Here is a 72,089-nt window from a genome sequence, read left to right as displayed (position 1 = left end):
CTGCCGAGTTATCTCTCCGGGAAACCCCCCCCCCCCATGCATACTGTTCTAGCCCTCAAGGGGTTCCGAACTCTATCTCCCTCATACATACTCAATCCCGACCTGATTCTAGGCCCTCCACAATCAAATACTCTTGGTCTGCATCCCGCCCCACATGCCTGCCACTTACTCATACCAGCCTACGCTCTCGACTGACAGAAACACTGCTGAATCCCAAGCAGCTAAACACCCTCACATGCTCATCGATCTTCCGGAGAATTTTCCTATTCTCCCCACTTATAGCACTGACTATCAACCACCGGTCGCCATCACCGACCTCCCTCAAGAACCCTAGACAACACAATCACTTGCACGCGAACTGATTCCCACTAGCATTAGCAACCTTCACAAAATCACATATCAACACTGATCATCCCGAGCTCGAAAGAAACTCAATTCTCAGCTAACCACTCCTCAGACTGCAGATGTTACCCGGCATTCAGACCAAATGCCAGATTTCCACTACTAACCCTCCAAGAACAACGAATACAATACCGAGAACCACACAACGAGACTAGCAGATAAATAATACTCCACAATAATCACAGGATAACAAGACATCAAGAAAGAAACATACCCGCAGCTGCATTCGACACTGCTCTGACCTCCCCTGCTGTAAGTTGAAAAGCACGACCCTGAGCCCTTGGGGGCTCTACTCCACCCTGACCTCCACCCGTGATCCTCAAAGTGGCCGGTGCTGGAGCTTGCACCGATCCTGCAGCAAGCTGTGGATAGTTGACCCTCAAATGCCCAACCTGATGACAATGATAACAAATCCTCAAATCCCGAACCGGGGCTGACTGCCAACAATCCCTCGCATAATGCCCCTCCTTTCCGCACTTGTGGCATGCACCACCGGACCTACAAACTCCGGTGTGACCCTTCCCACACTTCCCACAAGCGTGGCTGCTCTGATCTCCCGCCTTAGAATCAACGGTCTTGGACCGTTTCGGTGCCGGTTGCGACTGAACCGGAGCCTGCCTCAGCTGACGCAACTGCAACTCAATCTCCAACTCACGCCACCTGGCGGCCTCCTGCAATTGCAACAAAGTCTCGCACCTCTGCGTAGATACAAACTGTCTGATATCTCTCTTGAGCATACATAGATATCGTGACATCTGAGCCTGCTCCGAAGCAAACTCAGGGCAAAACATCGCCCTCTCAGTGAACATCCTGGTGATCTCCGTCACCGACTCCGAATCCTGCTTCAGCTCAAGGAACTCTTGAGCCAATCTCTCCCTCTCAACCCGCAGAACATAACAAGTGCTGAACATCTCTCTGAACTGATCCCATGTAACCGCAACCCTCTGCGCATCCGAATATGACCCCGTGGTCAATCTCCACCAATCCTTTGCCCCGAGTCTCAACAGGTTCAGAGCACACCTCACCCTCTGATTAGCAGTGCATGACACGTGAAGAAGCACCCCTCCACGTCCGACAACCATCTCATAGCAACAATTGGGTCCTGAACTCCATCAAAGGTAGGAGGCTTCGTATTATCGAAGTCCCGATACTGAAAACCTTGACCGGCTCCTCCCCATGCCGCTGCTACAGCCATTGTAGCCGCCGCGGCAGCCGTCTCAGTGAGAGCCGCATAGCGCTCATCAAAATACTCAACCATGACGGTCTTGATCGACCCAAACAGTTCCGGCAGCTCGGCCCGGAACAACGCAACAACCTCATCATGCAGGATCTCACGAATACGAGCATCCAACTCGCCTGTGCTCATCTAACCAATAACCTCGGGCGATACTGACCCACCCTGACCGCCCTCTTCGGCTCCAGATCCTGACCCAGATCCACTCCCAGCATGCCTCGGAACCTCCATATTGAAAAACACCACAAGATCTCAGATACTTCCCACAAACCCAGGAACCAACTCTCAGCCCAACCCTAGAGGTCATGGTTTCCCTGATACGCGTATGGGTCCTGTGCTTTCAGTAGTACGGGCCCATACTACCTTCCACACCTACCCATATTTGTATGAAGTACTACCACAACACCCTAGTGAAAAACATATATAACAAGCACCCAACCCTCACTCCCAGAGGAACACCAGAAATCTCCCACATAGGACCCTAGGCTAGCAGGCATCATAAATCAGGCAACACTATCATGAAACCCTGAAGATCTTTAGCCTAATACTAGCATGCTGTTCTATCAAAAATCAAAAACAAATATCATGTATGGTATTTTGGGGTTACTTACTGGCTCCGGCTGATCGTACCTTCGCGTCCTCATTTTACTCATTTTGAAAACCATTTTAAATTCTCTTTTAAAAAACTCTCCCTGATTTGAGACTGGATTCACACGAATGTTCCTCCAATTCACTCAAACCAAGTCTTTGATACCAACTTGTAACGACCATAATAATTCAACCAATTTTAACTTTTCAAAAACAACCCATTTTCTTAATGTTATTACAAAAAGGTTTTCAATACAATTATTATCAGAGTCTTCCCAGAATCACATCATAAAACATAATCATGAGGAGCGGTACGAACACCCCTTTGCCTTGCCACAGTCTCCTGAAGAACCTGAAAAACATTAAACCACAACTGTAAGCCCGAAAGCTTAGTGAGATACCCCCAAAATACCAACCACATATACCATACACGCATAACATGCCATATCATATCCGATCACAGAACAACCATGCACTTCGGGTCTACTGTGTGACTGGTCCGCCACTCCGGCCAACAGTCCACCTGGTCCACCCTTCGAGTCTAACCATATACATCGAGTCTGCAGTGTGATTGGTCGACCCGCACCGGGCCTTCAATCCACCTGGTCCACTCTCTGAGTCTACAGTATGACTGGTCTGCCCGTACCGGGCCTTCAGTCGGCCTGGTCCACTCTCCGAGCCTCGGCATATCTGGTCCGCCCTCTTGGGGCCTACAGTCTATCCGGACCGCTAGCTGGGCCTTCGGGACAACCGGTCCGCCCTGGTTATCTTGGCCTACAGCACAAAGCAGGACCCGCCTCAACCCAACCCCAATCCAACAACCATGTGCACATAAACATACAATCATATAACAATTCACAGTCAACAAGTCGATCTAACAGATCACATAACATATCATCATCCTACCCAGGATACCGACCTCACTACTAGAAAAACAGCCTTTTACGACCCTCATTGCGCGTCGTAAAAGGCTCAGACGACGCGCAAATGCGCGTCAAGGAAGGCCCTGTCATAAAGAGAGACGACACGCATTTACGACGCTCATTTACGATGCGCATTTACGACGCGCGTTTACGACACGCAATGTGCATCAAGAAAGGCCCTGTCATTAAGGAAGACGACACGCATTCATGTGTCGTAAGCTTACGACGCGCGTGTTAATGACACGCAATGTGTATCAAGAAAGCCCCCGTCAAGAAAGGCCATGTCATAAATGAAGATGACACACATTTTCGCGTATCGTAATTTTAATTTTTTTTTTTAAAAATATATTTCTTAATTTACTTATTTTCATATTAAATTTGCATTTCATGTCTCATAATGGAAAATAAAATACCATATACAAATAATACAATGCATTGCACAAAAGGTAATGTTATACAAATAATCATTCTAATAGTAGACAAATGTAATACATCAAATGTGAAAAAGATGAAAGTCATCAACTAATAATAGTTGAACTACAAGAACTTGTTGCGCACCTTCACAACATCCGAGCTACTTTGCTTGACATTATGCACATAAACAAGACCTACACATGGCAAATCGGTAACTTAACATGCAATACAATAAAGAAATATGTTTAAAAATTTTCTATTGTTTTGAACACCTACATGACCAGCAAGCTTTTTTATACTCGGTAACTTAACATGCAATACAATAAAAAAAATATGTTTAAAAAATGCGTATAAATGTCAAAAAACAAGATAGGAGCCAATCATTCTATGACACAAGGAAAAATATCCCTAGAGAACTATGAAAAAAATATGAAACAAATGAATGAAAGTGCATTGCTATTTCTTTAATACTTATTGCATAGAGTAAGACATGGCCATCATCCATATTTTTGAAGGACATTGATGTCTCGCTATGTTGCACATACTAAAAATAAAAAAGAACAAAATTGAGTGACATATGGACTTATCTAGCTTGCTGAAATAGACATACAAAAGATTTTGCTGTACTAGCTTGCTGAAATAGACATACAAAAGATATCAGGAAAAGACCAAAATGCCCTTGTGTGAAAGTAGCGGGAAAATAAAATTGGTAATTTTTTAATCAGCTAGCCTAACAAGAATTAAGGCAACTGCTATGCAAGATCTAACACGACAGAGAAGTTACTTACCAGAATTTCATGATATACAAATATACGAAGAGCCTCCCCTGTCACAGCCTTAATCTCAGGCCTGAATTACTTGACTGAATCCAGATAAGAAAGATAAACACGCCGATGGTTTGGTTGCAGACACTCTGCTCCAAATTCTTGAACATACATACCAAAAAGACACACTTCTAGACCTTCAATTTTTTGAAACAACAGAACCACCTAAAACAACAAAGCCTAGTTTAGGGATTCACATACCAAAACCAAAAGATAGTGCCAGCGCATATAACTGGGTAGATTTTTTAGAGTATAATATATTGTATAGGAAGAAATGTAGGGAAAGATGCTATAATAAACAAATCAACGAAAGTAGTACGGTTGAAATACCTTAGACTTATACCCAAAATCCACAGGGTAATTTTCCTCTTGAAAGATCTCAAGAACTTGTTGCTTGACTTCCAACATCTTGTCCACAGAAGAGACCACTCTGACAACAAGTGTTTCTGCTCCAGGAACCAAATAATAAAGAAAATGTAAGATACATACTTTATTGTTCATTCATAATGTATGGAGTTGTCTTTTTTTTGGGGGGGGGGATTATAACATCACCTCATCATAAGTTTTCCCATAGAACCTTGCGCGCTCTAGTCTCTCCTGCTTCAGTTTTCCAAACAACCTGCTCTCTATATGATCACTGAGTATGGTTCGAGGTAAATCTTTTGCTCCAAGTACAACACTCTGTGGTAGAGGCATCCTCTCTCCTCTTTTAACTTCTTCCATATAACAATTTGGACAAGTATAGGCAGGGTTCAAAACTCATCTTTTCAACTGCACATAATTGACACGAGTTCTCACTCATCGAGTGTTCCAGAGCTTGATTCTTTTCTACTTTTTCTTTGCTCTGTATAAAATGAGAGATTAAAAAACAAACACAAAACAAAACACACCTCCATAAAGTAAAATACAGAATCTAACCTGGCCAACCCACTGCCTAAGACGTGTTATATGTTCACGAACCTGCTCTAGTGTACTTTAAACATATAATATTATAATACATGTACTTTAAACATATAATATTATAATACATGTCAAGCTTTATATTCATAATAATTAATTAGTTATAAACATATAATAGATTAAATAAAACACCTGAATATATGTTCTACAGTTTCTTAATTGACTTGAGCAAGTGACTCATATACATGATGCCCACTTGAAATTCCAAGAATACTCTTAATTTCTTCAAACCAATGGGGTTGATAGGCCTCATCCAAACACAATGTTCATTTAGCTTTCTCTAACAATGGTGGTGCCTCCATAAACAAATGCAAAGTACAACGGTTTGTTATGTTAATGTCACATTTTGGAAATAAATCATGTTTAAACTAAAAAATGCTGAATGTTAGGTGGATATACTCACCATATCAAGATCCAAGCATTGCATAAAGACCACCTATATCCTCATCAACAACAATGTTGATGTTGGGATCCACAGACATAATATTACCTCGTTCATAGCAAGCCAATGAGTTCATTCAAGCCAATAGGTTACAAATAAAAAATCATAAGTGCATACGACAAATGTAAAGCATGCAGTTATATATTGTTGTTCTAAAGATGTAAAGTGGAATACTTTCTTTACCTCTCATGAGGAGAAGAGCAGTTGTAATTGCAATTCCAGCAGATAAAGTTGGGTGTTCTCTTATAATTGTAAGTTGATCTGTTAAGACACAAAAGTATGAGAGAAAACTAATCCAAGAAATATCAACTTATCAAGCCTCTACAATAAGGCATCACTGTTGATTTTTTATCATGAAATAAATGTTTGGTAGTTGTAAAAAAGAAAAATTCACCTTTGATCTTACTGAACACCAAATCTTCATAACTCCTATACTGTGCTGTGTATTGAACTACATGATCTTGGAAATGAACATGAAAAGTAAGACTTGCCAGTGTCTTATAAGAAATTGAGGTGCGATGTTAACTGATAATCACACAGAACAAACTAGAAGGGTAATAAAGTTAACAATCAGAGAGAATAAATGAAGGAGAAATAACTAATTTGGCTCCAACTTCTGTTGCATAAAACTTATATTCTTGAGAAGAATTGCCAGTGTCTTACATTAAATTCATATTGTAAGGGGACAATTCTGATAATCTAGTTGAGTATTTAAGTAGTATGCTGAAAAGAGCTTCTAATGTGCACCATCTTCTTAACCTACCCAAAATATAAGCATGTATACACAAACTTGAATCACGCTTGATCATTTATGTATCAATCTGTCTCTTGTTTACATATAACGGAGGTATGTGAATACATTTAGCTAAGTTTCATACTAAAAACAATAGAATCTCAATGACAAGCAATCATCCCATAGATGAAAAAGCCACCTGAAATAGCATGCAAAGAGATACAGATACGCATTAACGCATACGAACAGGTAGACTATATATCAAAATACCAAATTTAAATTATCATACTAGTCCTTAATAAAATCCATCATAGAACGCACGCAGATAAACATTCATCGTATATACGGAAGCCCTAACTATAAGGAAAGCTGCACAAGAAATGAAACGCACCCGAACATGAGACATAAATATTGATAGAGTACCTAAAGAGTTCGAATATGAGTGGACGAATTCTGCTGCAGCGACCGGGCGGAGCGAACGGCGGAATCAACAGATTCCTGAACCGTACGAGGTAGATCCTCGTAAATGTAGGAATGCCATGGCTTTTCTTGCTGTTGATTCTCCGTTGTCTCGTCTCCTGTATTGGATGGTGAATTAGCGGCAACGTCGCCGATCATGTTCTCCTTGCTCCTCCGTTTCTTGATCTCCCAATTTGTTTCAGTTGATTCCTTCTTCCACCTTTTGCCCTTTTCTTCTCAGCCTACCCAATCCCATCTTCTCCCCAAATCACTCGAAACCGTAACCCCTAATTCACTTATTCAACAGTGGGATTAATTTTGTATTTACGGGAAGACAGAGAGGAAGAAGATTAATACGAAAGTAAAATAAGCGCAATGTTGGGCCCCATTTCATCTGTTTGTATTTGTGGTTCACCATCTTCAGATATGAATCTCATTTCATATGTTGTTGTCATAGAAACAAATCATTAAAAACATCAACAAAGATATATGAAATATTAGAAAACCAATCGAATTCTTCTGGAATTAGGGTACTAATATTCTGATCATAGGAAAACAGTTCATCAATTTGACCAAATCAAGGTAGCCTCAATTTCGTGCTTCATATTTCATAAACTATATCAGTAAGAAGAAAGTGATAATATTCAATTAAAAATGAAATAAGAACCAAAAAAAGTTAAAAACAAAGAATGAAAGGGAGACGAAGGAGACAGTCCCAAATCTATTAGGTATAAACAGCTCTTTTTTTGTTGATTGGTTTAATTGAGGCAATCCATCAAACACTTAGTATGCATTTTGAATAAAGAGAAACCATGAGACAGCTATTATCACTTACATACTTCCAACTTACAACCCACTCCATCAAAAACAATCATGTTAGAAATTAAAAGAAATAGATTGTATGGTATGTAATCAGATTTAACAAGACAAATTGATTATATCAAGAACAAAGTCAAACAATCTTGATATGAATAAATGGAATAAATATTACCTAGCATTAATAATCCCAATGTGGTTCATATGTTTGACCATTTTCATAATGAAATATTTGCATAACTTCTCCATTTTCAATAGGTAGAAATGTCCAAGCAGAAATCCTTGATTCAATTCTAGCAACAACTTTATCCTTCAAATCAAAGATCAAACATTACATATATTGTTTAGAATTCTTCATTGATGTTACATATGTTTAGGTTTGATTATGAATAGGATCACAGATGAATCGGTTTACCTGAGCTTTGTTGAGAAACTATCTCCAATTGGGGACCATTGATGCCTGATCCTTGTTTGTCTTGATCCACATTCTCGCTTCCATGCTGTAAATCATCTATCTTCTAGACTATGGTCTCGTCAGATTCATCATTTTCTAGGTAAACGATTCCATCTCCTTCTCCTTGCTTCCCTTTACCAAAATCCTCACTTACTAGCGGTAAATCCTCTGTGACCTTATCTCCACCTGCGTCTGGTTCATCGCCCTAATTTATCGCGTTATTCACATCACCTACTACAGAATTCTCCAAAACGACTTCCACCTTGATCATTGATTCGGAAGAAACAGCAGGAGATGTAGTTGAATCACCATCAATTTTATCAGATTTTTTGCACCTTATAGCCGTCTTCAGAGGACCCATGTCTGATTTGTATATGACCCAACTTCAATGACTTGTTTGACGGGACGAGGGTTAGGGTTCTCGTAGCTATTAAAGGGGATTAAAGTACCGATCGATCAACACACACACACACACACACAGAGAGAGAGAGAGAGAGAGAGAGAGAAAGAGAGAGAGAGAGAGAGAGAGAGAGATAAAAGAGACATGTTTGATTTGGTAACTTTTTTGAAGATGACTATTGTTTAGGGCTATCAGTAGCACCGTCGACTCTGCTACCACACTGTAATAAACAAATCGCCTTTGAAGGCCCTTCATCATCATGCACTGCCCTTACTTCCTCCAGTGACAATTTCGAACTCGACAGGGAGAGGCAATTAGTCGCCAAAGATATTTTTGTTGAAATCGGACCTAGGGCTTGTAAGTACAACAAAAAATCACAAGAAACATTCATCGTCGGCGAGGTGGGTGATTGAAGAGAGATTGTAGATGGAAGAGAAAGTGGAGATGGAAGTGAACGAGAGATGGAGACGGAACCAGACCTAAATTGACATGGCGGGTTTTCAACTTTTCTAATTTTTGGGGAATTCCTTTTCCTGCTACTAAAAATGAAGATGTGCGCGTTTCATTAAAAAAAATATAAAACGACATGATTTCACGACGCCCATTTTGTGATAGGTGCCTTCCGTGTTTTTTTTTTGTAACACTAATTTTAGGGCACGTAAAAATGCGCATCTTAAATCTTTCACATTTTGGGTGATCTAACATTATTTTTAGGGCACCCACTTTTGCTTATCGTAAAACAGCGTGTGTCATGGTTTGCGCGTCATTAAAGGGTATTTTCTCTAATAGTGCCTAACCGGTCACTAGCATAGAATCACCCTACATAACAGGATACCGACCTTAACCAGATCTCTAACGTATACCATCCTAGCTACCAGGATGCAAACATATCAAAGCAATAACATAACAACAAATACCCGGATCTCAATTCGATAAAGGGCCGGCCTTGGTGCCTTAGACCCTGTTGATATAGTGAGGATAACTCACCTCGCAACTGCCGACTGAAAGATAAAACTAGGATGCTCCGACCACTAATACGATCTCCACCACTAGCCAACACCAACAGTGAACTCAAACAAAAGACAACAATTACCAAAATGCCCCTGGAAGTCAATTGGTCAACCCTTGGTCAAAGTCAACCTTCTGACTAACTCTACTCACCTAGTCAACCCGATGACTCGCCGAGTCCTGATGCTCAGAACTTCCCCAATTCACGACTCGACTCGCCGAGTCACCTCGAGACTCGCCGAGTCCCATGACTAAGTCCCCTCGCACTCAACTCACCGAGTCCTCCCTTGACTCACTTATTCATGGCTCAACCAGAAGAAGTTTGGACCTCACGACCAGACTCGCTGAGTCCAAGGCTATCTTCAAACTACTCGCCGATTTGTTCTTCCAACTCGCCGAGTTCCAGTCCATCTTCAAGCAACTCGCCGAGTACACCTTTGTGACTCGCCGAGTGCCTCTAGATCTTAACCCATACAGAAGCCTTCCATGCCATGCAGATGATTCAAAATGTAGATCTACCCTTCTACAACCCATCCATCACGTAAAGTGGAAAACTTTACGTGAATCCAGAGAGATCTAGGCATTTTACACTCTAGGGCTAGGGTTTGGGACAAGATGGCTTCACCAAACGCTCAAGAACAGGGACTTTAATGCACTCTAGACCTTTTCCATTCCAGATCTAAGGTAGCAACCTCAGATCTAACCTTCAAACTCGAAATACCACAAGCTACACTTTCCACACATTCCAAAATGAAGAAACTAGATGAACAACAGCCCAAGAAACGAAGTAATACCTCAAAAGGAAGCCCCAACAGAAGAGAAATCCGAATCTTAGCAAAGCCCCTTGCTCCAAGCCTCCTAACTCTCCAAGATCTCCTCCAAAATCTCTTCTCCAAGGTTCAAATACACTCAAATCCCTCACAATCGCATCTTAGGGTTTTCTGGACTTCAAGAGAGGGTAAGGAGGTTGGGGAGAGGGTATAATGTCTTTTATATAGGGCTCATTCTCCGAAATTAGGGTTTTCTCCACTCAGCGCCTACTCACCGAGTCCAGCCTCCGACTCGCCGAGTCGGCCACTTAACACGCGACTAGAGTCGCGACCCTACTCGCCGAGTTGCCCTTTCATACTTACACTTTGAACCCTGAATTTGCACTCCTGAACTTGGGATGTTACAGATCTGGTCCCCTAATGCTGGAATATCACATAAAGTTGCTATCTTTACGTCCCTGCATGGTGTCAAGAAGCTAAAAACACCAAAACCGAGCTCCAAAAGAGGTCTAGGGCATGGGGAAGGGACAAGACTTGATAAAGCTGACAACTTTCAGTATAATGAGGCCACAAACGTCTAGATATGAAGTCATGACCTCAAAGCATGCTTAAATTCAAGAATTGTTTCAAAACAAGCTACTAAAAGGCCTAAACTCCTCCATGAAGAGATCTACTAAATGCATAGTCAAGGTATAGACTTTATACCTTAATATGGCTGCTTTAATAGAGAAATCCATGGATCCCAAGTTTCTTCCTTCAACCAAGCACCTCCAACTTCAACTCCTTCAAGAAAATACCAAAGAATCACTCTCTTTTCACTCCTACACACTTAAAAAGGCTCAAGCTCATGAATTAGGGTTTTACTGGACTGAGTGGGCGATGAGGGAGGCCATAATGACGCATTAAAGTCCTTAAATAGGGTACAAAACCCTGGAATTAGGGTTTCATTTCAGCCAGCCTACTCGTCGAGTTGAGGCTCCTCAACTCGTCGAGTAGACTTTACAACCTGTGTCCAATTCCTTTCCTACTTGACGAGTTTGCGGCCTCCAACTCGTTGATTTTCTACGCAGAAGTGAATGAATTTTGTTTAATTACATATCAGGAATCGGGCGTTACATTGAGTAAGTTGGATAAGAAAGTATTGCATCAAGAAGTTGGAGAAGGAAAGCAAGCTTGTAGATCTAAGGTTACTTTGTGCTCTAGAAGCTCCAGAAGGTAAAAAGATCCAACCTTTGTGGTTGTATGATGTAGATCTTGCCTTATTAGCTTCATGACACCTTTCTTGTCCCAAAAAGTCTCAATATTGTGCATGTGGTTTTTTGGATGTGATAAGTTGTCCTTTTAGAGCCTAGGAAGGGTCCTAAGTGATAAAAATGATGTCCTAATGGCTAAAAGTGTCGCATACATGTAGTAGAAAGGTCTTAATGGTTTAAGACCATGTATTAAGACTTCCTAGATGTACAAAGTCTTAAATTTTGAGACTTTATGGTTCTAAGACACATTTGGTCGATGGATCTGGAATTTGGACTTAAGTGCTTAAGCCAATAAGCACTTATTAGAGTTTTTGGAAATAGTCGTGTACGTCCTGTGTAAATTCTGTACGCCCATCATACTGAATAAACCACCCCGATGGTGTTCAACGCAAGGCAGAGTACGCCCAACGTACCAGAGGAGTACGCCCCCGCGTACACTCTTTGTTAGGCTTTTAACGATTTGGGCTTCGGGATTGGGCCGCCTTTAGGCCAATCTAACTTGGGCCTTGCTAGACTTTTTTGATTAGGTGTGTTTGGGCCAAATTTTGTAATGGATCATAAAGTGAGACCCAATTAGGGAGTTGGCCCCAATTTGGAAAATTGGGCCAATAATGGGCTTTGTATATGTGGACTTTTGAATCATGGATTCGGTATTGGGCCTTGGCCCAAATTAGAGAAAAGGAAAAAAATGGACTATTATCCTATGTGGGATCCTTGGTTAAGATTGCTATCCCAGTTGTTGACTTAGTATTTGTTATTTTGGATAGTCCGGGATCTTCGGTGAGACAGCGATCGAAGACTTTCAGTCCAGTTCAGCACTACTTGTGAGGTGAGTTGTCCTCACTATACTAACAGGGTCGAAGGCACCAATGTCGTCCCTTCTTTTGGATTGATATCCTGGTTGTTGCATGATGATATTGTTAGTGACCTGTTAGGTCGATATCCTGGTATATAGGATGATGCTATGTTAGTGACCAGTTAGGTCGGTATCCTGGTATATAGGATGATGTCATGATTAGTGATCTGTTAGATCGGTTTGTCTGTTTGTATATGCTAGCATTTGTTATATATGTGTTGATTGTATGATTAGGGGTGGGTTGAGGCGGACCTGCTTTGTGCTGTATGCCAACATACCTAGGGTGGTCCGGAAAGACTGCAGGCCATGGAGGCATATCAGCTAGGCCGAAGGCCCGGAGAAAGGTCCAGACAGGCTGAAGGCCCAGTGAGGTGAACCATACATACTGAAGGTTCTGAGAGTGGGCCAGACAGACTGAAGGCCCAGTGAGGGCGGTCCAGTCATACTATAGACTCTATATGCATGTTGTTTGTTTGTTATTATATGGTTATGATTTGTATGGCGTTGGTATTTTGGGTGAATTCACTAAGCTTCAAGCTTACAATTTTGCATTTTGTTTCAGGTGCTTCAAATGATCGCAGGAAGGCGAAGGCGTGATCGTGCACCTCCTCACATTTTTATGATTTGATTTCTGGGATACTCTGGTATGAAAGTATTTTGAAAACAGTTTGTAATAAATGATGATTTTTGAATGCTTGAAAAAGTTTTAAATTTTTATGAATTTTATGGATGTTACAACATGGTTTTCAGTCTGAGCCTTTCTATCATGATAGTATTCAGGAACGCTTCGTAGGGTAGTGAGGATGTACTGGGTACATGCCAAGGTATCCCAGAAGCATAATCTCGATGTGCAACCTTTGAGACTGTTATTCGATGTGGTTGTTGCGTCGAGCTTCGAAGTCCGTAGATAATTGAAACGTTTTTGGTCCGTGGTTCCCGCGGTTCCGTGTTAGGTGTGTCAAACCCAACAAATAGTAGTGTGACATCCCCATTTTCTCGGTTAGAAAATACCGATTTTGTTTATGCTTTATAAAAATCAGAGTACCTTTTTTTAATAAAAGTGTTGCGGAATTTGTCCCCAGAAAAACATGATAATTACGTTATCAAAGCATTTTCGAAGAAATGTATTTTTTTATTCATTTTAAAACATTGGGATGTCATCGTCAATACATGAACATAAGCAGAAACAGAACTTACATTCATTTACAATAGTGATCTACATCTCTTTTAAATTTCTCAATGTAAAGTAGCTTCGTATCGACACCTGTGATACAAATAAGCTGGAGTGGGTCAGGTTGGGAAACTTGGTGAGTACATAGGGTTTTCAACCCACAATAATATAATTATTATATTTAAACATCAAACAATCAACCCAATTACCCATTCCCATTATCTTCTTAAGGATTTACCCTAAGGATCAGCTATTTCTCATTCATTCATTCCTAAGGATTATCCTAAGGAATATATATGAAGTCCATTATTTTCAATGACAAAGCTGTCAAGCACAGCGGCTAGTTCTATCACTTAGGCGCCGCTACTAGAATTGGGACATTTTCTATGAGGCGTTTCTGCTGGTATTGACCTTTAAACGCTACTGTCATGGTCATAAGGCTCCCTATTAGGCGTAGCTGCCGATACTATCCTTAGAGCGCAGCTGCTAGGACGCTTACCGTAGATCTAAAACATCTACGGGTTGTGGCGCAGCTGCCAGTGCTCATCTATAGGGTACTAGGTCCATTGCTGCCAATGTTTACCTATAGGGCACTAGGTCCATACTACTAATGTTCCTCTATTTCAGATTTTATCCCTCATCATTCAACTACCCATGTTTTACCTAACATATTTTGTAGATATAAAATACTTTATACAGTTTTCATCATTTAAAACATGTATAAAAATCTTTCACCAGCATAGACAACAGGTATTCAGACAATATGCACACATAGCACGTAATTTATATTAAAATACTTCATTTCTATGTGTAAGATGAAAGGGACTATGCACTCACCTGTTTAGGTGGTGACTCGGCACTCGGACAACACTTCGTTACTCTTAAAACAATTTCCTAGACAAAACCTAGTATCAATATCACTAAGGTTTAGTCTGACGTTAACCGCGACTAATTAATAGTGTAGTTGTTATTATTATTATATAAGCGTTAAATAACACTCAATATAACTCATAATAATAGCCCAAATAATTATTTTAAGGACCTAATAACATTACTATATTAAAACATAAGCTATACTAAAGATAGGTTAGGTACAGCTCACTTACAGCGGGTTTCCTTGGAAACCGGGCTCCGCCGAAGCAGAATTTCTGAGCTGAAAGGCTCTTTTCTCGAGGCTTCAGGAGCCTCGGGGCTTCCTTCGGGTGCTAGGGGGTTTACCTAGACTTTAGGGGGGGGGGGGGGGGGCTTTAGAGAGAGAAATAAGGGTTTGAAGGTGTGAGGAAGTGAGGGAACCCGACACCTCTATTTATAGGTGTGCTGACTGATGGACTCGCCGAGTAGGAGGACCTACTCGCCGAGTTGGGGCATGTGGCAGCCTTCTGGTGGTGCCACGTCACCCCCTATCGCGTATTAGCCTTCAAACTTAGAAAAATCATAACTCTCGCATAATAGCTCCGTTTTCGATGTTCTTTTTTCAACGCGTAGGTAAAATCAATATCTACAACTTTCATTTAGACTCCATCGGCTAACTCTCGACCGATCTCAAATTTAACAGTAGGAGGAGTTTAGACTGCTAAATGACCGCGAAGAATTCGTACCTCCTTCATACGGAATCCGTTTTTGTCTATCTTTTTACTGTTGATTTCCTATTAATGAGATCTTAAGCTCTCATTTAGGTCGCGTAAGCCAAAAACCGCTCGAACTAAAATTCGAGTTTCGGGTCGTGTATTGCTAAGCCAAATTTTAGAAAAAATCATAACTTCCGCATACGAAGTCAGATTTGGGCGTTGTTTTTATGGATGTTCTCGGTTTAACGTATACTACAACTTTGGTTTAGATCACTAAGGCTAAAAAGTCCTCCATCTTAAATTCACTATTTACGTCTCCTAGTGCCGTGTCGGTTTTGCTGAAAAACTTCGACGGGCCATAACTTCTTCGTTATAACTCGGATTTCAACGTTCTTTATATGTACGGAACCCTTGAGACATATTCTACAACTTGGTTAAGATTATTTATTATAAATAATCTTTTGTCGAAAAGTCATTTTCAACCCCTATTATCTCTCAATTGACTAGCCCAGATCTACGGACGTTACAAATAGTGGTACAACAGACTCCAAATACACTGTTTTATTGCACTAAAAAGTAGTACAATACAAGCAGGGTCAAACCACATAGACACGGAATAAAAGTCTATACCTCTTTACGCAAGGTGCCTTAATTACAAAAGGGGGGTTTTGTTTGCAAAAGTAAAATAATAAAATAATAGTCTAATTCAAAAATATGCAGAAAATGTAATAAACTAGTAAACAGTTTGATTGAAGGGTTATAGTTCTAGTTCTCAATGTTGTTGTTCAACTTGATTATGACTTGATGTAATTCATTGTTGTTATTCTAAGTTGGTACTAATAGATATTAACACGCTCTAATACCTCTCGCTTTCCAAATTATCTAACCAAAACACGCTCTTTGACTAGACCTAGCTTTACTAATTCAACCTAAACACGCTCTTAAATTGTATTGAAAAATTGCATTAAGTTTTGTACAAGCTTCCAATAATGTTCATTTATTCTCATATGCTCGAACATGTGAAAAAATGTGATGTATGTTTTACAATAAGAAAACTTATTGTTTGTTACGAATTAGTAACTAAATATAACGATTAGGTGCCCTAAAAGTTAATGAACTACAAAAAAAAATTCAATTCATGAAAGTGGCCAATCAAACACAAATCAAATTCAAGGATTCTAATTTAAACAAAAACATAATCACTGGAATATAATCACAAATCAAACATCAAATCATATGCTTCAAGTTAAGCAATTAACATGTTTTGAACAAGAACTAGAAATTAGGGTTTCTTATCCACACATGGCTAAGAGCAAATCAATCAAAAAGAAAGATGGAATTGGAAATGTGTAATGCTTACAAAATGAAATCAAAGGTGATTGCAATGATTTTTCTTCTCAAAATCTCTAAGAAATCTCCCAAAATTTCCCAAGATAGCCCAAAGTTGCTCTAAAAACCGTCTATGTATGATAAGTGGCGACCTCCCTTATTTTATTAACTGCTCACGTGCTTGCCATAAGACCATGCATTTTTAGCATGGCGATGCCTTTTTCCCATGTGTTTTTGGTATGGTCATGTGTCTTGACCATGTGTTTTTAGCATGCCCCATTCTTTTTACAAAAATTCCAATAAGTCTTCAACGTTGGCTCCTTCTTAAGTCTAGCTTCACCACGAGTCATGTTGCTCAAATATAAGACGAGAAAGGAAAAAACAACCTGTGTCGGTGTGGCACGAACCGTGCTTCAAACGTAGTCTTTTGCTATGATGATAATGCAATAATGACTCAGGTTATGTCTTCATGTTTTCTTCCATGGCATGATCGATCCATCTTCTCTTTATGCTCCATACTCCATGTTGAATGCTCCACACTCTATAATGCCTGCAAAATAAATCAAAAATAGTGAAGTGCCAGACATTCTTAATGAAATATGCAATTGCCCAATGAATTAACTAAATGAAAGAATTATGAAGTAGAAACCTATGAAATGACGGAAATAAACATGCAAAATAGGTGCATAAAATGCACTTATCATTCCGTCACATTCGAAAGTTGTCCATAGAAACACTATTGAAGGAAATCTACACGTGCCCCGATGATGGAGATGAGATCCGGAACCAACACTAGGTAGATGATTATATTTCTATGCCCACCGGGGGAACTTTGGGTGACTAGTCAGCAGTGCACAATTCGCGGGTTCCCTGCAAATGTTTTACTGATCGAGCTTTACTCCGCGAGCTTGCCGACGATGCGTGCTGAGTGTCGCGGAGTGGAGCGGTTATGTTGAAAAGACGACACACTCATGTTTGATATTTAGTATGTTTTATTGAAATCGTAGACTAATTAAGATTGTGATCGCTTCGAAGCATTTTGCGGAGTAGTAGCAGTGGTGCACTACTCTTCTCCCCCTTTTTTGGGAAAAAAACAGGGGGTTGAATCGCAACGTAGATTCTGAATACGTATTTTGTCGAGCGGAATTGCAACACTTGTGTGTAAATAACTAATATGATGGAAGCCCAAAAAATTAGCCCATTTTTTGTTGTTAAGCTAACCGATTAAAAATGTGATTTAATGGGAGCCCAAAAAACCGTTGAGCTCAAAAAAGAATTGTCCAGCCGACTTGGAGGAGCCCAACATAAAATATAAGGAGCTCAAAACGAGTTGTTGGATCCCATTTAAAATACTTGGCCCAATTCCTCTCTCTCTCTCTCTCTCTCTCTCTCTCTCAAAAATGTCAAGCAAAATCGGTTTGCAATACGCATTCTGAAGATGTATTTTGTTGAGTGGAGCTTGCAGCACGGCAGCAGGCGATCATAAATGGATGATTTTTTTAAAACGTCAAGTGGATCGGACCGCAATACGTATTCTGAATACGCATTTTGTTGAGCGGGATCGAAACAATGGCACGTTGAGCGTTTGAATTCTTGTCTTGCAAGATTAGCTCACTTATGGATTGGTCCGTAAAAAAACTTAAAAGGGGCCCTAGTTGAGAAATGGCATCCCACTTTTAATAAAGGGAGCCCAAGTTTATTTTATGAGAGGACCAAATATCGATATATGAGGAGTCAAATTTGAAATTGCAATCTATTTGTTTAATAATCAGCCCAAACTATTCTTTTAATGTGTGTGAGGTTGCGAGCCATATTTGAGTATCAGGATGCACAATACACATATGGGGTGGGACTTACACCTTTATCTTTTTGGAATACACTTTTTGGCTACTTCTCATAATCTTGTTTCTAAAGACTGTGCAAAAGAGAACATCAACGACCGGAAGTCCAGCGATACCGCGGCAGTTCCTCGTCAGTGTTTACCTTGTTCGGCATCCGAAGGTGGATCACAGGAGAAGGCAGCAACCGACTATGCTAATGCTCACCACCAACGACACGTTAAGTGAGTCCGACAGACGGGGTCCTGTGATGATATGGCTCTGTTGACGGCGACATATCGAGAAAACGGGGATCGACGACGTTGCTTCGTCACAGCTGTGCCATCTCGAAGAATCTTGAGGGTTGTTGGAGGTCGTTCGGATGTGTTTGATATTGAAGATGTTGTCGACTTCAGTCGATCTGGCGATAGATCAAGATGACAACGAGTTATCGTACTATTTTGTTGTGTCACCGTTTGAAGGTGGGCGGTGCCCATAGGTGTTCAGAGACTGTAAGTTGTCGCTGAGAAATATGTTACAGACGGAGCTGTTGGAGATGCATTGTCGAGGTCCAGCTGTAGTATGGATAAGGTTGTCGGTGAAGAGAATGTTGCCTCCGAAGCCGATTCCTTGGATTTGGAGGCGACCTCCGATGATCTAGGTCGATCGCCGTTGAAGTTGGTCGGACTTGCTGCCGGAGGAAGACAACATTTTTTTTCTAAGGAGGTGTGAAGTGGTTGGGCCTATGTTTGACTTTTGCCAGCTATTGGCTCATCTTTCAATGTGTGTGGGACCTGATTAAAGAGTTGCGATATTTTGTACACTTTACTATACCCTCACTGTTTGTTTTCTCGGCTAAGAAGAGACACAAGTATTTGTGCTCATTTTTCTCTCCTTTTTTTTCTATTATTATTTTTGCTTTTGTCTGCTAATGAGAGGTAAAATTCATGCGTATCTTATACCCCTTTTTGGTGGGTAAATTTTTGAATAGACTCCAAAATATCTGAAGTATTTTGGGTAAAATAGATGAACAGTTTTATGAGGGCTTTTGGGATGTACAAGCATTACAACTGTATGTACAAGCAACTTTTGTAAAGAATGAGGTTGTTCATGGAAAATTACCAACTAAAAGAGATTTTGCTTATGACATGAACTAGCAAAGGTGGAAAAACCCATAAAATTTTCTTTCTTCCTCATTTTCTGAATAAATCATGAAAATGAAATAATAAAAGAGATAAAAAATATTTTCTCCTCAACTTTATGAATAAGTCACCAAAATATGGCAAAAATTGGTCTGAAACACTTTCTTATGCTTGAAAAACGTTTTGATGAGCTAAAATTGGATTCTGTTTGTCATATGAGCTGAAGATTGTGTAAAAATTTATGAAAACTTATGTTCTTCTCAAATTATTGAATAAAACACTAAAATAAGAACAAATAATGGGTAAAAGCTCATAGAAACTTATTTTCTTCCCAACTTGCTTGAACAAACCACCAAAGCATAAACGAAAATAGATCTGAGAAGATCTTTGCGAGCTTGGAAATGCTCAAATGAGCAAGAAATGGAGCAGATCTAGAGATCTTAGGGAAGAAAGGAAGCAAATCTAAAGATCTAAACATTTAGGGAGCAGATATGAACAAATCTTGGTGAGAGCCAAACCGATCTGAACAAATAATGGTTGAAGCGAACATATCTAAGAAAATTTGGGGCGAAGAACAACAGATCTGAACGGATCGGATGCGAAACTGAGGTTGAGACCAAGAGATGACAACTATTCGCTATTGGTCCTACTGATGGCGCCAAATGTTGCGACATATGCTCAGGGTGTCAGGTGTTATGTCTTGGATCCAGATCGAGGATTTGGAAGAGGTGTTGTCAGCGAGTTTTTGACGAGATACCTAAGGTGCAGTCACAACAAAGTCATTAGAGTTGCCCCAGGGACTGTGCCCCGGGGGAAAACTCCGACGATCAAGTTAGATCGGTTGATAGAGATGAGATGGTTCTCTCTAGCTGGAGATGACCATCTTGGTGTGTTGGGTGATAGTTTAGCCATTGAGGCTCTAGGTTAGAGAAGGTGGCTAGAAGCTTATTAGAAGCTCTAGGATTTTAGATCCTTCCTCATGGAAGAGATCCTATGTAATTTATATTGGACACTTAGGCCAAGGGAGAGTTAATTCAGGCCTTAGGTCGACCCAAATCATGCCCAACTAGCAGGGAGTTGGGTAAGAATGCCCGGGTTCCAGGCGAGGGTCAGGCACGAACATCAGACAAGGCTGGCATACGAGCGTCATACAAGGCTGGTAGGAGAGCGTCAGACAAGGCTGGCGCGTCAAGTCTTGACGTAAGGAGCATGCTAATGGACCATACGTTAACATTCACCATCACAAACAACTACCTAATACACACAGTTCATAAAAATACAAAATCATTCGAGCCCATATGAAACATGGGAACTACACTAGTTAATATTATATAGCCTATAAAGTTTTTGAACCCCTTAAAACAATAGGCCCTCGGTGGATCTATTAAATAACTAGAATCGAAGGGTTGTGTGTGGTTATGATCTAACGACTAGGGGTGTCGAACGGGTAAAATTTTCGGGTTTCGGGTAGAACGGATATTTCTTTAAAATAATAATACCTGATACCCGATCTATATTGTAATTCGGGTTTTCGGGTTTTGGGTATTCGGGTTTAAGGCCGGGTCGGGTAATTATCGGGTATACCCGAAAATTTCTTAAGTGTTACTTTTTGATTTCTTTTTAATTAAAGAGTTTCAAGTGTATTTGAAGAACTGTGGTGTATTAATATAGACTACAACAGTTCATCATTTTATAACGAAAACACTTCTTATCGATGTTTGGTTTTATTTTTGTTTACCTTGTATATTAGGGTTCAGGACTTCAACGTCGTATTTCCTTTGCGAGTTTGCGTCGAGCCGTCGTTCATAAGAAGGTAACGAAAGGGTTTTTTTTGAAGCGTACATACGTGACTACATTGTATATTTGGTATTATTTAAAAAACGAATTCGGGTATTCAGGTATAACCGAAAATAAATATTCATATCTTAAACCTGATCTATATTATTATCGGGTTAACCTATTACCTGAATGTTTAAACCCATTACCCGCTCTACCCGACCCATTATACCCGAATTCGAAACGGGTCAGTGGGTAAAACGGGTTTCGGTTTTTTTCGACAGGCCTACTAACGACGTGTAGTATATCATATCATCGTGTATGCATAATAAGTTCTTAGGGCACAAAATGAAATAATATGAGTAAAGGGTGCTTTTTGAAATTTAATATAGCACAAGGATGTAAACTGTAACGGTGTCTTATTCCTAGTCAAAACATTGCCAGATACGAATGAAGTGGAAAGGAGCGATAGGATATCTACAAAAAATAATATTTATTTTATTTTTTATTACATTTATTTATTTTAACTTTTTATTACATTTAAAATATTATATTTAATATATTAAATAAATAATAAGATATGGCACCTTCAAGGCTCCGACCCAAATTCAAATCAAATTTTTTACGTACCATTTTGATGTAAAGTCTACTATTTTTTTTATCGGAATGATAATATAACACACACACACACACACACACACACATATATATATATATATATATATATATATATATATATATATATATATATATATATATATATATATATATATATATATATATATATGGAAAAATAAATATATATTACAACCCCACCTAAACTTAGGAACTAAACCTCATGAAAATACATTGTTTTACTATATAAAAATTACGATTAGAGGATTCATGATTAACACTTGAAGATGTAGTTGCACGATGTCCATAATAGTTTTGATAAGGAAGCAAGAACATTGATTATCTTCTTCCTTCATGATGATGGAAAACAATATTGTTCACTAGGCTGAAGTAATAAACGATAATGAAAGAAAGAAAACAAGGATGGTAAAATGATAATGGAGGAAAAAAATGTTATTAGGAACGATATATTTACCATGTGAAAACCAAATCGAGTATAATTAGTAAGTTAAAATGATATATTTTATAGGTTTAGTACCTAAGCTTATGTGAGGCTGTAATATATATTCCCTATCCTCATATATATATATATATATATATATATATATATATATATATATATATATATATATATATATATATATATATATAGGGATAGGATTAAATGTAAATCACAAGTATTGTATGATTGTATGACAAGATGTGGATCGCTAGATTACAATTATAAATGATTAAGATTCTATGGTATACAATAGTTATAGTGGAATACAATACACATAAACATTTCTTTTATTAACTAGTCTAATTAAAAAAAGGTTAATAAAGGTATGGTGGACAATTTTGATTAATAAGCATTAAATTGGAGAGAATTTAGGAGTTAACAATTATGATTATCCAAATCACAAATCAGTTATAGTAATAAATTAAAATATCAATCAAAAAATAGTAAACCTTTATGTACGAAGAATATTTATTTGAAGATTAAAGAATTTCTTTGAATATAGTAAATTCTTCAAGAATTCATTATGTTTTTAAAGTACATACATTTCTTACGGTTTTTTTTTTTTTTTTTTTGACATGAAAAATAATTGTTTTCAAACATATAGGTAAAACATAGTTTAAAAAGTAGTGAATATATGATATTCTTTAAGAATCTACCTATATTTTTGTTAAAATTTGCAAGATATTCAACTATATGGAAAGCTTTAATTATAATTCTTTCAAAATGTTTGTTAATTTGCAAGATATTCAAATATCTATATTTTCATCATTTTTTAAGAAATTTTCATCATTTTTAAAGAATATACAAAAATTTATAATAAATTACATGCATTCTGTAAGAATAGAAGTTGATATTTTTAAAAATTAACTTTTCATATCGATTTTGTTAGAGATTGTTTTGAAGTACTTCAAAGTCATGGTAAAATTTCTATTTTTATTCTTGAAGAATAATTATATGAATTACAAGTTTTTAATGATATTCTTTAAGAATAAGATTAACATTCTTGAAGAATAAGAAATTAATTACAAGTGTTTTGAAGAAGAATTTAACATACATATACATCCATACAATCAAATTGGTAATTAATACGTAACAAAGCGGTAATTAGTATTCATGTCTGTACATAAAAAATTAGTTTACAACAAATTTGACAATGATTAAGAGAAATCATGAAACTTCCTTAAGGGATGCAACTATCATAAGAACATAGGATTTTGACTATGAACATGATAAACATAACTATCTCTCTAGACATCTCTTTGGGCTTTTTCTCCACGTCTATCTTCTACCAAGCTCCAGATATGTTGGTATGCTTATATAGAATGAATCGGATCAAGGGAGATTTCGTAAACGCAACTACAAACTCATGTTGTCTCTTTTTTTTACCTGTAATTTCTCCTCCCGAAAATTGAGGTTTGTGTTGAACTTCTGCCATCAAAATGATCAAATTTAAATTGTTTTCGCTCTCTTCCAACCTAGACAAATTACAATAAAACAAATTTAACCTCCATGTAAAATTATCACACAAAAATCAACGAAATTCTTGAATGCTCCTCATTTAATAGGTACAACCAGAAGGAAATAACAATCGAAAAAATCAAAATGAAAAAAATAATCAGGGTTTGAAATCGATTTTGAGAAATCAACAAGCAATTGATATGATGGAAAAACCAAGTAGCGAACGATATCGATTTTGTGAAATCAACATACCTAACTAGCCCGGTCGCTCCCATCAGTGTTCCAAATACACTTACCTATCTCGTTGAATAATGATAAACAACCCAATCAGTAGAAAATTGAAGACGTTATCGATTGTGTCTTGGTTCGCGTACCATTGGCATTTAGTACGATCGTGGAAATTTCAACGATCCATATGAAGTGGTGATTTGGGGCTTGATAACGTGAAATTGAGATGATGACCTGAGATCTTAAAAGGGTTTAGAAAAGGATAAATATTTAAAATTGGTAACTAAACCATGATTTAAGAAAAATATAGGTAAATATAGGTTTCGTTTATTGTTTACTAAAATAAATATATCTGAAATTCCAAAATTACCCTTATCTGTTGATTGGTCCACAATTGGTTATACATTCACTCAATAATTAAAGTTTATATATGAACCTAACTCTCTCTCTCTCTCTCTCTCTCTCTATATATATATATATATATATATATATATATATATATATATATATGAGTAAGATCAAATGAGAGCACCTAAAAGGTTGAGAACGCGAAAACAGATCTGAACCATTTAAAAAACTAAATTTAAGGTTATTATCGAATGGACCATTTATGTAAATTCTAAAAATTAAAGGAATTAAATTGTAACTTTGAAATTGTCATAAGGGTACAACAATAATTAAAACTTTAACTAACTCCTAAAATTTCTCAATTCTCGTATATTTCCTTTCATATTCCCGTCTTTTTCTTTCTCCCTTGGATACCTAGGGCTTCATGGTTAGTTCCGCCTCCTCATCGGCTCATCCATACACCACTCGATTCTTTTCACTATCGTATCTTACGTTGCAGCCATCATCACTATCTTCAATCCTCGTTCATTTCTTAGCCCTTCCTCTCATCAACTTCAGTCGACATCCACTTCAATCGACACTTTCAATCGCCGCTACTTGGTCTTCAATCATCATCGCCAATCGTCGCCTCCTGATCTTCTGTCACCACCGCCAATTGCCGCCTTCTGATCTTCAATCGGTACCAGAGCCACCACCAACCTACATGTTTACTAGTTATTTCAATTTTTTGAGCCGCCTTCTGATCTTCAATCGATACCGGAGCCTCCTATTCCACCACCTCTCTCCCTGTTTTCTTCTTCTTTACGCCTCCATCATGGATTGGGTTATAATCTTCAGTGCCTTTTTGATGCTCTTGTTAAATTCTCAATTTGAGTGGTTTGATTAATGCAGAAACAAGTTCCCCTTTTCATCTTATGGTGCTCCCTTATGTCTATGAATATAATTTCCAGACAGCTGACTTGTCGCTTGTCAGGCCCTAGGTAATTTTTTATATTGTACTATCTACAAAAACCTAGTCAGTTTTTTTAACTTAGAACCAGGTTCTGGCCATGCTTTGAAATAATATCAGGTGATATGGAAATGATTGTTGTGCATAGTAAGTGTTTGATGAAATGCCTAACTATGATTTTCTTTTGAATGTGCATGATTTTGAAGTATTCCATTTTATGATTAATCATTTTCTTGTTTTAAGTGCTTATTGTTTTGTTTAACTGTTCGAAGCATTGCTTCTGCAGGTGAGTTAGTTCTTGTTTTCCCTTCACTTCTTCTCAGTTGTTTCTTGATTGATATAAAGATTTAGAGGGATCAAAAAAATTTAGAACCAAAAGTAATTTGTACTATGATATTAATTTATGATTAGAAGTGTATTCATTTTTTTGTTAATGATATATATATATATATATATATATATATATATATATATATATATATATATATATATATATAATTACAAGTATAGGAATTCATATGTATTTTATTTTTTGTTCATGTCTCATATTAATTTATTATTGGAAGTGTATTCATATGTGATATATTCATGTATGAATATAATTACAATTATAGGAATTCATATGTATTTTTTATTTTGTTCATGTCTCTTCATTTATAATTTGACGTCATATGTGTTTTTCTAAATCCTTTTCATCTAATTGATTGTTATTTGTATTTATTTCTTTATTTGACAGTGTGTAGAGGACATCGAGATGCATCTACAAACAAGATGTCTGAGTGCTAATATACAACCAAACAATACAAAGTGGAAAAGATATCGCATTATTCAATTATATAATAATAGTTCATTTATGATTATATAATAATAGTTAATTACATTGTAACTTTTCGTGTTACTATTAATTATGAATAGATGTATAATCTAGATATATATCCAATATGTTTTTTATTTATTTATGATTATAGTTGTATTGTGATTTTTCTCTATAAATTGCATCATATTCGTTTATTATTACAACTTAATTCATCTATTCATTTACGATTACAGCAGATTCATATATGATTACAAATATGTTTTATTTTTGTATGATTATACATATTCGGTTGAAATGATAAATTCATCAATTTTTTTTTGATATACTGGTAAAAAAAATAAAAAAAAACGTTTTTTAATCATGGTAAAAAAGTTTTTTTTTTTAATATTCTATTTGATTAAAAATAGGTTAAATGCATTTATAATATTTAGGTAAATAATCAATTAATTAGACAACATCCCATGAATGTAGGAAATCATTAATTATCAATATTTAATTACATTGTAAAATTCCTTTTACGCCCTTATAGAATGATTGGTCTACAATTGTTCTCGCGTTCTCATTTGATATATCTTTACTATCTTATAAAACAAACCCCACTATTTCTAAAAAAAGATTGAATAAAATAATAATATTTTTTTAAGACGTCCAAATCATTAAGCTAATTGTACAACTAATCACTAATAAAATAATATTAAAATTTAAACAAACTCCTATAAATCTTCTCTTCCAAGGTTTTGACTAGATCTTTTTTCATCCAAATAAATACTCAACACCCTATAATTTGGTCATTTCATGAATTTTCTTTATTTTTAATATCACATGTTTCCTAAAACAAACTAATGATTGAATTGAAAATAATCATTCTCCATCGAAAAAAATTAATTGTCAAAACAAACTATTTGTCGCCCGCCGCTTTGCGCGGGTAAACGGCTAGTGTGTATATATATATATATATATATATATATATATATATATATATATATATATATATATATATATATATATATATATATATTAGTTTATAACCCGTGAGAACCATGGTTACAAATTTAATTAAACTTCTATACTAAAAATTCAAAGTTATTAATCAATTATTTTAAATAAATTATTAATTAAGAGATTTTTTTAGTTATATAAAATTATAATCATTGAGTTAAATAAATATGTAAAATTATATCACTTTATAATTTGTATTAATTTTATTTTAATTTTTATTTTAATGTATTAATTTAATGTAGATAGAGTGGAAATTTAAAATTTAAAATTTAAAATCTCTATACTAATAAAAGAGTAGCTCTTTTGCCATGTGTCATCATATTAGACATTTTAATTAATGTGTTGTCACTTGTCAATCTATTAGTTTTTCATTTTAAATTTATTAGACCTCCTCATTAATGTGATTCTATTTTAAATTTTAAATTTTAAAATTTAAATTATTGTTTTCATTAATTCACAAATAAAAAAATATCTAATATATATTAAAAATTTATTTTATATATTTATTTGAATCAATGATTATAATTTCACATAATTAATAAAAAATATCTCTTAAATTAATAATTTATTTAAAATAACTTATTAATAATTTTCAGTTTTTACTATAAATGTTTAATTAATTTTATAACCGTGGTTTCCACGGGTTATAAATTAGTGAATAATCAATAGGTTGACAAGTGTCAAGTATTAATTATGAGACATAATAGAGTGACAAATGACAAAAGAAGAATAAAATATGCATTAATTAAGAGACCTAATAAAGTGACACATGTCAAAAAGAGAATAAAACTATTCTTTTATTAGAATAGGATATATATATATATATATATATATATATATATATATATATATATATATATATATATATATATATATTGATCACATCTTGAATTTTAAAAGGTATAAGTTACAATTTTTTTTTATACAAATCAATAATACATAAATAAATCATTAGTAGTTGCGAAAAATGTAAAAACGTTAATATAAATATAAATATTTTATTTAAAAGTGATAAATATAAAATTAACTTTTCTTGGTTAAGGCCATGTGATATGTTTCTTTTTTCTAGTGTAAGAATCCTATGTGGATCCTACGTGGAGGAGATATTCAATAGTGAACACAGCCTCCAATGAAAGTAATGATGGTATAAATTGAAGCTAATTACAAGTTCTCACGTCCAATCAAAAATATTTCTTTCTATCTCTTTCTTTTTTCTCTCTATCTCTCACCGTTGTCTCGCTCTTGTTCACCGGTTAACACCACCACAATAGCAAATGGGTGGTGAAAATGTATAATGACAATGTGGAATGACTTTTAGGCTTATTGGTCACAACTATTCTATATATATATATATATATATATATATATATATATATATATATATATATATATATATTAAATCCCGTGGGATGCATGAACAGTAATGTTTTCAACTTCTCATTTTTGACACATGATTTTTAAATTGGTCCTTTGTTTCATTTGTTTTTTAATTTTGCCACATAATTTTAATAATAGATTGTCAAATTTCACAATAACGTTTTCAACTTCTCATTTTTGCCACATGTTTTTTAAATTGGTGCCTTTTTTATTTGTTTTTTAATTTTGCCACATAAATTTAATAATAGATTGTCAAATTTCTTCCATTGACCGAGTCAATATTGTTTCATGTGTGAGGCGGTACATCACCGACTCAAATTCCTATAGAAGCTTTGCATAAAATTCCACCGTCTCTACGTTCCAATCACCCATCTCCACCACCATTTCATTTATGTTCTATCGGTGGTTGGAGAATGTGTTCTCCATCGTCTTCGTTTTTCTCCGCGTCTCCTCCGTTCCGTTCTGCACCATGGAATTTTTTTTGGAGTTGTCTTGCTTTTAAAGTCGACCGCCGTTTTTACAATTTATAGTCCTAATTCCAGTCCCTTGCAGAGGCTGTCCCAGCGAGGTCGAAGCCTCCAACAAAAAGCATTTTCGACCCGTGCGGAGCATGGGTCCTTTTCCTAGTTTGTATTATTGCTAGTTGTAGCCCTCCTCATAAATTAAAAACTTTTGTTCTACTATTTTCAGGGGTTGATCATGTGAAAAACTTTTTCTTAAAAAATAGAAATGACGCCATTACTAACTTACACAAACCAGATTTATATATTTTCTAACCAAATTTTTTACAACACCCTATTTCTACCCACAAACTAAAATTTTATTTATTTACTAATTTCATAATGGAATACGTTCATCTGAAAAACTATTTTCAAATAAATATAAATCACGTCGTTTTGTATAAAAGAAAACTATTACTAATCTAGCTAAATCAGATTTACATCATATAATATATGTAAAATAATATCAACGTATTTTCTCTTGGTCAATTGATTTGTGTTACAATCATAAACAATCATATATGTAAGTGAAATAATCGTAACTTTTGGTGTGTTCGGCAAAAATAACTGGTAGCGGGTAGATTGTAGTTTGTAACGTTTTATTAAACGCTATGTGTAGTGGCGAATCCATGATTCAAACTTACTAGTGTCCCATTAAATGAAGTGACTAAGAGGGTGTTTGGATAGGGAAAAAAATGACAGCTTATTGCTTATTGCTTATTTTCACCACAATAAGCTAATTTAAGTGTTTGGATAGGATGCTTAAAAAATTAGCTTATTGCGGTGGGAATAAGCTAAATAAGCTGATTTTAATAAGCAAGGGGGGTAATGCTTATTGCTTATTGCTTATTGCTTATTAGTCATTTTACTCATATAAGCTGTTTTGTTTGCCAAACACTTCAAATGCTTATTGCTTATTGTTTATTTCCACCGCAATAAACTAATCTAAACACATTTTAAAAAAATGCTTATTCCCACCACAATAAGCAATAAGCAATAAGCTAATAAGCTAAAAACTTATTTATCCAAACACCTTCTAAATAAACGAGTAAAAAATTTTGGTAATCAGATCGGTTTGCTTAGGTGTATTTGTTCGGTTCAGTTTATAGGTTTTCGGTTTAATCGGTTTGGTTTTGTCGGGTTTTTAGCATCTCTAAATCTGCCATAACCAAACCAAATAATATTTGGTTTAATCGATTTCGGTTTATTCGGATCGGTTTATCAATTAAACTAAAGAAAAACAAGACCATTATGTGTAAACATATTAACAAGAACATTAAAAATAAACTAAATCAAATAAATTAATAACCATAAAATCTTTATGTAATAAAGAAAAAACATTAACTATTAAATATATAACAAATATATAACTTAGAAAAATGATGCTCTTATTACTATTAATTACTAAACATATAACAAAGATATGAACTTAGCAAAGTGAGATTCTTAATGCCCATGTATTCTTTTGATTTACGCAACCATACTTATTCAGTTAACCAAACCAAATAAACAGAAAACAGAATAACTCATACCAATTAAACCAAACATCATTCGGTTCGATTCCATTTTTCGGTTTTAGTTTTTTTTTTTAACACCACTAATTTTGTCACATATTAGCCAACTATTTATGATCCTAAATGTAAATTAAACAAAAACTAACATAAACAAAAAAATGAAGTTGTACTTTCGACTAACTTTTTAGACATAGACATCATCAACTATTTAATAGCTTTCTACAACACAAGTTCACAAAACAAAAATTAACCTAAGCCCTAAAAGAGAGAAAGCTTTTTACCCCAAAATAAATCGAGAGTGCAGGAGAAGGAACAAAACAGCTCGCAACTCAGGCTGGTTGTTGTTGTCCGGTAACCAAATGACAGAGATGTATACGATGCGAGCAAAACACATGGTGGGAGTTGGGAGATGGCCAAAACTATGACCCCATGAAGTGTCGAGAACATATTGCAAGCACCGGAGATTAGATACAACCAAAATTGTGATCGTCAGTGACACCAGAGAATCGGCGGCGGCCGATGTGGATTCGAAATTGAGAAGAAGAGGCACTTAGGAAGGAGGCGTCCGATCAAAATCGTAAATTTTATTCTAGATTTTTGTTTTTCCGGTTCATCCATTTTCTCCTTCACAGTTATACAAGTTTGAAAGATTCTTTGTTATTGTATCTATGGAAAATATATTGTTTAATTAACTACCTCCTAAATGTTTGCTCCTGAATTGTTTACAAGTTATAAAGGTCAAATTCGCATCTCATCTTTTATTCTTTACCCACATTCAAAGGGTGTCCGCTTTGTTTTCCAACATGTGTCCCTTAAAATTTATCATATATATTGTAAATAAAATTGTAAATTTAGGGGTGTCCATGGACACCCTTTATATAAGGGTAGGCTCGCCTCTGGTTACGTGAAGTAGTATTAGAATTTAGAGCGTTTTGTTTAACCTAAACTCTATAAGCTTATAGTGTCAAATGAGGCCTTATGTTCCAAACGAAGCGTTATGTCAAAGCCGGAAGCTAGAAGCTCTGAAATGCTCACAAACGTTCCGTACCGAATACACCCTTTATCTCATAAGGAATTTACATATATAACTTTTTTTTAAAAGTAACAACCTTTATTATTTTCAACCACCTAATTTACGTTTAATTATTTAACATTTATCTAAAACAATATAATAACATATGTGCTGAGCTCTCAAGCCGTCTCTCCCACACGAAGTTCCTTTAGGAAACGATTTAATACAACCAAGGACATTGCCAATATCTACTAAAAGGGGAGGCTCATAAGAAATGGTGCTCGACATGGATGGGTACTTGTATGGATGCTTAGCCTCTAAAGCTTTGATGGTGTCACTGTCATGTGAAGCAACACCGATGAGCACAACACTTTCACCGCTGTCGTAAAATACCAATCAACAACCTTACGGAGACATTGTCTAACGTTGGTGTTGTCCTTAGTTCTGCCATCTTGAAAGTGATTAACTCTTTGGCCCGATGAGCCAAGACCTGCATTGTCGAACATATTTTCAACTAATGTGACAATACCGTCCTCTTTCCCCCGCGTAGCTAAAGAATTCAATATGCAATGATTTTGTAACGATTTCCTCTTCTCAGGCCTACGTTCATGCATGTTCTTGTCTGTTTTTATTTATTTTTTGTTTAGCCAAATTTTTTTCCCTAATTGAGAGTTTATTTTTTTTAAAATTTATTTATAAAAAAGACACTCTTAGTTTTTTCAATTAACGAGCTTCAAAAATCAAATGAAATATTAATATTTTCAATTTCCACTTTCAATGGTTTGATCGATTTTTTTTTCAAAGTAGTTAACCTGAGCAAATTATAAATTATACTTGTTTTTCTTAGGGTAAATGGCACAAAAAACACTCTTTTTAAACAGAAATTCGATTTTGACACTGTGTTTTCCAATTTGTTACAATTCTGACCACTTGACCGGTTAACCAGGTTACATGCTGACGTGGCATGATGACGTGTCAATTTTTGATGACGTGGCATGCTAACATGATATGCTGGCGTGCTAAAATTGAATTTTCTTTCTCACAAAAGACACTAAGTTTTCATTTTTTTCGATTTTGACACTAAGTTTAATTTTTTCTTTCAACTTTGAACTATATTTTTTGTTCCAAATCGAACATCATTTTCTCCAATTTTGTTCAATGTTGACAATTTTCTATTTGAAACCGTATAAATATTTTTTTAATACATTTAAACCGTATAAATATGTTTTTTTTTTCATTTAAAAACCATAGTTTGTATAAATATATTTTTTTTACACTCAAACCATATTTTTATGTATAAATATGTATTAGTTATATAAAAATTGTATTTTATATTAAATATGCAACTTTAAAATGTGTTTGAAACCGTATAAATATTTTTTTAATACATTTAAACCGTATAAATATGTTTTTTTTTCATTTAAAAACCATAGTTTTGTATAAATATATTTTTTTACACTCAAACCATATTTTTATGTATAAATATGTATTAGTTATATAAAAATTGTATTTTATATTAAATATGCAACTTTAAAATGTGTTTGGAGGTTTGGAGGCGTGTAGTCGATCAAAATTCGGATATCAAGTTTGCAACTCATCAAATTTTTACATCTTATTAGAAGCTTATGGTTCGTTTGATTCTCATGATATAACTAATGCTTTGGATGTAAGAAAAAAGACACATTGTATTTAAATAAAATGTGGTTTTTAAACGAAAAAAATATGTTTATACGGTTTAAAATGTAATAAAAAAATATATTTATACGGTTTCAAATGGATAATAGACAAAATTGAACAAAATTTGATAAATGATGTTCGATTGAAACAAAAAAAACATAGTGTCAAAATTGAAATAAAAAATTAAACTTAGTGTCAAAATCGAAAAAAGTGAAAACTTAGTGTTTTTTGTGGAAAAAAAATCAATTTTGACACGTCAGCATATCATGTCAGCATGTCACGTCATCAAAACTGACACATCATCATGCCACGTCAGCATGTAACCTGGTTAACCGGTCAAGTGGTCAGAATTGTAACAAATTGGAAAACACAGTGTCAAAATTGACAAAAAAAAAACACGGTGTCAAAATCGATTTTCTGTGTAAAAAAAGTGTTTTTTGTGTCATTTACCTTTTTTCTTATAGACTTTAAAGTTTTATGTAATGATTTTTCTAAAAAGTTAAATAAATTTGCAATGAAAAAAATAGAAAAGAAAAAGAATCTTTTGATAGGTAAACTGAAAAAAAACTCAAAGTATGGAATTTGCTGTTAATATAAAGACACTGAAATGAAAAGTTACATCCAACTAAAATATTAACTTGTTTTCATATATAATCCAAAATAGCTATTCTGAAACATCATTTCTATGACGAAGGACTAATTTTATAACTAGACGTATTAAACGAATGTGATTTTATATAAAGATGAAGGGAGTATTTTGTAAGACTCAGAGAAATTAGAGGGCTAAGAAGATATTTTGAAGAGGGAAAGCAACACATCAGCAAGAATCTTTGTGCCTTCAAAGTTTTTCAAACCCTAAATTATTTATTATTTATAATATATAAATTTGGGGAAAAGGCGAAATATAATGCCATTCACCATCATCTTCACAGCTTATCTGTTAATTGCGTAATTACATCTGTTCTATTTCTATCTCTCTTTCTCTCTCTACCTAGAATTTCATACGCTTTTGTAACCTTTCTTGAACACAGAGCTCAATCACCTGTTGTGCGTTGTAAGTAAAATGCAGGTGAGTTTGAACTTCTTTGTGATTCATATATCCGTCTAAAATCTGATTTCCTAGAAGTAATATGTCGAGATTTTAAGAAATATATGTTTTTTCGTATGAATATCTTTCAGACAAGAACAGTACAAGTTGGGCATCTTTCAGATCTAGCTACCGAGAGAGAAATTCACGAGTTTTTCTCCTTTTCTGGCGACATAGAGCACGTTGAGATCTGCCGGTTCGTTACTGCCATATCAAGATTAAAATTGAATTAAAATTTTGTTACTATTATGCATGTTGTCCTGATTTTGATTCTTTTTGAGGTTTGCAGCGATTCAGTACAAAACAAGACTGCATTCGTCACGTTTAAAGATCCAAAGGCTCTTGAAATTGCATTATTGCTATCGGTAATCCTTCAATTTAGTTATTTCCCCTTTTTCTATTGAAGTGGATATTCTGTATGATTGTTTAAGATTTTCATGACCTAAAACTGTTGATACATGATACTTCCTCCTCTGTTAACTGTGACATTTTAACTTTCAATGTCAAACTTAGAATTACTTCAATTTTAGTTAGTATTCATTATTTTAGGGTTTTGACATTGTTTTCTTTTTGTATATATAATATTTATTGGAACTTTTGAAGCCGTTATAGGATTTTTAATAAAAAAAAAATGTAAATACCAATTTCAAAATTGAAAATAGTTTGTTTGATTGCTAAACTATAGCATAACTGATGTAGGATGCCCAGAGCACTCATTCCATCCAAAATCCATTTCTCTGTTTTTCTTAATTGGCCAATAAACAGAATCTGATTTCCGATTTGTACATTCTGAAGTTTATGATATCCTGAAGTAGATCTTCTGGAGATTCATCATCTTAATGTGTATTTAGTCAAGGGTAGCAATTTCCTTCTATATCTGATATCTTTATATTTCAGCTGAGTTATGTATCAAAATTTGCTTATTGGTCTATATGTGTGTGTATGCAATTTTGCTTGCATGTATTAGAAATATACAAAATTCAATTGCGATTTCTTGGAAACTTGAAATTTCCAACAGTGTTTGACAAATTTGCAGCTACTCAAGTCAACAAACTACGACCACAAAATTGTGGCTGCATATTAATTCCACTTTGTCCAGCGGAGACTCTTGGGTCCTACTTTGGAATACATGAGAAAAATTCCACAATTACACTCAAAAGAATTAATTATTATATATTTTATGTTTTATATTAACACACTTTTTTATTAATCAGCCTGCGTTTGTCTTTATCCCTGTGACACCACAAATTATGTTTATTTATTAATATCATTGTTTATCCACATCTTGGGCCCACTTGTACCACTAATTAGTTGGCTCTTGATTTGTTTGACCCCTTTTTGGTTAAGTGTTAGTTATAATTTTATTTATTTATAGATATAAAGCAGATATATAACAACCTAACTTATCAAAATTGAAAGATATCTCTAATTTAAATCTTTACAGGGAGCAACCATAGTGGATCAGATTGTTAGCATCACACCTGTAGAAAATTATGTGCCACAACCCAAGTTCCAGGTAATGGTTATTACTCGGTATATAAATATATTTTCATTTTACAATATTCAATTTTTTTTCATGATGTCACTTCTTGCAGGAAGTTCGTGAAGTAGATAATGCCATGAGTATGTCTCCAGAAAACCTTTCACCAAATGCAGAGGTAAATTTAGAATAATAATCACAACAAAACTGAACATGAAAAAGTTGCAATCAGTCTTTTAAAAATTTGATTTTTTTTTTAATAAATAAAACAGGGGAATGGTAGCTCTCCTAGGAGTGGAAGAGTATACATGAGTAAAGCACAAGATGTTGTAACAAGTGTTCTTGCTAAAGGTTCAGCAATCAGGCAAGATGCTTTAAATAAAGCTAAAGCATTTGATGAAAAACACCAATTAAGAGCCAATGCATCTGCTAGGGTTAATTCACTAGACAAAAGAGTAGGGCTTACAGAGAAATTTAGTGTTGGGGTTTCAGTTGTAAATGAAAAAGTTAAGTCAGTGGATCAAAGGCTGCAAGTATCAGACAAAACAATGGCTGCAATAATGGCAGCTGAAAGGAAACTAAACAACACTGGATCAGCTGTCAAATCAAGCAGGTTTGTAATAAAGCTTCAAATGCTATCTGTCTCCATTTTGTTTCCAAATTTACCCTCTTGATTGTGTTTACTGTTTAGGTATGTGACTGCTGGAACAGCTTGGCTGAATGGGGCTTTTGGTAAAGTGGCAAAGGCTGGGCAAGTTGCAGGAACGAAAACTAGACAAAAATGGAACATAGCAGTCTCAAATTTAACTGCAAAGGTATATATGTATCAATGTGTTTTAATTGCTTCTAGTATATACTATATATATATGTATCTTACTTTGTAGTGTGTTTATTTATGGCTTGCAGGATTCACCAATTGCTGCATGATGAGAGTTTATACTTTATAGACAGCTGCATGCATGCATATTCATATTCTTGTTGATCATACCATATGGGGTTCTTACTTCTTTCTCAATCATCAAAATGATGATTATTGAGGTGTATAATTAGAGATGTTTGAGATTTGCAAGCTTTGTGTGGGATTGGAATTGGATAGTTTAGTAGTACATGTTTCTTCTTCTACTTTGTAGTGTGTTTATGGGCAGTTTTGTCAATTCATTTATATTTGTTAATTGTTGGTATATTCTTATGTAAACTCGAGGGTATTGTGCATTAAGGTCCAGTGATTTTCAAGTGTGTAACATCTAGGACATAAGTCATTAATGATGTGGACTTCATTTAAAACTTCTATTATTGATGCAAGCCTAAATTATTTGTACAAGGTTTCATTAAGACTATTTTTTCTTTTATTTCAGAATTAAGTTTCGAGTATTTTACAAATTTAGTACATGATTGTTCCTTAAAAAACTGAAGAGAAACAAACTATTAAATAACAAACGGATATATAGTTTAATACATATTGCGACTAAAATAACCTCTTTATTAGGTAACAATAAAACATTGGCTTAAAACCCGTTCGTCATAAATTGAATCAACTTTATTCACACGACAAATCCACAAAAATAAGGATCGTTTACAGGATCCCATGTGGATTCAAGACGTATCCGTTAAGTCAATAAAATTGGCTGGAGTGAGTTTATTCTTGTGAAGAAAGGATCAACGGAACGTGTGTATCGAAATGTGAGTTTAACGGCGTTATGGGAAGGAAATCTACGTGTTAAACGGCAACCTGACTAACGTGTCAAATCTGTCGATCGGGTTTACGTGGATGCACATCTCTTCAGACCCACCGCTCATCGTATGTACCAGCGTCCTTTCCTAGATAATCTCATGGTTTTTTTCCGTCAATTCAACGATTTCCTTTACGACAGGTGAAATACCCAAATCACCCTTTCTCCTTCTCCCCCACACTTCTCTCTGCGCATTTCGGCATATTCTTCAAACCGATCCCTTATCTCCCACCTGCCCTAGGAAAATTCCCCCAAAACGGAACGCATTCAAAAGGCCAGAAGTTTGGGAGATAGAGGGAGTGTGTGTGTGTCTTTGGGAGTTGGTTTGGTTTTTGAGATCAAAACTGACTTAATATTTAAGGTAATTATCACATCTTCGCTCCATATCTCTGGTGCGTTTCGATATCTTTTCTTGATTTGGTTCGATCTTCGATAGGGTAACCACCAGTATTTGCCATTTTGGACCATTTTGTTCCGCCTGTTTCAGATTTCGATCTATCGGTATTTTCTTTTACTTCGTATCTCTTGTTTCTAATTTATTTTTTCATGTAGACGTATGTGGGGTTATCTGATCTTTTGAAAAAAGACGCGATCTTTTCATGTTGATGGGATTAGTTTTGACTTTTATTATGATTGATTCTGGGTCCATTTTGTTTAAACGTGTACATCTCTACTCAAAAAATGGACGTACGTACATTGTAATTTAGAGATCATAATGAATCAATTTGTTGTTCTATCGATCTTTTTATGATATATTATGATCTGCAAACCTGCATTTGATCCGAATCTTTGGCCGTTTACTTGGTTGCTTACGGGGTAATTTTAATTGCTGTTTGGGTAATAAATTCACGAGACGATAAGAGTTTTCTGAGCCCTCTGCTAAGGTGCATTTTTGAATAAGTCTAATTTGAGATCGAAATTATGCTCTTTGATGATAAGAAGCCAAAATTTGAGAATTAACTGTTGATGTTTCAATAGTTTACAGTTTCATAACTATTTACATCTACAACTGCTGGCATCGCACTAGTTTGTAATTCATACAATATGTGGCTTTAATAGATTTTGTCTTTGAAAATCAGTCAATAATATGATTTTTGTCTCTGCTTGAACTTTGTCCTCGATTATGTTACATGGCTCAAAGATCCTGGTATTTTTGACACTTTTACTTTCCGATTTTGCCTTCTTATTGACTGAATAAGATCAGATTTTAACGAGGAGTTTGATATCATGTTTTTAAACTGCGGAAATATTTGTGGGCCCAAACTAATCTTTTGATCCATAAAGAGGATTGTGTCAGCAGCATGAGGAAAACAATGTAAAGTACAAAGTACAAACTTGATGCATCATTTTTTCTATTTCATCTTCTTTTTTTATAGTTTCTCAAGTTATTCCCAATTAAAGTCTCTTTGGTGAAAGTTTTGTTTAAAACATTTCCATTATGTTTCATCTTTCCACGAGTTGGTAAGTGCATTTCATTTAGAATAAATCCAGTGTTGCCATGTAAAATTTGATAAATTTCATGACTTGTGATATCTTGGTTTGTATTGCTAGCTGAAAACTTTGTTACTTTTCTACTTGGAAAATAATCCATGATCTTAATTACATATTTAAAATTTTCTTACTTGCAGGTGACTCAGTCTACTAGTTTCATTGTTGCTGTGTTCTTCCAAATATGTGATGGCGCGATTGTGAATGTGATCTTTATCCAGTTTGTTTACAGTAAACATGGCGATGATGGCAGTTGTTTGATGAACCCTTATCTTTAAGACTGTCTTAATCATTATAGTTAACAAGTATTGTAGTAGTGCTGTAAAAAGTGTCTGTAGCTAGTGATGGATCAGATAAATTTACTTCACAGTCAAAGAAAAAACCTCCAAGGTCCAGGTGGCAAGTCCTCAACAAGTGGGTCCTCCAAAGATCTATGGCTGGCAGTGCATGGAGGGTCTGTGGTAGATGTAGATTCAGCCTTGGTCTCACTGAAGAAAAATGGAGGAAACATCAATTCAAGAAACACTTTTGGCCTTACCCCTCTTCATATTGCAACATGGAGAAATCACATTCCAATTATCAGAAGACTACTAGCTGCTGGTGCAGACCCTAATGCCAGGGTACATCTATCTTCTCATCTTTTAGATATCAGATGAAAAGTTTAACAACTTTTTCAATCTTCAGGATGGAGAATCTGGATGGAGTAGCCTTCATCGGGCTTTACATTTTGGTCATTTGGCTGTTGCTAGTATTCTTCTTAAATCAGAAGCCTCTGTTGCAATTGAAGATTCCAAGTCAAGAACACCTGTTGACCTTCTCTCTGGGCCTGTTCTACAGGCTAATGGCAATGGAGATGGTTCAGGTACTCCAACAAAGAACAAACACATCCTTATAATAAATATTACTCCATTGATACAATTTCCTGAAGGAATGTTTGTTGTGCATTTTCAGTGGTGACAGAGCTGTACAGTTGGGGAAGCGGTGTTAATTATCAACTTGGGACTGGAAATGCTCACATACAGAAGCTCCCATGCAAGGTTGACTCACTTCATGGATCCTTCATCAAGTCCATTTCTTCAGCCAAGTTTCATAGTGTTGCTGTGAGTGCTGATGGTGAAGTTTTCACTTGGGGATTTGGTCGCGGTGGTCGCCTTGGCCACCCTGATTTTGACATCCATAGTGGTCAGGCGGCAGTCATAACTCCTAGACAGGTAACATCCGGATTAGGGGCCCGCAGGGTCAAGGCAATTGCAGCTGCTAAACATCATACAGTTGCTGTCACAGAGGGTGGTGAGGTCTTCACCTGGGGTTCCAACCGAGGTAATTACTTACTTATTTACCCTAAAACAATACAGAGTGATTTAGTTATTTTGATGATGTTTCATGGTGATTTTTGCAGAGGGTCAACTTGGTTATACTTCTGTTGATACTCAAGCAACCCCAAGAAGAGTTAGCTCTTTAAAGTCAAAGATAGTTGCTATTGCTGCAGCAAACAAGCACACTGCTGTTGTTTCTGATTCGGGTGAGGTTTTCACTTGGGGTTGCAATAAAGAAGGTCAACTTGGTTATGGAACTTCAAACTCTGGCTCAAATTACACCCCGAGGCTCGTTGAGTATTTGAAAGGAAAAGTTTTCATTCGTGTGTCAGCAGCCAAGTATCACACTGTGGTTTTAGGAGCCGATGGAGAGGTACCTTTTTAGATGATAAAAGCAAGAATGAAAATTGATGCAGTGATTCTAATTTTCTAGGTTTTTTTTTTTCAGGTATTTACTTGGGGTCATCGTCTTGTAACTCCAAGACGAGTTGTTGTTGCAAGGATTTTGAAAAAAGTTGGAAGCACTCCTTTAAAGTTCCACCGGTCAGAACGCCTTCATGTGGTTTCAATTGCTGCAGGGATGATGCATAGCATGGCTCTTACCCATGATGGTGCATTGTTCTATTGGGTGTCTTCTGATCCTGATCTTAAATGTCAACAGGTCCATCATCATCATCATCAATCATCATCATCATCATCATCATCATCATCATCCATCATGCCTCTCTTATTCATTGTTTCTTTGATGTAGTTATACGGGCTTTGTGGGAAAAGTATGGTTAGTGTGTCTGCTGGAAAGTACTGGACAGCTGGAGTTACAGCTTCTGGTGATGTTTACATGTGGGATGCAAAGAAAAGAAAAGACGAAGCTCCGGTCATAACTCGATTACATGGCATCAAAAGGGCTACTTCAGTTTCAGTTGGAGAAACGCATCTGTTGGTGATTAGTTCCCTCTATCATCCTCCATATTCTCTCAAGGCTCCAGATACCCCTCGGTGTTTAAAGAAAAAACTAAGTGATGATTTAAGCGAGCTGGATGAAGATTTTGCTTATAATGATATTGAAATTGATGAAAAGACATCAAGTCTAGAAAAGGGTAACAGTGAAAATGGAAGTAAGCAAATACCAAGTCTGAAAAGTCTTTGTGAGAAAGTGGCAGCCGAGCATTTGGTGGAGCCAAGAAGTGCTTTACAACTTGTTGAAATTGCTGACTCACTAGAGGCACATGATTTAAGGAAGCATTGCGAGGTAGTATCCATTTTGAGCTTTTGTTAATTTAAAGGGTATTTTAGACAATTGAACCCCTGTTGATAACTTTTGCAGGAAATTGTGATACATAATCTTGACTACGTGCTTACAGTCTCCACACACGCAGTTGCTAGTGCTTCACTGGATGTTCTTGTGAATCTTGAAAAAGCTTTGGATTCAAAGTCATCTGAAGCATGGAGTTATCGTAGACTTCCAACCCCAACAGCTACTTTTCCTGCTGTTGTTAACAGTGAAGAGGATGATAGTGACAATGAGTTTCTCAGGACTCGTGATAACAACAATGGTGGAAACATGGGTTCTCACAAGGAAAGAAGCCAAAGATTTGATAGCTTTTTACATCCATATGATGATGCGAATCAAGAAGTTGGCAAGCATGTTCGGGCTTTAAGAAAAAAACTGCAGCAGATTGAGATATTGGAGGAAAAAAGAGCCAAAGGTTATCAACTCGATAGCCAACAGCTTACAAAACTTGAGACACGACCACTGTTGGAGAAGTCACTTATTGAGCTTGGTGTTCCTGTTGAAACGATTCAAGCAAAGTCAACTTCACCGGTTGACCAGGGAACTAAGAAACAGAAGAAAAAGAGCAGAAGAAAGTCAACACAAGGGGAAGAGGCACCTTGTAGCCATGAATCTGATGCTAAATTGAACACAGTGAAAGGTTTCTCACCTTCTGAAGCTTCTCCAGTTGACCACAAGGTAAAATTGGATCTACATTGAACATATGTAGGACACATATATATACATATGCCCTTAACATGGATACTTGTAATTCACAGGAGAAGGAGATAGATGACAAGGGCAAAACAGTAAATCTGGTTATCGAGGTGTCACCGAATAGCAACTCAAAGAAAGATCTTGCAAGCTCAAAAAACCGGAACACATCATCGTCATCATCATCAACATCATCAAAGAAGAAAAACAGGAAAGGCGGGCTTTCAATGTTCTTAAGTGGTGCTCTTGATGACACCCCCAAGATCGTTGCACCTCTTCCACCACCTTCACCAAAAAATGAGGGCCCCGCATGGGGAGGCACAAGTATTTCAAAGGGACCCAGTCCCACTTCTCTTCGTGAGATACAAGATGAGCAGGAAAAAACCATGGGAAGTAAGCCCATGTCCATTGCTAAAAAGAAAGATCAGTTGGAAGTTGTAGATGTGAAAACAAGTGGAAAACTCTCATTGAGTTCGTTTCTGCCATCAAACTCAAACTCGAACCCCATGGGTCCCAATCTGACCCCTCACATGCCAGATGTCGAAAAAAGCACCCCTCCTTGGGTTTCAGTTTCTTCAGGGACCCCACCTCTTGGTATAGGTATTGGTAGTAGGCCATCTCTCAGGGGCATTCAGTTGCAAGAGGTGTGACACCAACATCATTTCTGTTTCTTCAAGTTTCCAAGTTTTGAGCTTTTTTTTTTATTCTTGAAAATAGTTTTTGATTTTGTATGATGTATATTCATTCAGGAGAAAAAGCAACAGACATTATCGCACAGTCCTAAAACAAGAACGACTGGGTTTGCTGTGAGCAGCGGTCAGGGTTCACCATCTGATTCCAGTGGTGGTGGTGGTGGTGTGAACCGGTGGTTCAAGCCGGAGGTTGAAGCACCGTCTTCTATAAGGTCAATTCAGATAGAGGAGAAGGCTATGAAGGATCTTAAACGTTTTTATAGCAGCGTTAAGGTTGTCAAGAATCAGTTTTAGAACAAGGGTGGGTGGCTGGGTTTATTTAAAATAGCAGCTCTGGTCTGGTTTGGTCTTTTTATAAAAAATTAACTCGTGTCATGTTTCTTTCTGTAAATCAACTGTAGATATTTCGTTGTACATTAATTTCAGATTCTCTTCAAGTAGAATCCTTCAAATTGCATTCAGTTTGTTCTAGGGAGAGAGTTAGGTGGATTCTTAGCGTTAACGACAACATCCTTAAACCTGATTTATGAAGCTCTCTTTGAGTGAGTTAAGGCTGTAAATGGCATAAAGCTGTAACATTTACCCTTTTGGGGTGCACATTCATCGTTTTCTTCATATTCTATTATAATTCAAAACATTATTTTTGTTGGAACTTGATATCTGCACAAGAAAAATTGAGACCCTGTCCTACATAGGAGGTACAAAACATTTCAAGGTTTTTCCCACTTTAGTCATCAAATGGATCAAATAAAAGGGCCAAGCTGGACTTGTGGTATTGGGCTAGTAACACTAAAGGGTGTGGTGCTATGAAAATATCATGACAAAGACCCTCCAAAAGTGTTTCATATCGTTCAATGTTTCTATTTGGGTCCAGTTTAGTTTTAAAGATCCACTTAGACCCTACCAGATTAACCTTTTTAGAGACTTCAACAAGTTTCCATGGGTCTAACTTAGTTTTAAAGATCCACTTAGACCCTAGGAATTTAACCCTTTTAGAGACTTCAACGAGTTCTCAAAGGTAATTTTTATTCATGGAATTAAGCTAGTCAATAACTTCATTCCATTGACAGGATTGGTCACTACTAATGGCCTGACTATAAGAGGTTGGATCTTTTCACTTTTCCATATCCAAGCTAGTTTAGTTAAGGTAGGTCATATAATCATCAAAGTTAGCACGTCTTATCGACCTTGATGACATCCTTAATGAAGTTTCGGTTTCTTGAAGTTAAATGATAACTTTAGGGAATTTGTCTGGCAGGTTGGACGTGCCTTAATCTAATGGCATATATGAAGAAATATTATCCGCAAGAGAGGCATGTGTGTGAGAATGTCTACATGAGGTGCAACACGATAAAAAGGAAAATGGGTCATTGGCCCTTCCTTTTGCACATCAATAAGTTGGCGCCAATCATAATATGCATTGCTCCCACTAACATTAGTAGGGATGTTCGTTTGGATGGATCGGTTTAATCCGATCCGATCAAGTGAATCCAAAATAATTTCGGTTTTCAAAACGTAGATCCAAATAGTCCAAACTAAATTCAAATCCGACCCGATCCAACTAAATTATAATTCGGTTGGATTGGTTTTTTACAATTTGGTTTTCAAGAATCAAGACATTTCAACAAATATATAACTTTAGTATTAACTTACTTTATAATATAAACGAAAAAATATTGTTTAATTAGTTATGAATTAAAACTTATAAATAACTATCAAGAAAAATATATTATATATTACTACTTTATAGACAATTTTTTTTATAAGAAGTAGATATTAAAGTATTATAAATGATGGAAATTGTTTATATACTAAAAGAATAATTTAGTAAATTTATAAATTATTAAAGATATATATTAGAAAGAACAAAAATAATAAATTGCAATTCGGTTTTTTTGGACTATTCGGTTTTTATAATGTAAACCAAAACTAATTCGAAATCCAAAATAATAATTCGGTTTTGCTAAAAAACCAATCCAAAAATCCAAATATCCGAACCAAATAGTCCGATCCAAATTGTCCAATTGGACAATTCGGTTTTATCTAAATAGTGAACAGCCCTAAACATTAGCGTTTTCTAGGAATTCGACAAGACGAGTTTCAATTATGTGAGTGGAATGTGAAGGTCAACATAATCTAAATCTCTTTGATCACTCGAGAAACCCTATAAAGAAACAACTAACAGGTTCATGCCAAGTTTTCTTTATTGAGGGTTGTAGAACTTAGCATCGACAGGGAAACCATCCTCTTTTATATATCTCAAGTCGGTTTCCTTCTCGTCTAGATTTCTTAGGTGTCTTGCGAATGAATTTAGATGGGACCTTATTAAGTATATAGAATGCCGTCTTTAGTGCCTCATTTCATAAACATTAAGGTATGCTTGTGTTTGTTAACATACTTCTTACCATATGCATAAGGGTTCAATTTCTTCTCTCATTATGCTGAGGAGTTTCTGACATGGTAAATTACTAAATTGGTTCTCTCAACAACACTGTTATATATATATATATATATATATATATATATATATATATATATATATATATATAACATGAAGGATCATCTATAAAAGTGATAAACAACTTATGTCCATATTTTCTTATGGGAAAAAGTCTACAAATGTCAGTATATATGAGTTTTATAAATACTTGATCTTTTTGCCATAATTCAATATGCAGTCTTGTCCAAGGAATTAGAAATTGTTTTTCACGTCCAGAAACCCTTTTGGTTCGATTTCAAGGTTGGAGAATCACTTTGTAGCGGAGATTTGAAGAATCAGAAGCTAGGAGCATTAGGACTTCACTTCGGTTGCTTCATGATCGTGTTTAGCAATTAGTTTTTGATGTTTTTATGTTTTTATCAGTTGGTTGGTTATATGGTAAAACCTTTTTGCTTTCACGAGAGTAGATGTAACCCTAAAAGTTTTGGTGTGATTTCTTTTAATCGAGTTATTAGTTTTATTTAATTTATCATGATTTTTTGATTCCTTTAATCGAATTATTAGTTAGGTTCAAATGTTTTCACTATCTATTGTGTGCATGTATGATTGATTCTGGACCAATCATTTTAGTTATTTTAAGAAAGTAATTAATGCATATTAAATGATGAAGATGTAATTAAAATTCATTATATTTTCAACATTTAATCTGCATTAATTACTTTCTTAAAATAATTAAAATGATTGGTCCAGAATCAATCATACATGCACACAATAGATAGTGAAAACAAAATAACATAACCCTATATATATATATATATATATATATATATATATATATATATATATATATATATATTTGTTGATTTCTTTATTGTCTATAGTTAAGTTAATAGAATTTAGAGGACAAATCTGACTTTGTTGTCTTGAATCATAGTTGTTAATAACCAATAACAATTATGACCAAAGATAGACCAAATCATAAGGCTAGGTTAATAAAGTTGTTAACTTTAATGTGTATGCATGTATTAAACAACCAAATCTATGCACCAAACTGATTACCATGACTTTTGGGATCATGTGACACAATCAAATCTATCATGATATGAACTTAATAATAGTTGTTTAGATAGTTAATTACATGACCATTTTGTTAATGGTCTTAACAATCATAGTGTTAGTTAATTAGAACAAGATAACTGACTATAGGAACCCGTGGACATTACTAACAACTAAGTCCACGGTGGCGCCACTACATCTTAATCCATAGCAATACTACTACGAAAACTATGAAATTCCCTACTATGCATATGAGATTTGAGATTTTATCAACAAAAAAACCGAGAAAAAGAAATCAAGTGGTAAAGCAACAAAGCTTTCATGATTCCATGTGTTTAAGTCTTCTTTTAATGACTTCCCAAGTTTCTCCTTGTGTTTCGCCCATATTTGGACTAAGAAGTGAGGGGTATGAATGTCAATGCATAATATTTTCAGTTGATGAATAGAAAGTTACCCATGGAAGAATAGGCTCCCCTTTTTTATATCACAATGTGTATGTTATTACAATAAGTTAACAATAAGAACCATTTCAAAGTTTATAAATCAAATTAAATCAAATTACTTTATTAAAAAGAAGAAGAGAGATAAAAAAAAGATTTTGGTCCAATCCAGTCCAAATAAGGCTTAGTGTTTGAAGGTCTTAACTAAAATCAATTGGACCAGTGTAAATGGAGGACATTAGAGAGCCCAGTCCAAAATAAACCCAATATGACAAATGGAGTGTCAAATGTGCATTGTGCAAGTGCAAGTGCCACTGTGCAATGAAAGTTGAAGTGATTCATATGCTAACCATTGAGATTTAAAGATAAAGCCACCCGTTTCTTCTGCATCACGTTCCATTTTGTTGCAAGAATATGGTAAAAGAAATACATTAAGGCACGTAAATGAAAAGGCATAAGAAGCAAGAAAGCAAAAAAAAAAAAAAAGGTAAAAAGAAAGAAACATACAATTTATCGATTTCCTAGATATTTAAAAGATACGTGTTTTATTAAGTTGGATGAAGAAGAGTAGGGAACTTAACCAAAATATATTACTTAAACAAATAATAAATGACATCAAACCTGAAAATCCACACATTCTAAAACAGGTTTAGAGCTAAAGGAAAAGCTTACTTCAAACATGAAAATTGGAAAGTAAATGAGAGGGGAGAATAAAGGTACACAAAGTAGATGAGACATGAGATGAGTATTTTTTAATTAGAAAAATTATTTCTAAAAATGAACACAACATTTGGACGTATTTTGGATTTTGAGGACAACACCATGAGATTTAGAAACTCAAAATTCCTTTTGCCAATTAGGTCCACCCATGTTTGACTTTTGTGAGATGATTATGTCTTGTGAAGTAGTAGTAATTTGTAATGGATATGGATTAACGAAAGAACATCGATTCCAAATGAGTGAATATATCTTTTAAATACATGAAAGACTATGGACTGCATGTGTAAGATGATCATATGTTAAATGTAATGGGAAAAAATGTCTTAGATGCCGATTGGTGAATTTTAATGGTTTTCATCGTTAATATTCATTCTCATGTATTTTGATAATAACATTTATATTTTATAGGGATTATAAAGACATCTAACCTATCTATCCTAAATAAAAAGGAAGCAATATTTAGATTTAAAGTATCCCGATAGAACAAACATTTATAAAACTAAATTTATATCAAATGCCAATGTCGGTAAATATTTTGAGCAGTGCAGGCACCATTTATTTTTAAAATTATACTTTTTTTTTTCCATTTACTTTTTGAAAGTTGTCATTTTTTTTTTCAAATTTTAAAATTTATAAAATATCACTTTCATTCCCTTTATTTTGTAAATTTTCATGTTTATCCTTTGTACTATATACAATTTGATTTTCTTTAATATCTTTCGTTTTGTTAATTTAAAAAACTTATTTTTATATGTTTATATTTATCTATGTATCGGTATAAATTCGAGGCGGTCAACATTTCGATATAAATTTAGTAATTTCTTTCGTTATTTAAAAAAAAAACTTACTTGCTATTTTTATGCGTGTCGGTATAAATACGGATTTCGACGTAATTTTTATTTTATTTTCCATGCTTATATTTATATACATTTTTTATGTACCAGTCGGGTCACATATTGTTAACATTAATAACAAAGATCTTAGTATTTTTTTTTTTTGTGTACATGTCAGTATAAATTCAGATTTGTCTATGTTTCGATGTAATTTTTATTTTATTTTTCGTGATTATTTTTATATATATTTCCTGTGTATGAATCGAGCCACATATAATATGTTTTTTATTATTTAAACTTCCGTTTGTTAACTTCAAAAAAGAGATCTCACCTATTTATTTTTATGTATGTGTTAGTATAAATTTTAGTTTAGTTTTTTTTTTTTTAATTTTATTTATTTATTTATTTATTTTTTACGTTTTCCTACTTATTTTTATGTACATTTCCTACGTTTGGTCACATATAATACGTTTTCATTTGACGATACATATTGGAGTTAATTGGCGTCGTCACAAAGTGCAATAGACAAATCCTAGTTACAATTAATAAATAGCCAATAGAAACAAACTCGGTACTTTGCAATTTAATATTCATTATAGATATTACAAACTTCAAATTTTGGTTTTACATGACAATTTAAAAAAACTCGAAAAATAAACTAGGGATGAAAATGGTAGCAAACCGGTACCAAGCATGTATCAACCCATGAATACTAAGTATCGAACTATGTGTAAAAACGAGTCTGAATTAAACTTATTGGTACTAGTATCCGGTACAACTGTTTTCGGTACTAGCATTGTACCAAATCCCAAATTTAGTGATTTCAGAGTACCGAATGTCGTCCTATAATAATATAAATGGTGTGTGTTCGGTACCCATGAAACTTTTGTTCACCTCTATTATAAACTATCTAAGGCGTGCCGGACATAATAAAGGTATTATTTTCTTAAATATGTTCGTCCACCACGGCACTACCTATTCGTAATAAAAATTAAAACAAGATAAAATACATTAATGATGTGATCTAGATGAAGTAATTTGAATTTTGAAAGATCACGTTAAATGGGTATTTGTAGCTATATATATGCTACCTTGATACATACATGAGTATATATAGCAACAGCCTTTACAATTCAGTCGTCTATATATACCACCTACTATTGAGTCTTGTCCCATAACTCCTTTCCACTCCTTCCATTCATGTAAGTTGCACTGGATTCTCTCTTTACTCTTCTTTGTCTTACAATCTTTCAAGAACCAGGAGGCTGAATGGGTGTATATGTTTGTGCTTTGTTTTACAAATGGTTTATGATTTTTAGCTTTTGATGGTCACTGTTCTTCTATTTGTTTAAGTAAATATTTAATTGTGATCGAGTGTTTATTCATCGTGTTTATATTAAAAAACAATTACATTGTGTGATTGAAGTTGACAAGAAATGGCGAAACTCTTTTTGTGTGTTTTCACAATTCTGGCAATATGTTCTTGGGCTACGGCTACCATCGCTGAATCCGACATAAAATACAAAGATCCGAAACAACCATTAGGTGTTCGAATAAGGGACTTGATGAACAGGATGACTTTGGAAGAAAAGATCGGTCAAATGACGCAGATTGATAGTAGTCTAGCTACACTAGAAGTAATGCGGAATTTCTCCATAGGTACTTTCTGAAATTTGTCAATCGTTTTTTCGTATTAAATACCTTAAATCCATTGTAAAGGTTACGTTTTTATTTTTTTTAACGAGTCTTGGATCTTCCGTAGGGAGTTTATTGACCACTGCATCGACCCCTTCAACACAAGACCCTCCAGAGGCATGGATTAATATGGTAAACAATTTCCAAAGAGAATCGTTGTCTAGTCGTTTGGGTATACCGCTGATGTATGGAATTGATGCTGTCCATGGCAATAGTAAAGTTTACAACGCCACTATTTTCCCACATAATATTGGCCTTGGAGTAACTAGGCAAGTGGAATTTTGTTTTGTTTAACGTTTGAATCCTTTTTAAACAAGGTTTTTTCTTTAATAATGAGATTTCTTTTTGGCATGTGGAATAGGGACGTTGAATTGGTGAAGAAAATTGGAGCAGCGACTGCTCTTGAAATTCGAGCTACCGGCATCAACTATGCGTTTGCACCTTGTGTTGCGGTATGTAGAGATCCAAGATGGGGTCGTTGCTTCGAGAGCTTTGGTGAAGATCCTAATATTGTTCGAGCCATGACTGAGTTCATACCTGGACTTCAAGGAAGCATTCCTAGTGATGGTCGATTAGGTGTTCCTTTTGTTAGCGGGCAGTAAGTATTCATTCGCAAGCCCTCCTGCCAGCTCACTAGGATTCTTTGTGGCTTCTGTTCCTTTTTCATTTAATGCAGCGTTCATACTGTGGATTAATTGGGTTTAACATTTTTCATTTTACAGAGAAAAAGTTGCATCTTGCGCCAAACATTATGTGGGTGATGGTGGAACGACAAAAGGCATCAATGCGAACAATACCGTCATAGATTTTCATGGTTTATTGAGCATTCATATGCCACCGTACTTTGATGCAGTACGGAAGGGTGTTACAACCATCATGATTTCTTACTCTAGCTTGAACGGAGTCAAAATGCATAGAAATACTCCACTTATAACTGGATTTCTAAAGAACACTCTCAAATTCAGAGTATAAATTAAGAACTCGTCTTTAATTTCTCCTCTTGGTTTCATATACATAGATGTTTTCATGTTTTATTATTATTGGATGTTTTGTAGGGATTTGTGATCTCAGATTTTATGGGTATTGACCAGCTGACAAATCCGCCTCATGCTAATTACACTTCGTCGATTCAACAAAGCATTATGGCTGGCATAGACATGGTGGGTTGAATAATATGAATACCGTTATTTTCAAACACAAGTTTAGACTTTGTTTTGTTTTTTTTTTTTCGTTTTATTTAATCAAACGTTTTGTAGGCCATGATTGGCTCCAACTACACTGAATTCATCGATGGGATGACTTTTCTTGTGAAGAACAATTCCATCCCAATGAGTCGGATTGATGATGCAGTAAGGAGGATTCTACGTGTCAAGTTCGTGATGGGTCTGTTTGAGAACCCATTCACAGATCTAAGCATGGCAAAATACCTTGGAGAACAGGTTAATTGCAGTTATTGTTCTTGAATCTGTTAATTCTCTTATTAGGAAGACACTAAGAACATATAATTTGATGCTAATTTCTTTCATAAACAAACAGGATCATAGAGATTTGGCTAGGGAGGCGGTAAGGAAATCTTTAGTCTTGCTAAAGAACGGTAAATCTGTCAACCAACCGATGCTTCCTCTTCCAAAAAAGTTGACAAAAATCTTGGTAGCCGGAACCCATGCCAATGACATTGGTTATCAGTGTGGTGGTTGGACCATTGAATGGGCTGGGAAAAGTGGCAATACAACAAGTGGTATGCAATCTGTGTTTCCCTCTTTTTTTACATATGCATTAATTATAATAAGCTACATGAAAGTAATTATTTTTCATGATGGAAATAAACAATAGGTACAACAATTTTATCTGCCGTGAAAAACATAGTTGACCCTACAACCCAAGTATTGTATGTAGAGAACCCGACTCCTGATTTTATCAAGTCAAACAACTTCATACGCCATTGTGGTAACGGGTGAGTTCCCGTACTCGGAGTCAGCGGGAGACAGCCAGAATCTAACGATACCAGAACCTGGGCCCACAACCATCATGAACGTGTGTGTGTCGGTGAAGTGTGTCGTTGTCCTAATCTCGGGTAGACCTGTTGTGATCGAACCTTATGTTCCTATCATGGATGCTTTGGTGGCTGCATGGCTTCCGGGGACCGAAGGCCAAGGTGTAGCAGATGTTTTATTTGGTGATTATGGTTTTACGGGAAAACTAGCAAATACTTGGTTCAAGACTGTTGATCAGCTCCCGATGAATGTTGGTGACTCACATTATGACCCGTTGTATCCGCTCGGATATGGGCTTACAATTGAACCTACCAACCAAGATTAGAAGTCAAATATATATATATATATATATATATATATATATATATATATATATATATATATATATATATATATATATATATATATATATATATATATATATATATATATATATATATATATATATATATATATCAAGGATTGAACTTATTGGGGTGTGTAACTTTATGTTATTACTAGTTTCTGTTAATTAGTGTGTGTATACCGACTTGTACATTTGGTCTATGTCTCATCCAGTAGTCTAGCCCATTCCTAAGATTGTGTATATGTATATTTTTATTAATAAAAGATATCAGATTTAGTACATGTGTAATAATTTATTCTAAAATAGTTTTTTTCCCATATCATACTTTAAATGTCATTTTATGATTATTTTGAATTAATTGTCATTTTACGATTATTTTGAATTAATTTTTTTTTATATGTCATTTCATGAGGTTTTTTTATTTTAATAAATTCCACATGATATTTTAATATAATAATCACAATAAATGTAGTAATAAATAAATATAAATTTCATGAATGGATTTACTTCTTATTTCTATTTTGTTTATTTATTTAAATTTAAAAGATAAAAAAAATGAATTTTAATAATTCATTATTTTTCTTATTTTTTAATAAATCCAAAGTTTTTAAATATTTAAACCTATATATTTAATTTTTTTAATTAATCCATGTGATACATGAGTCTTATACCTAGTCACTTATCAAAGAGTCTTTAATAATGAGTCATGGAAGTAGACTTGAACTAAAACAAACTATGCTTACCAATTTCTCATTATTATTTTTTGTTTAGATTATGCCCTCTGTCAACACCTACCACCTATAGAATTATGCTTAATTCTACTGTCACATGTTCATCGATCTATACTTGAATCCTACAAAAAATAGATCACTAACTAGTTGAATAGTAGAACGCAACAAAAGCAATATAAAAGATGTCAATAGGTGTGGGACAATGGATGATTGAAGCAACCGATATAGTTCTTATGAAAAGCAATATAAAAGATGTGAACATTCCCATTAGTCTTCAAGAAAAACATTCAAGAAAAGCAATATCCGAGAAATATTAAAGAAAAGCAATATATAGGGATTCCAATTGATGTTGGTGTTTTATTTCTGTTCATCCATTACAACATTATGGATGTTTTTCATTAAAGAGTTTTATCAAACACTTGGTGTTCATAAAAAAAACAGATACCTCATATTAAACAATCAAACCCATATGAAAACCCTCAAAAACACAATATAATTTATAAAGTTATTTAACGATTTCTACTAGTAGATAATCATAAATATCTACTTTAATAAATGAAGTTTTTTTTTTTGCCATATGTCACACCCTCATTTAATTTGTCAAATGTTATTTTGTGGTTATTTGAAATTAATTTCTTTTCCACATGTCATTTCATATGTTTTTCTATTTTAATAAATTTCACATAATACTTTAATATAATAATTACAATAAATGTGGTAATAAATGAATATCAATTTCATTAATGGACTTACCTTCTTATTTCAAAATTCTCAAATTAAAACTCTTTAGTTTATTCTGTTTATTTATTTAAATTTAAAAGATAAAAAAAAATCAATTTTAACAATTCATTATTTTTCTTATTTTTTTATAAATCCAAAGTTCTTAAATATTTAGACCTTTATATTTAATTTTTTTGATTAACCTATATAATACATGAGTCTTATACCTAGTCACTTATCAAAGAGCCGTTAATAATGAGTCATGGAAGTAGAGGGGCAAGAACCGGACCACATATATTTTTTATCTGGAAAATAATTGAAATCCATATAGGATAAATCCAATCGACCAATTACAAATTGGATGGATCCCATTCGGTGATAAGAAATTTTCACGGGATAACTTTTATCTAGAAATAAGATGTTACCGTTAAACATAAAAGAACAAATTTTAAAATAAACGGCTATATTGATGTTCAAAATCTCCAATTAGATATTACTTGATGTTTTTTTAGGTTTCGAAAATTATAATCATGGTTTTTCTTTAGCACGTGATGTTTGGACTGCTCTTCATAGAGATGTCAATTCTTTAAGCAAGTTTCACGGTTGCTAACTGGTTTGCTTGTATAAGAGTCGTGCACATAACGTTGATTGTAGCTGACGAAGCGCCACACAAGCCATTGTGGCTTGCTGTCACACCCCCAAACCTGAATTGCGGAAACGTTCGGGGGCAGAGGATGTCATGCATAATATCATAACAATTGAATAGTAAAGAAAGTACACACCACCATAATATAAATATATTTGAAAAGTTTACATGATTGTATGTGTTACATGTTTGAATATCAAATACAATATGGTGATCCAAAATATATTACTAACGTCAGCGCGTTAGTCTTCAAAAGTAGTTGCTACCTGGTTTAACGTTTTCCTGAGAATACAAATTATTTCAAAGAAAAAGTGTCAACAATAAAGTTGGTGAGTTCATAAGTAGTGTTTTTGAGAAAATGTATGCCATTCGAAAGTTCACGTTCGTTTTCCAGAAAATCCGATATTTTCTTATGAGTTTATGAAATGAGTATGAATGATTGTTGTATAAATTGTATGTATTTGAACCAGGAAAATGCTATATTTTCCTAAAAGTGAAATGTAGTCTCAAATGACCAAGACCGTAACATGTAAGCAACTATGACATGCTCAAAAGAATGATATATAGACTTATTGTAAAACAAAACTATAAGAAGATTTGTATTTGAATGTGAAAAGAACTGTATCTGTTACTTTTCCCGTGAAAACGTAATACCATAATAATTGTCAATCCGGTGAGTTTTTATAACCGTACTATCATAATTTCCTGTAGTGACGTTCTTCAGGCGTCGAAATGAGATGACACTTGTCACCCCGAGGACTGTAGCTAGCAGTCAGGGCGCGGGATCATTAGTCCCGTATAGATCTATACACACTTGTCACGTTCTCCGGACTGGAGATTCTGGTTATAAACAGGACTTCTAGCAGTACCTTAAAAGGTATATTGAAGATGAATAACTCACGAATTCTCAATTAAGTCACGTATTAGAATGAATATGTTTGTCTCTGAAATAATTACCTTTTTTTTACAGTTTTGACAAGGCATAATAATGATTTGTATGTCCTTACATGTTTACGAATGTTATAGTAAAAATGGTTACCCTTGATATGATGCAAACATATAAATAAAACTTCAAATATTCATAATTATGTTTCATCCCGAGAGGGTGTAGTGGTGTACGATGTTTGCAAGTTAACAAAATCCATGTAGTAGTTATAAAGACAACATGAAATGTATAACAAAAGATTTATGTTTTTGTATTCCCCCCCCCCCCCCCCCCCCCCGCGGGAAAGTGTTCAAAAGCATTTAAAATCAGTTAAAAGCGTAGAAATGGGGGTATGAACTCACCTGATAGTTTGAAGAATGTGAGACAAAAGTCGAGCATAACTTCGACTGGAGAAAGTTGATTTCTCGGGATTCTCAGGAATCTCGGGAGCGTAAAACTTCCTTCGGAACTTGGGTATGAAAACCGGGATGTCGGGATGGCTTCGAGGGGTTAAACGCAGATCGTAAGCACGAGAAAGAGAAGAAATGAACAAATTTGCCCGAAACCCTCACACCCCTTTTATAGGAGGCTAGACCGCCTCGGTACGCTGGGTGTATGAGGTTACGCGGGGCATAGCGGACGTTGGCCGATGGGACGAGGCTCCTATCCTCTGGTACGCGGGGCGTAATGTGATTTTTCCAACTTCTAAATTACGTAACTTTTGCGTACGAGCTCCGTTTTTCATGTTTTTTATATCCATGCGTAGGTGAGAATATACTCTACAATTTTCATTTAGACTCCGTCGGCTAGTTTTGAATTTATTTTTAATTATATATTTTTAATAGGTCGGGACACGAAAAGTCCGTTAAAAATCCATAACTTCTTCATCCGACATCCGTTTTCGTCTGTCTTTTTGCCGTTGTATCACTATTGTCGAGACATTCGACTCTCGTTTAGATTGTGTTGACCAAAAGTCGCTTGATCTCTATTTCGAGTTTTTAGTTGTCTACCGCTATATCCGAAACTTCGAAAAATCAAAACTTCCTCATACGAAGTCAAATTTGAGCGTTCTTTTTATGTATGCTCACGGTTTAGGGATATCTACGACTTTCATTTAGATACCTAAGGCCAAAAAGTATTTTATTGAGATTTCGCGTCCTGTTCCCCACCTAGTCTTCTTCACCATTTCTAGACCAGAAAACCTGCAACAAGGATAACAATCCATCACCTCCACCATAAGCATCCATCAGACCCATCAAATCATTGAATTGAGATGAAAAGATATTAGATACAAAAAAATGAACAGAGAAGAGGGAGGCATTAAATCGAAAAGGGGTTTAACTAGACTACTAGAGGGGTTAAGGGATGAGGGTTTTGATAGGACCTTGTGGGGGTTCGATTGCCTTCACGATCTTCGGTCGCCTTCTGAAACTCACCGATTCGAAGACCATGAAATCCTTCGTGGGGTGAGATACAGGGAGCGAGAAACAAAGAGGGAGGGAACTTTGAAGTCATAAATGAATTTGAATTCACTATCTTCTACCTGAGTTTTGTATGACATTTTTTATTCGAAGTGAGTTCTGATGAAAAGCAACGAAGAGAGAGAGAGAGAGAGAGAGAGAGAGAGAGAGAGCTTTCATTTCTCAATTATTAAATGAATAAATAATTATTGTAAACTTTAAAAAAATGAATTTAGAAATAGAAAATAAATACCCAAGGGTATTAAAGTCATTTCAGTTTACCGAGGGACCAAATCTACAATGAAACTAGCTCAAAAGGACCATGAAGCTAAAAATATCAAGGTTTGGACTAAAACCCAAAAAAATACATACCATAGAGACCATTTTTGCAATTTCGAATAAATATGTATTTATTTCATATATATATATATATATATATATATATATATATATATATATATATATATATATATATATATATATATATACACACACACACACAAAATGTATTTATACATATTTATATTGTTGTTTGCTTACTTTAGTTTAGTTCTTAATATAAAATTTTCGTTTTTGAATGTATAAAATTCGTTTTTAAATGTATATATTTGTTTTCAAATAGATATTTACGTTTTTTTTTAATGTATACATATATTTTTAAATGTACATATATAGTTTTTATTGATTTTAAAAGACTTATAAATATATAAAAATATAATTTTTAAATGCGCAAACACATATAAAAAAGTTTCTAAAGCATACAAATATAAAAATATAATTTTTAATTTTATAAATGCATATAAATATGTTTTTAATATGTATACAAATGTTAAAGTATATTTTTACTATATAAATACTTTTATATATATATATATATATATATATATATATATATATATATATATATATATATATATATATATTTATAAATACAAGTAATATTGTTTTGTACGTATAACATTTTTATTTAAAACAAATGCATATTCAAATGATAATGTAGTTTGTTATTGTATTAATACGTTTTTAAAAAAATAAACTTTTCAAAATACATATATGCTCTCTAATATATAAATAGGTATTTATATAAATATGTTTTTAAACGTATAAATACTTTTAAAATATAATTATATTTTCAAAAACATATTTTTTACATCTAAAAGCGTATTTTATATAATAATAATAATAATAATAATAATAATAATAATAATAATAACAATAATAGTTATATTTAAATGCTTTCAACGTTATATATTATATATCAAATACTAGGAATAAGGACATAAAAAGTGCTACAGCCTAGTGGTAAGTTTATTTGTTTGTTAATGAGTGGAAGGTGTCTAATTCGATCCCAGGTATCCCTGCTTTCTCAACGTCCTCAATTTTTTTAATATATAGAAATACCGATGTCAACATCGATGTGGTGCCTGGTCAGAGCAATCCCAACCTAATCAGTGCCATGTGTCGCACCTACTCATACATATGACCGGCTAAACTTGTTAAAAGGCTAGAATGGACGAATTAAACAAAACTTGAAGCATTATTGAACGTAAAACTCTTCAAAGCGTAAATTCGAACATTTCCGAAAATTTTAAAGGCTTTTATGACATTAACTTGAATTTTTTTGGTTATTTGCAATTGGGTCCAAATTTATATAAAATCCTAGATGACTTAATTATGTTTTTCCTTTAACCTTGACTTATTTTACAAGCTCTTACCTAAGTTCTATGTGATTAAACTAAAATCCAAAAGGGTTTTGGTTGCTGAGATCGACAATCACACGTATAAGAACAATAGTTAAAATAATACATAATAAATTTAAAAACGATATTTATGTGGTTTTAGTTCGGACATGAGTAGAAACGAGGGACTATGTCTGTTTTTGCCTACAATAATACATAGTAAAATTTTAAAGGCTTTTATGACATTAACTTGAATTTTTTTGGTTATTTGCAATTGGGTCCAAATTTATATAAAATCCTAGATGACTTAATTATGTTTTTCCTTTAACCTTGACTTATTTTTACAAGCTCTTACCTAAGTTCTATGTGATTAAACTAAAATCCAAAAGGGTTTTGGTTGCTGAGATCGACAATCACACATATAAGAACAATAGTTAAAATAATACATAATAAATTTAAAAACGATATTTATGTGGTTTTAGTTCGGACATGAGTAGAAACGAGGGACTATGTCTGTTTTTGCCTACAATAATAGTATTATGGGTGCTAAACCATAAAAATATTTCATAGTTGATGCATGGAGCTCAAATGAAGTGCTTCTATGTAGAGGTGGAATACGGACATAAAAGTAATGTTGTCGGAACCAAAACATCAAAATGAAATCATATAACAAATTTAATATGGTTTAAGTTATAATATACTCAGAGATGTGAAAAATATATATTTGAAACATGCCTACATCTTTCGTCAACAATTGCTAATTGTTAGAACTAGAGATGAACCTGAATTTATTATTTTACGGTTAACTTTTAAAAATAGTTTTCTATATTTTGTCCCTATTTACAATAATGACCAAGTTACATTTTTAATAACTAAATCATTAAAAAATAAAATAAAACAAATGAGCTATAATGAAAACTAATGGAAGCCCCCGCACCATTGGCATGTGTTTGAATAAGTTTCGACCTAGCCTTTATTGATATTTTACTCGAAATAGATTATGGTTGTGTGTGGTGGAACAAAGCTCTTAAATATGGAAGACTATCCATCAGCTGGGAATTAACTCTTAATACCAAAATAACTTCTCTTCCAAGTTGTCATGACCCTAGAAATTTTGTGTTGTTCAATGTCAAAATTCTTGAGCAGCAGCACCGGAAAGAAATAGGAAACATTCATATTAATTTTGTTACAATAATTAGACTAAAGATATATAGAGCATGAAAAAGGAAAACTTACTTAACGTCCGGTTCTTCAGGTAAATTTCTTATTCTTTAAGTATCTAATTATGTTGCATAAGGACCCAGTACGATAGGCCTAAATGAGGTACGTTGGGAGTACCTCAAAGAGCCTTGGAAACATGGTAGCCCCCTAGTATGCTGGGCGTAGGTCAGCCAGAGGCAAACACTAATTTTTAGGGTTTACACCATATTTAAACACATTAAGACCCCAAAGCTTTCACCTTATACGCCTTCATTTCCTTTTGTGAGCAACACCTCAAAACCCTAACACATTTCTCAATAGATTGATTATTGTATGAGTGTTTTGGTGTATGTGGTGCGTATTGAAGAAGAAGAAGACTTGTAGAAAAGCATTGGTCAAGTGAGAGCTTGTAGATCCAAGGATTATTCACTCTTTCCAGCTTATTGGAGGTATAAAGTCTGAACCTTTCTCATCCTATGTCTAGATCAAGATTTGGAGAAGATACTAGCATATTTTAGTCCCATGGATGAACTCTTGTGAGTAAATGCTACTCCAGATGTTTGAGATGTTTCTTTTGATGTTTCTAAGGTCCTTGGTACATAAAGCTTGTATCCTGATGGTTGTAGATCAACCATGCACAAGTTAGTAATCATTTAATGATAGTAGAATGCTAGATCATGAGTTTGAGTCCCATTAAGACATGAAACACTACAAGAAAAAGACCCTTTTACGACGCGCAAATCACGACACTCGTTGATTTATGTTACGCAAAAGAGAGTGACATTAAAAAAGTGCCATCTCTTCAAAAATTTTAAGGATTTATGTCACGCATTATTGTGTGCCCTTGAATTAGTGTCTCTAGAAAAGAAATTAAAAACACGGAGGGCGCTTTATTTTAAAGGCGCGTTCTCTATACCTGTCGCTTTATAATTTTAATGAAACGCGCGTTTAGTAGAGGGGGAAACAAAATCCCCAAAATTTTGAAAACCCGTCTTCTACCTTCTTTCTATCTTTCATCTTCGCAATCTACTCTCCCCTTCTCTCTTCTCTCTGATCCACTTCTCCGCCACTCCTTAATACCTTGCAGGAATCTAAAAACTAGAAAACCCCGTCCTCACAAAGTCTTGGAAGCTAGGGTTTTTTTAATCCCTCAAAGGACGACCCACATCCTCCATAGATCGATCTCTATTGCTTCATTTCTCACAAGATATCGAACACTTTACATTCATAGGGCCACAAAAAGCGACTATTGCTTGAACTAGGGTTTCGAGTTTGTGTCACATAACCCTCCCTCAAGCTGTTCTCCCCGTTCAATTGATTCACTGGTTTTGCTTGACTCCCGCTCATGCCGACCATCGATGTTCAATCGTCGACAATCGCCACAACTATAAGTCTTTATCGAAGGTTTAATCGATGGTTCATCTGTTATGTAAGTCTTTATCGATGTTCAATCGTCGCTCACGCCGACCATCGATGTTCAATAGATTTATGTGTAGTCAGAGAGAGAGACTGAGTAAGTCTTACATCTTGTTTTCTCTCTGGAGTTCCATTTTGGTTTACACCTGAAAAGAAATTAACAATATGATATTTTCATTATTGTTAGGTTTGTGCACAGAAATGAAGAAGATATGCGTAGCTGTGAAAGTATAAGAAATACATAACCTCTCGTTCCCAGGATTTCAATGCGTGGTACCTCGATGTCATTTCCTAGGCTGAGCTCGCTGGAACGGCCCTGTTCGTGGTACCATGGTTATTCGACCATACGATTATTCCATTTGGGAAGCTATTCAGGTAGGTCTTTGTTTGTTTTGAGACGAACTTGTTAAGCTCTAGCCGTTCACTTTTGATTTTTTTTACCTTCTTCCAAATTTAACCTAGATTTTCTCAAAGCCATCTGCGAATCTCCTTTTGGGCTTTCTTCATTAGCATGTTTCGAGTTTCAACTACAGTCAACTCTCTGGTTCTATTCCAAATTTTATATGCCAGATCAATCTCAAAACCATTTGTTCTTATCCCATTCCTAGATGTATTATTTCTTGAGTACATTTGATATGGGGTGTTAAAAGAAGAAGGTTGTTGCTACTTGATGTCACTGTCATCTGCTTTTCTATTTTTTGAGTGGTTTCCCATGGACAACTCTTCACGCTCTCTTTTCAATCTCTCATTCACGCTCTCTTTATATACCACATCTGTGTTTGTGTTGCTTGATGAATGATATTTCTTAATTGAATCCAGATGTTGTTGATGTTGGTGTGCAACCGATTTCTTAAAAGTAACAGGTGGTGCACTCTCTGTAGCCAAAAAAGACTCCTGAAAATTAGGACATAGGAGTGTTTGATTCAGGTATATTTTTAGGTATTCATACTGCATCCTGCATCCATGGCAAACAATCCAAAAAGTAGTGGTGGAGCTGTGTGACTTTTGTACTTTTGAAGCTGCACGCTTTGTAAAACTGTTTACACCAACACCAGGGGAAGCTGATGGAACTTTCCTCCTTTGGTTATAGGTTGATCTTTTAGACTTGTCATACAACAAACTCCATGCTTCGGAAATAAGTTTAAATGCTCCATCTGCACCAACCGATTTGTTTTTATCACGGTGCACCGAGTATCCCATACCAATCGAGTTCACCATTTACCTTGTTTTCTGCAGATATATACACATCAACAATGGTGGACATCTGAGAGATGCCATCAAGATCAGGATAAAGGGTTTGGGCCTTTACTGTATATTTCTTGGAAGCAGCAAAATCTTTATCAGCCAATTTCTTCTCAGCGAGTCTTTTTGCCCTAATGGCCTCATCCCTCTTGCATTCCATGGCCAATCCTTAATGTTTCACCTGTCTTTCTCTCCTCAAGTAAGGGTGCAAAAGGGCTACAACACAACAAGTACTAAAGGCTGAGACTTGAGGGCTTTCCTTTGGTATACAGGTGGTTGTCATAACCAGTCGACATACCTACTGAAGAGCTAAATTAGGGAAAGTGATTTTTGTGTATGTAAATTGGGAATCACCAAATTGGTTATGATAACAACAGACCTCAATATTATCTCATACATGCATTTATTGTCTAGAACACATTCTAATATCAACATTATCTCCTATATTAGGTATGGAAGTAGCTAGTAACTGAAAAATCAGGATTCAGGTACTACCACAAGAACTTATAATCTTTTTTGCTCACCAAGTCTTTTTTTTTAAATTATTGCACAGCCTGTTCACTGTGGATGTGTTGTTTCAAAGCATCTTCACGAATGTATTGATTTGGGAGGAATATCATGTATAAAATGCATAAGAGCAAGGGGAACACAAGCCCTAACACCAATGCATGTAATAAGTTATCTATTTCAATCTTTTTTTCTAATCATTTGCTGATCGATTCCTTTTTCTAATCAGTTATATCTACTAATGCAGAGCAACCCAACCGAAATTCCTAATGGCTTCATTCCATTTTCCGCGTCTTGGCATTCATCTGTGATTGGTAATCGAAAAATGAGAATGCCATGGTAATGAGCTTCATTTACAGGTGAATTTTGATCTTACTAAATCTCTGTTATTAAGTGACATTACTCCCCTTTTGATTAGATGACGTGTGTGTCTTTACCAGATTGTGAATTTATTTTATAACATGATTGCACGAAGGAAAACTCTCCAGAACTCTGCTGATGATTATCCAAAAATTGTTGACCTACTTTGTCGGTTTGCCATTCATCATAAAAACATGAGCTTCTCCTGCAGAAAGGTGAGTAGTTTAACTAATTGTTTTGCATCTGAAACTAATAATTGTTTTGTTCCATAATTTTGGGAGGCATACTGCATAAATTTTTTAATATTGGTTTTAGTGTCTTGTACATATCCACTATCCGATTCTTAGCATGGAGCTGGTGCAGCCGATGTTCGCTCAGTTGCTATGTCTACAAGGCTGGATGCAATCACATCTGGGTATGGAGTCTCAGTTGCTCGTAGTCAGATGAAGATAGAGGCTTCAGATGCTAATCCATCTACTTCAGTTTTTGAAATGGTTGGCTTTATATCCGACTCTAGTTACTCTACAAAAGAAGACAACCATGGTTCTCTTCATCAATGGTATGTGTTACGTATCTATAAACAAAGCTTTTATGTGTTTGAACAGGCAGTGGATTGCTCTCTTGCCAGTTCAATATCTATAAACAAAGCTTCCTGTGTAAACACATCGACTTCTGGTATGCAACTATACAAGTGTAGTGATGCTCTTCTTTTTACTTTTCACTTGATATATCTCTTCATGTTCTAACTTGTTTTTATATATTTTAAAGGGTCGCAAAAAAATACTTGTAAATAAGATGGTGCAGACAGATTCACAGGATCCTTCTGGGAGGATGCATGCTTATTTGCAAGCTAAGCCTTCTAGACCCAATGAAAGAAGTTATGGCTTGAACTCTTTGAGGTAGGAATTTAGGATCTCTCTATTTCCATATAAACAATGGGTAACACTCCTCATGAAGGTGGACCATAGATATTGATCATGCATGCTCTACTTGTTGCAAATAAAGTTGTCTGCCAAGTGCCAAGTAGATTTTATACTATTATTTTTTATATATTTGGATTTTCAGATATATAACCATACATGTACATCTCCATTAACTTACTGCAGGCCTTCCATCAGACAGAGGAGGAATCCCAAGGAAACTGCTGATCTTACAAGTGTTCAGGAACTTATCGATGAGCTTGAACATGATTATCACTCTGGTATCTGTGACATCCCCAAAATCACGGCCAGAAAAGACCGGTTTGTTTATGCTTTGTTTAAAAATCATAGTTACATTTTAAATGAAAGTGTTGCGGAATTTGTCCCAAAACAAAATATGATAAAGATTTATCAAAAGCATTTCCATAGAAATGTATTTCATTAAAAGACTTGGGATATCATGTTCGTACAGATCAAAAGCATAAACAGTACAATATAAGCCTTACTACATTATTTCATATCTACAGGCCTATATCCGTAATCCCTCGTCCAAAACATCACATCTATGCTCATGTGCCACTACCTGTAATACATAAAACTGAGTGGGTCAGGCTTGGGAGCCTGGTGAGCACATAGGGTTTTCAACCCACAATAAATAAGTTTATTAATTTCATCAATCAACAATAACCCGATTACCCGTTCCCGTTATCCTCACTTTACGTCCCTAAACACCTATCATAAGGGACCTAGCCTAAGGATCATCATCGGGACGGACACTACTGCTAAGGGGATTCCTCAGCAATAAATGTCCTAAAGGCAACCATGTGGGGGATAGAGTACACCGGTGAACACATCGTTCACAAACACCTACAGGTTGCGAGCCTGCTAGTGTTCCACTGGACTGTCTAGAAGAGTCCGTGGTCGTCATCCATACTCCGCTAGATGACAGAAACAACAACATCAACATCGAGGCCTCTCATCATTTTATCACACATCACCTATTGCATCTACCGATATTTTACCCCAACATTTTCGTAGATATAAAATACATATACAGTTTAAATCATTGAAAACATGTATAACAACGTTCATCTAGCATAGATAGCAAGTATTCAGATAATATGCACACATAGCACGTAATTTATATAAAATACTTCATATCTATGTGTAAGCTGAAAGTAACTATGCACTCACCTGATTAGGTGGTGACTCAGCACTCGGACAGCGCTTCGATACTCTCAAAACGATATTCCTTCGATAAAACCTAGTATCGATACCACTAGGGTTTAGTTTAACGATAACCGCGACAAATTAATTAGTCCGAGTATTATTAAGCGTTAATAATACTCGATATAACTCATAATAATAGCCCAAATAATTATTTTAAGGACCTAATAACATTCCTATAATTATTTGAAAGCTATATTAAAAATTGCGTAAGCGTAGCATACTTACAGCGGATTTTATCGAAACTCGGAACTTAATTGGAGCAGCGTTTCGAAACCGAAAAACTCCTTTTTCTCGGGACTCCGGGAGCCTCGGGGCTTCCCTAGGGTGCTTGGGGGTTCTTCCTAGGGTGTAGGGGGTTAAAATGGGCTAGAGAGAGAAAGTAATTTAGAGAGAGAGTGAGTTTTGGTGTGAAAATGAGGGCTGCCTTCGGACCCCTTTTATAGGTGCGCAGCTCGGACATTACGCTGGGCGTACCGAGGGTACGCTGGGCGTACTCCTCGGATAAGATTGCCAGCCTCAGACCAGCTGTCTTGCACTCCATCGGACGGATAAGAACCGAAGTACGCAGGGCGTACTTGGCCTCGGACGCGGGGCGTTCTCCGGATGCTAGGCGTATCCTCGCTACGCTGGGCGTAACCCTCGCACCAGGTGTCACCATCCGAAGCGATTTCATCCGACGGCTGGGAGTTCGGCCACGTCATCCTTTCATGCATCAGTTTCGCAAGTTTACTTTCCAACTTTAAAAATTCGTAACTTTCTCATACGAACTCCGTTTTTGACGTTCTTTATATCCACGCAAAGGTGGGAACATACTCTACAACTTTCGTTTAGACTCCATCGGCTAATTTTGGCTCGATTTTAAATTTTATATTATTAACGGGCCGGGACACGATTGGTCCGTTAAATCCTCATAACTTCTTCATCCGACATCCGTTTTCACCCATCTTTTTCTCGTTATGCTACCCTTAACGAGATCTTCGATTCTCGTTCAGGTCGTGTCGGCTAAACACCGCTCGATCTAATATTCGAATTTCGGGCTGTACACTGCTATTCCGAAACTTCGAAAAATCATAACTTCTTCATACGAAGTCAGATTTGGGCGTTCTTTTTATCGATGTTCTTATTTTAACATATTCTACGACTTTCGTTTAGATCGCTAAGGCTAAATCTCGCTCTATCATAAATTCACTATTTACGCTTCCCGGTGCCGTGCCGGTTTTACCGTAAAACTTCGACGGGTCATAACTTCTTCGTTATAACTCGGATTTCGGCATTCTTTATATGTACGGAAACCTTGAGACATATTCTACAACTTTATGTAGAGATATCGGGATTATCTTATACTTTAATTTTGACGCTTATTTTTATTATTTATTAATTATACATTTATAATTAAATTATAAGCACATAAATACACATAATTCACATAATACTCAAATATTTCATCTTTATTACTTCAAAAAGAGTTACAAGAGTTGACCTAGACTATTACATTGACAAAAATGCTTAGCCCTGAAACCCGGGCGTTACAATTCTCTCCCCCTTAGGATGATTCCGTCCCGGAATCATGCATTAGCAAACAGATGTGGACAGCGACTCATCATGTCATCCTCTGTTTCCCAAGTGAGATTCGGCCCATTCGAATGTTTCCATCGGACTAGCACCAAGTCAACCATCTTGCGTCGTAACTTCTTAGTCTTACGGTCAACAATTGCCTCAGGCTCTTCGATCAGCCTTTTATTCTCATCCATCCTTAACTCTGAGATTGGAATTATGTCGGGAACATCTCCCGTGAATTTCCTCAAATAACACACATGGAAAGTGTTATGAATACCATTGAGTTCTTCGGGCAATTCCAGCTTGTAAGCTTGGTTCCCAATCTTCTGAAGAACTTTGAACGGTCCAATAAACCTTGGACTCAACTTTCCTCGTTTCCCAAATCGTATAAGTCCCTTCCACGGTGAGACTTTAAGCAAAACGGAATCCCCAACTTCGAAAGTTATCGGTCGTCTTTTCTTGTCAGCATAGCTCTTCTGACGATCCTGGGCTGCTAACATCCTTTCCCTAATCTCCTTCAACTTCTCAGCAGTCTCATGGACTATCTCGGGGCCCATAAACTGCTTCTCTCCGGCTTCAAGCCAACAAGACGGCGTACGACACTTTTGTCCATACAAGGCTTGGTAAGGTGCCATCTTGATGCTCGAGTGAAAACTATTGTTGTAGGAGAATTCTACCAGAGGTAAGTGCTCGTCCCAATTCCCTTGGAATTCGAGGGTACATGCTCTCAGCATATCTTCCAACGTCTGAATTGTTCTTTCGCTCTGACCATCAGTTTGCGGATGGTAAGCCGTACTCAAACACAACTTTGTACCTAACTCCTCTTGTAGACTCCTCCAAAACCTTGACGTGAAACGACTATCACGATCTGATACAATCGTAAGAGGGACACCGTGAAGTCTTACAATTTCCTTCACGTAAGCATTTGCGAGCTTATCCATAGACCACTTCTCGTTGGCTGCTATGAAGTGTGCACTCTTGGTGAAACGATCCACGACTACCCAAATCATGTCATGACCGTTCTTCGTTCTGGGCAGTTTAGTCACAAAATCCATGGTGATGTCTTCCCATTTACCCATGGGTACAGGTAAAGGTTCTAAACTCCCATACGGTTTCTGATGTTGTGCCTTAACCCTCGCACATGTTACGCACTCGACCACATACTTCGCAACATTGAGCTTCATCGTCGGCCACCAGTAGTAGGGTTTTAAATCCCTATACATTTTAGTGCTACCGGGATGAATCGAGTACATGGTCTTGTGTGCTTCTTCCATTAGAAGATCTCTTATTCCTCCCGTCTTAGGTACCCAAATTCGATCTTGGAATGCCTTCAGTCCTCGACTGTTTGTACCAAACACTAACGTTCTTCCCAAACGTTCTTCCTTTTGGTCATTTTTCTCTAAAGCTTCTTCTTGAGCTTTCCTGATACTTTCCACAATCGTCGAGACGACTTCAATTCTTAACGCTCTTGGCCTTTTCCTTTCCAGATTGACTTTCCGACTGAGAGCATCAGCAACAATATTTGCTTTACCTGGGTGGTAAAGTATCTCACAGTCGTAGTCCTTGAGAAGTTCTAGCCAGCGTCGTTGCCTCATGTTCAACTCCTTCTGATTAAAGAGATACTGGAGACTCTTATGATCAGTGAAGAGCTTGCACTTCGTGCCGTAGAGGTAATGCCTCCATATCTTTAAGGCAAAAACTACCAGTGCCAACTCTAGATCATGAGTGGGGTAGTTCTTTTCGTGTTCTTTCAATTGTCGAGATGCGTATGCTATCACCTTTTCTCTTTGGGTCAAAACACAACCCAACCCGACTCCAGAAGCGTCACTATAAACCGCGAAATCTTCGACTCCATCGGGTAGAGAAAGTATCGGTGCTTCACATAACTTCTTCTTTAGCTTCTCGAATGCCTCATCGTGTTTCTCACTCCACGTATACGTAGCTCCTTTATGAGTCAAAGCTGTTAATGGAGCAGCTATCGAAGAAAAGCCTTGGATAAATCGTCGATAATATCCGGCTAATCCTAGAAAGCTTCGAATTTCCGTGGGACTCTTTGGACGTTCCCACTTCATTACAGCCTCGATCTTTGCGGGGTCAACCATTATTCCCTCCTGGTTAACAACATGACCCAAGAAATGGACTTCCCGTATCCAAAAGTCGCATTTGGAGAACTTTGCAAAAAGCTTCTCCTTCTTCAACACTTCTAATACTTCCCGTAGATGCTTGCCATGCTCCTCTTGGCTTTTCGAGTAGATGAGAATGTCGTCGATGAACACTATCACGGATTTATCGAGGAATGGTTTACAAACCCTATTCATCAAATCCATGAATGCTGCGGGAGCATTGGTTAGTCCGAATGACATAACCAAGAACTCGTAGTGTCCATATCTTGTTCTGAATGCAGTCTTTTCAATATCTTGCTCCCTCACCTTCAGCTGATGATATCCTGACCTAAGATCGATCTTTGAGAAGTAGCTCGAACCTTGCAGCTGAACGAATAGGTCATCAATCCTCGGCAATGGATACTTGTTCTTCACCGTTGCCTTATTCAGCTCTCGGTAGTCTATGCACATCCTCATGCTTCCGTCCTTCTTCTTTACGAATAACATCGGAGCTCCCCAGGGTGATGAACTAGGTCGAATAAAACCGTTGTCCAACAGCTCCTGAAGTTGCGTCATGAGCTCCTTCATCTCCGTCGGTGCTAATCGGTAAGGTGCCTTTGCTATCGGTGTTGTTCCTGGTAACAAGTCTATACGAAACTCCACTTGTCTATCAGGTGGTAATCCGGGAAGATCTTCGGGAAAGACTTCCGGATAATCACACACAACCGGTATATTATGCACCTCTTTCTTCTCCTTCTTGGCATCGATTACGAATGCCAAGTATGATGCACATCCCTTTGACAAACATTTCCTGGCTTTCATCAGGGAGATGATTCCAGAATTCACTCTGCGTTTGTCCCCGTACACCATAAATGATTCCTTTCCGGGTGGGTTTACCTTTACTATCTTCTTTCGGCATTGAATCTCAGCATCGTTGGCGCTAAGCCAATCCATACCCAAAACGATGTCGAAACCGTTTAACTCTATGGGTAATAGCTCTTCGTTGAATTCGTTTCCATTTAGGTCGATGACGATGTTCCTAATACGATTACTAATAGGTACGAATTTGCCACTGGCAACTTCTACAATCAGGGCATTATCTAGTTTTTCTACAGGCAATGCTAATTTCCCACCAAATTTATGCGATACAAAGGAGTAGTTGGCTCCGGAATCAAATAGTATATTTGCAGGCAAACCATTTACAAGAAAGGTACCTGAAGCGACGTCTGCTGCCTCCTTTGCAGCCTCGAGCGTCATCTGGAAGGCTCTTGCCTTCGGCTTCGGTGGTATGTTGGGTCTTCCCGTCTCCTTCTTCTTCGGGCAATCCCTTGAAATGTGCCCCTCCTCGTTGCAATCATAACAGACCTTCTTAGTGAACGTGCATTCATTGGCATAGTGCCCAGGCTTTCCACATTTGTAACAAGTGACCCCTCCGTCACACTTCCCAGAGTGCTTTTTCTTGCACTTGTCACACCACTTCGCTTCTGATCCTCCTCCTCTCGAACCAGACTTCGAGAATCTACCCTTCTTACCGGACCTTGAGGATCCGTCAAATTTCCTTTTCTCACCAACCTCGATTTTGCTGGCAGCTCTTCCCTTAATCATATCCTCCACAGACTTGGCAGCCCAGATAGCTGCCTCCAAAGTAGGTGCCTGACGCACTGGCACCGCGTACTCCCATGGTAATCCCTTTGCGTACTTATCAATTTTTGTCAGCTCATCCGGAACAAGACGCAAGGCAAATTCCATCTTTTCTGTGAAGTTGTTCGTGTATTCATCGATTGACATGCTCCCCTTCTTTAGGGTTAGAAACTGTTTCTCTAGCTCAAGCAGGTTTTGAGCTGAGCAGTACTTTCGTTTGAATTGTACCAGAAATTCTGCCCATGTCAGTTCCAGGGGTTTGTTGGGGCTTAAAGTCTTCCCCAAAGTATTCCACCAACGTACAGCGCCTCCTCGAAACTGACGCACTGCAAACGTGGTCTGTAGCTTCCCTCTGCAACCGCATGTCATGAAAGCTAACTCCATCTCCGAGATTCAATCCATGACTCCGATTGGATCTTCCTTCCCCGTGAAAGTCGATGGCTTGCAAGTCTGAAAATCCTTGTACTTGCATCCATTTCTCTCGAATCCGTTATCTTGGTTATTTTCTTGAACTATTGGTTGGTTGACTTGACCAACAGTTCCACTGTAGTCTCCTTCCTCAGTCTGCCCTTCGTTCAACTCGGGTTGTTCGATTTGAATAGTGCCTTCCTCTCGATTTTGCTGGAGCAAACGTCTAGTTTCCTCCATTTGACGATCCAACATAGCCTGGATCATCGCTTGCACTCCGGCCATCGTGACTGGCTCAGGTGCAACTTCTTCTACAACAGGTATTTGTTGAACCACTGGGGGTTGGTTCCTATCTCCATTCGCGTTCACGTTTCCGCTACGAGTCCTTGCCATCTTGATCTATACACCGAATAAGGTGAATTTAGATCTTTATTTAGGATAGACGTTTAAATCGTCCTTATCACTCCGAAACGTTTACATGCTAGTTCTAATATCGTAGTCGTACGTTTAGAATCCTAAACACATAAGGTTTCCAGATCCGGTCGGCAACAGACCATAGATCCGAACCATTAACAGCATATTATGCACCAAGCATTTAGCACATAAAAGCATTTTAGGCACAATTCCTAAAATAAGCTAGTGCTCACACCTCACAATCATCGCTTAGCATTCTAAGTTTAAGTCTAGAAATCCTACAAATTCCTAGTTC

The 72,089-nt window shown here is 35.8% G+C and overlaps 3 protein-coding genes and 1 pseudogene across 5 annotated transcripts; all 4 read left to right on the top strand.

Moving 5' to 3' along the window:
- Positions 1-34,237: 34,237 nt before the first annotated feature.
- Positions 34,238-37,223, top strand: LOC111899785 (binding partner of ACD11 1). 2 transcript variants are annotated; one of them, XM_023895634.3, is made up of 8 exons: positions 34,238-34,404; positions 34,515-34,618; positions 34,712-34,787; positions 35,867-35,938; positions 36,018-36,080; positions 36,175-36,515; positions 36,594-36,717; positions 36,809-37,223. In XM_023895634.3, the coding sequence occupies exons 1-8, from the start codon at positions 34,399-34,401 to the stop codon at positions 36,827-36,829; spliced, it is 807 nt and encodes a 268-aa protein (XP_023751402.1). In that variant the 5' UTR covers positions 34,238-34,398; the 3' UTR covers positions 36,830-37,223. The 2 variants fall into 2 exon arrangements, with proteins under 2 accessions (XP_023751402.1, XP_023751401.2); XM_023895633.3 differs by lacking the exon at positions 34,238-34,404 and having other exon boundaries at positions 34,485-34,618.
- A 397-nt stretch (positions 37,224-37,620) lies between these two features.
- Positions 37,621-43,569, top strand: LOC111899783 (uncharacterized). Of its 2 annotated transcripts, XM_023895631.3 has the most exons (11): positions 37,621-37,993; positions 38,069-38,133; positions 39,261-39,740; positions 39,805-39,982; positions 40,072-40,440; positions 40,520-40,809; positions 40,885-41,097; positions 41,188-41,685; positions 41,761-42,405; positions 42,486-43,064; positions 43,170-43,569. In XM_023895631.3, the coding sequence occupies exons 3-11, from the start codon at positions 39,465-39,467 to the stop codon at positions 43,404-43,406; spliced, it is 3,285 nt and encodes a 1,094-aa protein (XP_023751399.1). In that variant the 5' UTR covers positions 37,621-37,993; positions 38,069-38,133; positions 39,261-39,464; the 3' UTR covers positions 43,407-43,569. The 2 variants fall into 2 exon arrangements, with proteins under 2 accessions (XP_023751399.1, XP_023751398.1); XM_023895630.3 differs by lacking the exon at positions 38,069-38,133.
- A 6,468-nt stretch (positions 43,570-50,037) lies between these two features.
- LOC111899784 (uncharacterized) lies at positions 50,038-51,465 on the top strand. Its single transcript, XM_052769029.1, has 5 exons — positions 50,038-50,260; positions 50,364-50,565; positions 50,658-50,894; positions 51,019-51,262; positions 51,352-51,465. The coding sequence occupies exons 1-5, from the start codon at positions 50,038-50,040 to the stop codon at positions 51,463-51,465; spliced, it is 1,020 nt and encodes a 339-aa protein (XP_052624989.1).
- Positions 51,466-51,537: 72 nt separating this feature from the next.
- LOC128132232 (uncharacterized) lies at positions 51,538-52,632 on the top strand (annotated as a pseudogene).
- The last annotated feature ends 19,457 nt before the right edge of the window (positions 52,633-72,089 follow it).

This window comes from Lactuca sativa, chromosome 2 (assembly GCF_002870075.4).
Source record: "Lactuca sativa cultivar Salinas chromosome 2, Lsat_Salinas_v11, whole genome shotgun sequence".
Taxonomy (NCBI): domain Eukaryota; kingdom Viridiplantae; phylum Streptophyta; class Magnoliopsida; order Asterales; family Asteraceae; genus Lactuca; species Lactuca sativa.
Note: the sequence above shows the minus strand (reverse complement) of the source record. Positions and strands in the feature narration are given on the sequence as shown.

Excerpts from the sequence above, each read along its gene's own strand:
- LOC111899784 (XM_052769029.1), top strand. The coding sequence starts at position 50,038 with ATGGCGAAACTCTTTTTGTGTGTTTTCACAATTCTGGCAATATGTTCT. Across the intron at positions 50,566-50,657 it reads ATTGGCCTTGGAGTAACTAG|GGACGTTGAATTGGTGAAGA; the intron begins GCAAGTGGAATT and ends CATGTGGAATAG. Across the intron at positions 51,263-51,351 it reads AGAACACTCTCAAATTCAGA|GGATTTGTGATCTCAGATTT; the intron begins GTATAAATTAAG and ends GATGTTTTGTAG.
- LOC111899785 (XM_023895633.3), top strand. The coding sequence starts at position 34,488 with ATGTTTTTTCGTATGAATATCTTTCAGACAAGAACAGTACAAGTTGGG. Across the intron at positions 36,081-36,174 it reads ACCTTTCACCAAATGCAGAG|GGGAATGGTAGCTCTCCTAG; the intron begins GTAAATTTAGAA and ends TAAATAAAACAG. Across the intron at positions 36,718-36,808 it reads TCTCAAATTTAACTGCAAAG|GATTCACCAATTGCTGCATG; the intron begins GTATATATGTAT and ends TATGGCTTGCAG.
- LOC111899783 (XM_023895630.3), top strand. The coding sequence starts at position 39,465 with ATGGATCAGATAAATTTACTTCACAGTCAAAGAAAAAACCTCCAAGGT. Across the intron at positions 39,741-39,804 it reads GTGCAGACCCTAATGCCAGG|GATGGAGAATCTGGATGGAG; the intron begins GTACATCTATCT and ends TTCAATCTTCAG. Across the intron at positions 42,406-42,485 it reads CTTCTCCAGTTGACCACAAG|GAGAAGGAGATAGATGACAA; the intron begins GTAAAATTGGAT and ends TGTAATTCACAG.